The sequence below is a fragment of the Lutra lutra genome, chromosome 14 (assembly GCF_902655055.1).
Source record: "Lutra lutra chromosome 14, mLutLut1.2, whole genome shotgun sequence".
Taxonomy (NCBI): Eukaryota; Metazoa; Chordata; class Mammalia; order Carnivora; family Mustelidae; genus Lutra; species Lutra lutra.
The window spans coordinates 1,277,138-1,348,142 of record NC_062291.1 but is presented as its reverse complement, the minus strand read 5'-3'; the positions used below and the strand labels follow the sequence as shown (position 1 = coordinate 1,348,142).

General features: G+C 46.1%; 2 protein-coding genes across 4 annotated transcripts; both read left to right on the top strand.

Annotated features, from left to right (window-relative positions):
* The first annotated feature begins 24,889 nt into the window (after positions 1–24,889).
* On the top strand, positions 24,890–45,527 carry CCSAP (centriole, cilia and spindle associated protein). 3 transcript variants are annotated; one of them, XM_047702801.1, is made up of 4 exons: positions 24,890–25,057; positions 25,470–25,903; positions 39,334–39,602; positions 40,872–43,941. In XM_047702801.1, the coding sequence occupies exons 2-4, from the start codon at positions 25,516–25,518 to the stop codon at positions 41,046–41,048; spliced, it is 834 nt and encodes a 277-aa protein (XP_047558757.1). In that variant the 5' UTR covers positions 24,890–25,057; positions 25,470–25,515; the 3' UTR covers positions 41,049–43,941. The 3 variants fall into 3 exon arrangements, 2 of the variants coding, with proteins under 2 accessions (XP_047558757.1, XP_047558756.1); XM_047702800.1 differs by having other exon boundaries at positions 24,947–25,062; positions 25,476–25,903; XR_007122719.1 differs by lacking the exon at positions 24,890–25,057 and adding an exon at positions 45,423–45,527 and having other exon boundaries at positions 25,444–25,903; positions 40,872–42,164.
* A 1,831-nt stretch (positions 45,528–47,358) lies between these two features.
* LOC125084874 (uncharacterized) lies at positions 47,359–53,165 on the top strand. The gene is made up of 2 exons (XM_047702799.1): positions 47,359–48,699; positions 52,679–53,165. Exons 1-2 carry the CDS (start codon positions 47,848–47,850, stop codon positions 52,814–52,816), a joined length of 990 nt encoding a protein of 329 aa, XP_047558755.1. The 5' UTR covers positions 47,359–47,847; the 3' UTR covers positions 52,817–53,165.
* Positions 53,166–71,005: the final 17,840 nt, after the last annotated feature.

Here is a 71,005-nt window from a genome sequence, read left to right as displayed (position 1 = left end):
GACATTACCTATCAGACGTAATCTTAGGGAAAGCACAGGTGTTTACTCGGAAGCACGTGTCCATAGGCTGTCCTGCCACAGAGTGAAAGCGGAGGTCCTTGTTTTGTTTGGGGGAGGAAGGGGGGTGGTCGCTAGGGAGAGATACAGTGAAAGGACTAGCTGCCTTTATGACCCCACACCTCCAGTAAAGCGTCTTAAACTCACCAAATGCTCGGGGTGAGTGGACTTTTGGTGGGAAGGGCTCCAGAGTCTCCCTTTGCCCCAGGGGGGCAGACATGGGTAGGGGGAGCTAATGTGGGAATCAAACGCAGAGGGCCGGCACACATGGTGCGGGGGGCTTTCACTTGGATGGGCCCGGGATTGATGGTGGCTCTGGAGATGGGTCTCAGCCAAACCAATTTAGCATAACAAATGTATGCGCAGGGAGGCTCCAGCGGACATCTGTGTTCCACCACAATAAACAAGGGAGTTGAAACGAGAAGCAAAATCAGCCTGCATTTTTCCTTTTTATGCTATTGAGGATATCGCCCATTTCAGAGTCATGGGCTTTGGTCTTCGCATGTGCTGCTGCTTAGGGAGAGGTGTGTGCTGTTCCAGAGACAGAACTAGCTCCTTCCTCACCTGCAGGACTCAGGTAACACACCCACCCCTGTCCATGGCAGGCGGAGCATAGCCTCTCTCCTCGACCGAAAATTCTCCTCTAGAAATAAACAGGCTTGTAACTCCGAATACCTCTGAGTGTTCCCAGTGTGACTCGGGCTTCCTTAAGAGTTTTGTAGGACTCCTCTTGCCTTTTCTCGTTTTCCTCTTTACCACAGTGGGATCAGTGCTTCTCGAACTTTCTGGTGCATAGCCTCACCTGGGGATTCTGTGAAGATGCAGATTCTAATTCAGCAGATCTGAGATGGTCAGAAAGTCTAGTTAGTAGCAAGGTCCCTGATGATGTGATGCCGCTGGTGGTCCGTGGACCCCCGTTTGAGGAGTGAATCTCCAAATCCCAGGTCAACCCAGGGAAGGCGGCGTCTCCCAGGGTGTGGTTCTCGGGCGGGGTCTGCAAAAATGCAGACCTCTGGGCTCCCTCCACCCCAGTCAGAATCTAGGGGAGGACACTCGACATCTGCAGTTTAATAAAAGCTCCAGATGAGGGGCGCCTGGCGGACTCAGTAGGAAGAGCATGCGACCATCGAGAGTCATGAGTTCGAGCCCCACGCTGGGTGTAGTAATTACTTAAATAAATAAGACTTTAAAAAACAACCCCCAGATAACTCGAGGGCAGACAGAGTTCGGTGAGCAGCTGCTGCAGGGAAGAGAGCTACAGTCACTCATGGCAGAGTCTAGGTTGCTATGGTCCCTGGGCTTGTGTTGTTGTGTTGCGACGGTCCCTGGGTTTTGGTCTCCTGACTCCTCGAAATAGATCTGCTTCATGAGATGGCTACAATAATTAGCCAATAACTTCAGATCTTGGCATAAAGAAACCCTAGGGGGAACTACTCTCTAAAGGAAAAAGAGCTCAGGATACCATTGGAGCATGGCAGGCGGGGAAGGCCCCTTTGTCCCCCTGTTTCAGGGAGCATCCCTTGTACCTCCAGCACCCAGCACAGAGCAATCACCTGAGCAGGCAAGGAGGCCAGGGCACCAGTGACCGCGCAGAGCTGGCAGGCAGGACGCCTGAAGCCAACACAAGAAGCAGTCCTGGGGGCGGGGCCAGCTCTCTCTGCAGGGCGTGGGGGGGGTGGGGGGGGGTGAGGGGGTGGGAGGGAGTCCGCAGGTCCTGACTCAGGATCCACCATTAGGAATCACCCCAAAGGCAGTTTAGCACGGCAGAGGCTTCTCCTGCCCTAGCCCCCCGCAGGACGTATGTCAAATCTGATGCCTGAAAATCCTAGGTGACAAATCACATAGGGATCCAATCATATGAGCAGATGGTGTGGTCCCCCTGACATTCACACCTGGTGGCTGCTGAAACCCTAGAGAGTGTAATTGGAAAATAAACCACCCTGCTCCAGATATTTAATTCTCTTGCCAAGTGAGAAATTCCACCTTGCAGCAATGATGTCCTCTTCCATGAAGTTTGTCTGTCTGCCCATGAGGCTGAAGATAGTTTCCACTTTCATCTCAGTGTGGAAGATAATAGTGACCCTAATGTTGCCACCACCTCCGTGAGTGACTATAATGTCCTTTGCATGGAAAGGGACTTACACTTTGCAAAGCACCTTTCCACGGTGCCAGATCTAAAGGTGAGAACTAGCCCTCCCTCTCCCTCTCTTTCCTCCTCCCGTGAGTACACAGTGCGTGCCTGCGATGCGTTGAGTGGGCATTTCAGAGTGAAGAGACAGCTCCTGATACCACGGAGATCACAGAGTATGGGCAGAGACAGATGGACGAGCAAGCTGTTAGAACCGCAGTGATGAGTGCCGAATGAGTGGTGAGGATGTGAGCTGTGATGTACGGGGGGTGGGGGGTTGTTGGCTGCTGGAAGGCAGTGCCTGGAAGCTGAGCTGGAGTTTTATGTACTTTCCCACTCAGGGAACTGGAAGCAGCACGGCACTGGGGGACTGGGAATGCTGGGGAGAGAGGAGGATAGAAAGGAAAGCAGGGGTCAGATCAGGAAAGGCTTTCTGCGTCCTGCCAAAGGTTTGGCTTTCCATCTTGCAGGAGCCCCTGGAAGGTGCTCAGCAGGGGAGCCTTGAGTGAGGTCCCTAAGGCAGCCGAAAGAAGAGGAGGTGGTCCTGGAGGAGGCATGCACCATGGACTGCCTTGGCAAGAAAGGTCTTGTTGGTGAATCATGTTTACACTTGAACTAGTAACAATTTTTGCAAACTTAAGTGCCCATCATGGGTTGGTTCGCTCACTGTCCTTCAAACCCCGTTTGAAAAAAAGATACTGGGGTGCCCTGGATAGATCTGTTCAGGGAAGACAAAGAGGCGCTCCTATCCAGAACTAAGATGGAAACATTAGGACTGATGGAGCCCAGCCACCCATTCATTTTCAAACAATTGACAGGGAAAATGCTCGCCACAATGGGATAGAGAAATGGTTAATACAGTCATAACTACAGAAAACAGAAAACTGACCTTTAAAAATCCTAATAGAAAAGCAGGCAAACAACATGTATGAACAAATCCATAATTTAAGATAAATAGTACATAGAAACACAAAGGACATAAGATAAATATACAAACCAATGCACGTGAAAAATATTTAACACTATTACTGATCAAAGTCATGACCATTTAAGCCCCGGGAGTTGCTGCTTCTCGTTTATCAAATTGACGATATTTAAGAAGCTAACACACAAGTCAGTACCGAGAAGGCTGGTGGCATGGGGACCCTCCCCAGCCTTGCAGGGAGCAGGGGGAGTGGAAATTGGAAACTTTTCTGAAAGCAATTTAGACAATGAAACACAAGCCATGACAATGCCTCGTTCTGTGATTTTACTTTCAGGCATCTATCTTAAGGAAATAATGAATGAGACAGCATGTGTATGTACAAGACCCCTGCAGTGTTACTTCTGATAAACCTAACTTGGAAGAGGTAAATCGTGGGTCAAGGCTAGCCCAGCTGGATAAGCTTGGGTGCGTGGTGTAAGATGGCCCAGCTGAGCGACCACTTGAAGTAGGTTCTCCAAGATGTTGAAATGGTTGAGGAAAGTGACCATGATGCCGTCTCACATAAAACTAGTAGATTAAACTACAAAATCAGCATCGTCTCAATTTCACTTTTTCAAATGAGTCCACAAAATTAAAGGCAGCCTACAGAATGGGAGAAGATATTTGCAAACAACATATCAGATAAAGGGCTAGTCCAAAACCTATAGAGAACTTATCAAACTCAGCACCCCAAATCCCCCCAAAAATCCAGTCAAGAAATGGGCAAAAGACATGAATAGACATTTCGGCAAAGGAGACATCCAAATGGCCAAGAGACACATGAAAAAGTGCTCCACATCACTCAGCATCAAGGAAATACAAATCAAAACCACAATGAGATACCACCTCACAGCCGTCAGAATGGCTAAAATTAACAAGTCAGGAAACGACAGATGTTGGCCAGGAAGCGGAGAAAGGGGAAGCCTCCTTACACTGTCGGTTGTGGCTGCAATCTGGTACAGCTATTCTGGAAAACATCATGGAGGTTCCTCAAAAAGTTAAAAATAGAGCTACCCTATGACCCAGCAATTACACTACTGGGTATTTATCCAAAGGATACAAACATAGCCATTTGAAGGAGCACATGAACCTCAATGTTTATAGCAACAATGTCCACAATTGCCAAACTATGGAAAGAGTCCAGATGTCCATGGACAGATGAATGGATAAAAAAGATGTGATACACACACACACACACACACACACACACACACACACAGGAATATTATGCAGCCATCAAAAATAATGAAATCTTGCCATTTGCAACAACGTGGTTGGAACTAGAGGGTATTATGCTAAGTGAAATAAGTCAATCAGAGAAAGGCAAATACCATATGATTTCACCCATATGGGGAACTTAAGAAACAAAACTTATGAATATAGGGGAAGCGAAGAAAAATAAGATAAAAACAGAGCGGAAGGCAAACCATGAAAGGCTCTTAACTATAGGGAGCGAACAGGGTTGCTGGAGGGGCAGGAGGTGGGGGATGGGTTAACTGGGGGATGGACATTAAACGAGGCCACGTGATGTGATGAGCACTGGGTATTATAGGCAACTGACGAATCACTAAATTCTACCCCTGAAACTAATACCACACTATATGTTAACTAAATTGAACTTAGATTAAAAAAATAAAATAAAAAGAGTATACACTTAAATAAATATCAGTGCATCCAAGTGAGGAGGTTATGAGCATTTCTTATAACGTAATTTCTCCACTTCCTTGTATTTTACAGTTTCCTACAACAAATATTTCTTTTTTACTATTTTTTAAATTTAGCCTACAAAGCCTACTTGCACCATCAAGGGACGTGGTCCCTGAAGGTACAGCAGGTTGGTGCTGGTGTCAGCTATGGTTAGGGCAGATGGAGTGGCAGGTGGCCTTTTGTTGGCCAGGTGCTCAGAGTGCTCGGTGTCACTGTGTCATTGGTCCCCGTGGAGGGCCCGTGTGACCACATAATAGACTTCATCAAACCCCATCTCGACATCCTACCAGCCAGATCCCAAATTACCTGTAGCTACTCCTAGTCCATGGGAAGGGAAGTGTATCGGGGGAAAGTTGCAATTTAAATTACTTACTGTTGTACATTGTACACAAACCAAGAACTTTCTAAAAACATTGTTAGAGTCCCTCTCAGTCTTGAGGGGACCAAGGCAAGTGAGGTCCTTGACACTTGACCTTAATTAGATTTACTGCGAATGCATCTTCTTAGTGGTTACTATTTGCTGAATTGAGTGAAGGGTGTTGTGATATTGTGATTTATAATAAGAAATAGGTAGTTTGTCTTTGTCCTGTTTCTGGCACAGAGCTCTAAAAACCCTCAGGATTTCCTAAGCAATAAGGACAAAAGGAGCTTTTGCTATAATACTTGGTCTCTTGTCCTCAGTTTCTGAAATTCAGACGCATAAAGGTGACATGGGTGTCTTGTTATTCATAGACAGCTGGGTTATGGTAATGAGATGACTTTTGAAGTGCACCTGAGGTTGGAGGCTGGTTGCCAAGGGAACCACCCTGTGAATGCAGGGTTGGAAGTTTTCAGTCCTACCCCTTGACTTCTGGGAAAGGGGAGTGCAGCTGGAGATTGAGTTCAATCATGGATGGTCAATGATTGAATCAAGTATACCTCTGCAATGAAGCTTCAACAAAAACCCAAAAGGACAGGGTTTGGAGAGCTTCCTGGTGGGTGGACATGTGGAGATTCGGGGAGAGTGGCCGGCTCAGAGAGGGCATGGGGCCACCTCACCCTTGCCCGTACCTCACCCTATACATTTCTCCCAGCTGGCTGTTCCTGAGTTATATCCTTTCATAATAAATTGGTGATCTGGTAAGTAAGATGTTTCTCTGAGTTCTGTGAGCTGCCCTAACAAATTAATCAGACCCAAGGAAGCGGTCATTGGAACCTCTGATGCTCAGCTAGTTGGTCAGGGGCACAGGGAACCACATGGGCTTGGGACTGGCATCTGAAGTGGGGGTAAACTTGGGGGACTGAGCCCTCACCCCGTGGGATCCGACACCATGTCCAGGAAGATTGATTCAGAAATGAGTTGAATTGTAGGACACCCAGATGACGTCTTAGCTTTGCTTATTGGCGGTGTGAGAGAAAACCACCCACAGCTTGGAACTGGTGTTAGGATTATCAGACATGAACCCAGCCCTGAGGAGCTCAGGTTTTAGTTCAGAGCCCTAATCTGCAGGACCCACAGCATCTTGTCCCAAGCTAGATTCCTGAGTCTTCCAGGACATCAAATGAGTAGCAGGGATCCTGGAACTGACCTCAAAGAAAAAATCTGGGCCACTTAGAAGGTTGGACACTATCCATAAGCAGTCCTTGGAGTCACTGTTCTTTCTCCCGGGAGAGTCCTCACACTTACATCTGAAAACTTGAAACTGGAGGCTGGACCTTTGTTCCTACTTTCCCAACCAGTGTGGCAGTTAGAAGGGGAGATGGGGGACCTGGCACGTATGTTCAAGGGACCTGCTGAAGTCTGAAGGCTCAGATTCCTGAGCTCTGAATGGTAAGCAGAGTCCTGCCAAGCTCTTGGTTAGGAGGGACAGATACAGGGGAGGTATTTTCATGGACTCCTGGGGTGGGTATGGAAACCAAGGTTGTTAAGCGGGTGGCCAATCATCATAGTTGGGTGGATGGCCCAACTGAAATTTAAATTGTAGTTGGGGCAGAGGGGCTGGCCGGTGGGGGGAAGTTGGGTCACCTAAGAGACAAAAGCCATGCAATTTGCTTCCTAGATGACCAGCCACCTCTTGAGTGGAAGGCTACTTCTGCTCTGCTGAAAGCAATTTCAGGCACTCATTTAGAAATCAACACCCTTCCTCCAGCAAGTCCATACTTGCCCCCCAGAGGGATCTGGTTCAGCATAGTTCTCTGGGGACCAAAACTCTTCTCCCTGCCTTGTGCTCACCCAGCATGGCTCCCGCATGACTCAGGCAGGGAGAGGGACAGGGCACACCTTTCAGAACATACGTGCCCTTGTAGACCGTGGAGGCGTGCTCCCTCCCCACGTTGCTCTTGCCTTCACTTCTGGCAGGACCGAGGAATGGGGCTAGAACCTGGCTCTGCTGTCCTCTGGGGAATGTAGTCAGTGATAAGAGCGAAAGGGCCACCAGTGTAGTGGTGTTACTCGGGTTAAATCAATGCTTGGAGAACCTCTTGCTTAGCGCAGCAGCCCAGGCAAGCAGAGCACTCCGTGGAGGGCTGGTCAGTTGCCATCTTGGAGACCTTAGATCCCCGAGTGCCTGATGGGCCTGTTTCAGACCACAGTCCTGGGTCTCAGCAGAATACCGCCGGGTAAGAATTTTTGTAGTTAGAATCAATTCTGCTGGCCACTCTTCAAGTAATTCCCCAAATAAGTCCACTTCTGTTTCTCTGGAGAAGACAAATCTGGCCCTTCAGCCCCATCCGTGAGAAGCTGAGAGCTTGACCTCCCAGCTGAGACCCTGGGAGAGGATCGGACTGAACAGAGCATCAAGTCAGAAAGCCACAAAACAGGTTCTAGCTTAAATAAATTGGGCCATCAGCCTCTTTGGGAACTAAGTCCTATATTCTTTTCAGTACCTCAGTCTTTTACAGATCTTCCCAAAATTAGTTCCCTCAATTCCCAGAAATTTTCTAGTTAGATGCTGACCATTGCTGTCCTAAAAGCCCAGACTGAATTCTAAAAGGGAGTTCATCTAAAAATCCTTGCTTCTGTAATGGGCTTGGTCCAATGCTTTCACTTCATGCAAAGCAACTACTGAAGAACTTAAAAAAATTCTCCTTTTTCTCATCTCAGCTGAACCCTTTATGTCCAGGGGCCCCCTGAGACCTTGCAGAGATGTTTCGAGCTATTTATAAATATGACACATGATGATGTCTGCCTTGGCAAGCAGATCGCATAGAACTTGAAGTTTTGGGAGGAGGAAACAGATACCCTAGTCTGAATCGGGCCATGATATCACTTACCTTCTAATTCGTGGTGGCCTGCTGCCCGGGAAACACCATCTGAGCCTTGGAGAGATCCAAGGCTCCATGAGAAAACTCAGTCCCTGAGGACCCCAGCTGGTAGGTCTGGAAATGTCTGGACCTATAACTGGCACTGGGGTTGGAGAAGACTCAGGCATTCACTTTTCTTTGTCCAGTGATGCCCCCAGAAAAGTTCTCATGTGTTGTTATGAAAACCAGTGTTTCCCTTTGCCTCACCACCTTCTGCATTGTCCTTTTAGGCAAAAGCATAATCCAGGACAAAGCGAGATGCTTGATGAGTTCCCAGACTTCAGACCCAGATAATCTACAACTGGGCATTCTAAAGATGCTCCTGGATATAATTTGGAACCATTTTTTGGTGATTTTAGAGGAATCACAGATGATAGGAATATTAAAAAGATTGATCAGATTAGTATCTCATTTTTAAAAAGGAAAAGTAGTAGATTCTGAGAAACTGTAGCTCTGCTTGACATTGCTTTCCAGGAAACTCCTGGGGTGGGTTGTTGAATGTGTGATTTTAACTATGAAGGAAGGGATTAGGAGATATCTGGGAGTCTGCACTAGTTCAGAGAGCGCATGTAGATTGTGCCAGACTTGTGCCATTCTGTGTTCTGATCGTGGTGTCACTTAATAACACCAAGGAGTCCCAAAGAGAGCGTTTTGTTGGTTTCATGTGGCATCTGACATAAAATCCTATGCGTGAACTGGAAAATGTGGGCTGGATATTGGCACACCTGGGCAGGTGAGGGATGAGTGGGTTGAAAAATTATGTTGAAAAACTGGACTGAGGCGCTCCTGGGTAGCTCAGTTGTTAAGTGTCTGCCTTTGCTTAGGTCATGATCCCAGGGCCCTGGGATTGAGCCCCGCATCCGGCTCCCTGCTCAGTGGGAAGCCTGCTTCTCCCTCTCCCACTCCCCCTGCTTGTGTTCCCTCTCTCACTGCCTTCTCTCTCTGTCAAATAAATAAATAAATCTTAAAAAAAGAAAAAAGCCAACCTGGATCGATATCATAGTGGAGCATGAAGTATTCTGTTCTAGCTTCTCAGTATTTGGAAATGGAACACTTGCTTGCTAAGCTCATAGACACTATAGAAGTGACCGGGAAAGCTAGTCTGTAGATAACCAGACGTAACATCCAAGCTCGACAGCCTGGAATGGGGACCTCAGATCAATGGGTAAAATGACAACCAGGACAAATGCCAAGTTTGGATTTAGATTTTTATTTTCTTTAACTTTTTAAAGAAGATTTTATCTATCTATCTATCTATCTATCTATCTGTCATCTATTTGAGAGAGAGAGAGAGCACAAGCAGTAGGAGTGGAAGAGGGAGAGGGAGAAGCAGGCTCCCAGGACTTGGATCATGCCCTGAGCCAAAAAGCGGTTGCTTCAAGGACTGAGCCACTCAGGTGGCCCCTGGATTTAGATTTTTAAATATGGGAGAAACATTTTGGCAATTCATGTGAAAAATCATGGAGGAGTTAAAGAGACCACAGCGTGCTGTGATTAAAAGATACATACAGGGGCGCCTGGGTGGCTCAGTGGGTTAAAGCCTCTGTCTTAGGCTCAGGTCATAATCCCAGGGTCCTGGGATCGAGCCGGAGCGGGCATTGGGCTTTCTGCTCAACAGGGGGCCTGCTTCCCCTTCTCTCTCTGCCTGTCTCTCTGCCTACTTGTGATGTCTGTCTGTCAAATAAATAAATAAAATCTTAAAAAAAAAAAAAAGATACATACAATCATGCCCGGCCCTCCTGGAACATCCACGTGGAGATCATGTCCAGGCCATTGCGCATGAAAATTAGTCTGCACCTGGTCCCTGTTGGGCCACATCTCAGTTCAATCCTGGGATCTGCGTTTTAAGATCCAGGAACCGTGATAAGCCAGAGAGCATGGATCTGGCCAATCAGAATAAGGAGGCATCTGCAATGTCATACAAAGGAAAGTGAAGGAAACTTTTGAATATTTAAAACATGTATTTTAGGGCACCTGGGTGGCTCAGGTGTTAAGCATACGCCTTCAGTTCAGGTCATGATTCCAGGGTCATGGGATCAAGCCCCATGTCGGGCTCCCTACTCCAAGGGAAGCCTGCTTCTCCCTCTCCCACTCCTCCTGCTTCTGTTCCCTCTCTCAATGGTGCCTCTCTTTGTCAAAGGAATAAATAAAATCTTAAAAAAAAAACCATGTATTTTTGTTTTTTACTGTAGAAAAACAAACATGTGTTATAAAAATTGGGAAAACTAAGGGGCAGTGGAGAAAAGACGTTCATTCTTGTTTTTAGATAGGAGAAGGTGAGGGCTGGGGGCATGGGAGGAGAGGTTGGTTAGGGCACAGGAGGACTGACTTGGCCTCTGAGGTTCAGTTTCCTTTTCACCAAGATGGGGGTTTGATTAGGGGACCCTTAGGCCACTTATAATGTTATGAATGACTTTCTGATAGGGCAGGACTGTCTCCCAAGCTGAAGGGCGCTCAGGTAATCAAAGGAGTAGATTGATCGATGCTATTCCAGATTCTGGGAGATAAAACTAGAATCAGAAGGACAGGTAAACAAAGAAAGCTTAGTATAGTTCATCACTAATTAAAATATATTACTATTTATATAAATATACATAAAATCATATACATAATTTATAATACATAAATATACATTATTTTTATTATTTCTGTTTTATATAGATATTCATATGTAATTTAACTGTATATAACAAAACAAAACAAAAAAACAAAAACAAACCCCAAACCAAAATACCCCAATGATCTATAATTCAAAACTTCTTACTGCCCCTCCTTCCTGCTCTTTCCTTTCTGCTTCTACTTCTTGGTGAAAAGGAATTGAGCATACAGTTGACCTTGAACGACATGATTTGGACGGCATGGGTCCACTCACACGCGTTTTTTTTTCCACGAATACAGTGCACTGCTGTGAATGTATATTCCCTGTGGTTTTCTTCATGACAATTTCTTTTCTCCAGCTCTATTGTCAGAATACAGTGCATAGGACACAGATCTTACAAAATACGTGTTAATCGATTATTCATGTTATCAGTAAGGCTTCCGGTTAACAGAGGTTATCAGTAGGGAAGTTTGGAGGTAGTCAAAAGTTATACTTAGACTTTCAACTGTGTGGGGTCAAGGGTCACAGTATTTTGAAATCCAGTGTGACTTAAGAGAGTGATTTATACTGAAATCACTGGTATAGCACACGTCAGAGGCTCAGGCCATCTCCACTGAGCGAATGTGTCTGGTTACTGGCTCGGAGACCTTCTGGTCTGGCAGCCAGAGGACACAACCCTGACTCCACGGGTGACACCTGAATGCAAATGCATGCCAGTGCGTCCCGAGGAGGCGTGCTCAGGGTTTGCTGTGAGAGAGGCGAGGGGGCTGGAGGATGGAAGGCTTGAGTAGAGCTTAAGGACAAGTCGGAACTCACCCAAGGGACAGGACAGGCTCCAGGTGAGCTCAGCGGTGTGGAGGGACTGTGTCTGCAGGTCCAGATGGCCGACCCCGGCAGACCCAGTGCTCAGCAAATACCAACATACCCCTCTACATTTTCCTTTGCAGTCTGGCTGAGTTCGTATGACTGGATCTAAAAAGGATGTGTGTCACTTCTCAGCCCAGGCATTAAGAGCTGGTATGCCTCTTCCATCCCTGTAAAATAACAGAATGTGTATATGTTGGCCTCTGTCCCTGGGTCCTGTCACAGAACTCCTCGAATCCTTATATTTTCCTAAGTGAAAAGAACACTGGGAATATCTTCGGTTCTAATATATTTGGTCTTTGACCTTGGTCTTTGACACAGGGCTCTTAAATCCCTTAGAATTCCCTGGGTAACAGGACGGTCTGTCGTTCTAATGAGGTGACTCTGAGTGGGCTGCTGGATTACTTCAGGATGGAGGCTGGTCACCGGAAGGACCAGGCTGTGATTAGAAGCTTGGAGCTTTCAGCCCTACCGACCATCCTCCAGGACAGGAGAGAGGCTGGAGAATGAGTTAATAATCAGCCTTGCCAACATGAAAAAGCCTCTACAAAAATCCCAGACATATGGGGTTCTGAGAGCTTCTGGGTTGATGGACACATTATATGGAAGGAGGGTGGTGCACCCCAACTCCACGGGGACAGAAGCCCCTCCACTCAGAACCTTTTGGATATCATCTTATATATCTTTCATCTGGCTGTTCTCTGATAGCCTTCATTATATTCTTTTTAATAAACCAGTAAACCTAAGGAAGTGTTGCTGGAATTCTGTGGGCCATTGTGTCCAGCAAATGATCACATTCAAGGAGAGGGGTCCTGGGAATCTCTGATTTGCAGCCAAGGGACAGAAATTGTAGGTGATCGAGGGACTAGTGATAATCTGTGATGAGCCTCGGAAGTAGGGAGCAGACTTGTGGGACCAAGCCTTTAACCCATGGGATCTGATGTTCCCTCCAGGTAGATGGTGTCAGAATTGAACCGTAGGACCCCCCCAGCTGGTGTCTCAGAATTTCTTGATGTGTAAAACCTACATAGGTGGTATTAAAGAGTTGTGACTGTGGAGGTCATGCGAGAGCAAAAGAGAGGGTGCTTTTTCTAACTTAGCCCCCTTTCTCCCCTTCTCCTTGTGATCTGGAAGCTCTGTGTTGGGTTGGTTGTGTCACAGGATGGAGAGATGGAGGATTTCTGACTCACTACTGGGAGGACAGACCTGTCTTTGTGTGGGTGAAAAATAGACCTCTATTGTTTTTGGAGACTGGGATTTTGGAATCAGTCTACTGTAGAAGCTGATCTGACCGGGTAGGAAATGCTCTCAGAGACTACTCCCCTTCTCCTGTTGAGATGAACAGGAAGTAAAAACCTTACCAAAAATTCCTATTTTTCTGGAGGGCGAGGATTGTTACCTTAGCTTCATCTAAAAGAACTCTATTTTGGGGCACCTGGGTGGTTGCGTCTGTTAAGCATCTGTCTTAACTCAGATCATAATCCCAGGGTCCAGGGATCGAGTCTCACATGGGGCTCCCTGCTCTTGTCCTTCAGCTCCCTGCTAACTTCTCCTTCGGCCCCTCCATCGCACCTCCCCACTTGTGCTCTCTCTCTCTCTCAAATGAATAAATAAAAATCTTTTAAAAAAAAGAAAAAAACCTCTATTTCTATCTGTGTCACTTATTTAAATGTCCTTGGTCGGACTTTCTTTAGTAAAAGATTCTGATTTTTTTTTTTTAAGGCATAACATTTCAAGAAGTTTCTAGCATTTCTGGAGTTTTTGTGAAGCCCTCAGTGTGCATCTCACCTTATCTTTACGATGACTCTATGGCGTAGGCATTGTCACCATTCCCATGTTTTGGGGGTTGGAAACTGAGGCTCACACAGAGCCAAAGGGCTAACTTGGGGAAAATCTGGGAGTAGGTAGAGAAGCTGGGTGTTCAGCCCAGTGCTGTCCAACCACATTTTAATTTGTAAGAAACTTCTTTATCCTGCAGTAAATTCTGTCTCCCAGGCTTCTAATAAATGCTTAATGAGTTGAATCCTACACTAGAACCACTGTATTATGTATGCATCTTTCCATTTCAAGAAGACAAAGGTTCAGTACAGGAAAAGGCAAGAGCTAAAGGAGAGTTTCCAACCAGGCTTCCATTGCAGAGAGAGGCATTATTATAAAATAGTGTATTTCAACACCATGGCAAGGAATGAAGTATGATGTTGGCTACTGATTTCAGGATCTGCGGACCCCTTGAGCTGTACTTCTGTTGCTATTTTAACACCTTGTATATCTAAATTATATGTTTGAAACATCTTGATTGTCAATCATGAGCAACAGTGTTCTGGGAAAGCCCACTTAACATTAACACCAATGATATACATACGTGTTTCCATATGAATGGGTACAATGCAAGAGTAAATTCTGGTCCCAATTCGGACAAAAAGTATATGATCTTGAGAAACTTACTTACCTTCACTCAATGACCTCATACACGTGTTTTCAGGGCTGGAGGATTATGGAATAACCAGTCTGTAGGCAGCATCTGAAGTTCAGGAGATCCATGAAAGACTGGTTTACCTACTCCCACCTAGTCCTGCCAACAGAGATTCTAATTCAACTTTGTAGCAATGATCAGAGGTTCAAACACTTTTTTCTCTACTTTCAAAATCAAGATTTCTTTGATACACCGTGTACTTGTGTCTAATCTCTAGTATTGAGAAGTTAGGGTGCACAGTACATAAGACCACCCTTGCTTTGGACACCAGCTGCAAGTTTGGGACTCCCCAGGTCCACCCTTAGGTTTGATCATTTTTTAGAAGTACTCACAGAACTCACTGAAAGCTGATGGTTACAATTTATACCAGCAAAAGGATAGAGATTGAAATCATCCAGTAGAGTCGTCCAGGAGGGTTCTAAATGCAGAGCTTCTGGTTGTCCCGTCCCCATGGAGTCATGGACAGTATTAACTCCTCCCAGCAATGATGTTGACGTTATCTGTGGAACATTGTCAACTAAGGAAGTTCACCTAAACCTTAGTGTCTAGAGTCTCTATGGAGGCTCCCCAGTCAACTGCCTGTGTAGCTCCCCTCAGTCTCCAGATCTTTTGGAAGTTGAGCTGATACTGCGTGACTCAAAGCCCCCACCATAAATCACATTGTTAGACATTCTGATACGGTCTGAGACCCCCGAGTAAACAAAGACACTCATCAGTGAGGGCAGACTAAGAGCTTGGAGATTACCTATGAGGATCTGAGGGCAAAGGCCATACCTCCTTTTGGGCAAGGTTAAAACGCTTACTATGCATGTAGAAAAGTTTTCTTGTAGATAAGTTTATGAAGACCAATTTTTTAAAAATCTTGTTTTCTATTTGAGACAAAACAGAGTCAACTGTATCATCCAAAGCAAGTGCATTTTCAACATCTGTTACGGTGCTAGGAAAACACTGTATTAATTGTTGGCAAATTTGACCCTACAATGTCTGAGCGCTGACTTATCTGTTGGCAGACATGCTTACACGCACCACCAACATGGGCTGGCTGAAGTTATGGGGGTGTTATCTCCCCTTGACCACAGAGTGCTAAAGGTTCAGCCTGGCTTCTGACCAGCCATCCTTGTCGTGGTTGCCAGTTCCCAGGGTTCTTAAAAGAAGGCATAAGGAGATGTGGGACAGTGTCAGCAGCCTCCGAACCTGTTGTTAATTTGTCACGGTCACTCAACTCCTTTTCACGTACCCATTCTCTCCTCTCCAGACTCAGAAGATGAACAACTCTCTGACACTCCTGAGTCATTCAGGCAACGATGTTTAATTGGCTCTGAAAGTTGAGTGCACTTTGACGTCACCATGGATCTCCAGGACCGTCAAAGTATATGTTATGAACTGAACTGTGTTCCCTCCAAATTTGGATGTTGAAGCCCTAACCCCTAGTATGATTGTACTTGCAGATAGGGCCTCTGAGGAGGTGATAAAGGTTAAACGAGGTCCTACGGGTGAGGGTCAGATGTGATAGGACTGGTGCCCTCATAAGAAGATGCAGAGTTCTCTCCATCAGGCGAGGACACAGCAAGAAGGCAGCCGTCTCCAAGCCGGGAAGAGGGCTCTCACCAACAAATGATGGTGCTGGACTTAAGTCTCCAGAACTGGGAGAAATAAATTTCTGTTATGGTAGCCCCTAGTCTTTGGTATACAGTTACAGTAACCTGAGCTGACTGATACAGTATAATCCCCTCAATGTAGGCAACATTGCTCTCTTAAATATGTAGAAAGAATATGTGTCAAAAATTGATTTAAGGGGCACCTGGGTGGTTCAGTGGGTTAATCCTCTGTCTTCGGCTCCCGTCATGATCTCAGGGTCCTGGGATCGAGCCCCATATCGGGCTCTCTGCTAAGTGGGGAGTCTGCTTCCCCCGCACCCCTCTGCCTGCCTCTCTGCCTACTTGTGATCTTTGTCTGTCAAATAAATAAAATCTTTATAAAAAAATTGATTTAAGCTCTCACCAAAGGGTCCTGCATGATGGTGAAGCTGGTTCTCAGTTAGACTTCTGCTTTATTTTAAGATTTATTTATTTATTTGAGAGAGAGAGGAAGTATGAGCTGAGGGAGAGGGAGAGAGAAACTTGAGCAGACTTGGAGCTAAGTGGGGAGCCCAGTGCCGGGCTCCATCTCACGACCCTGAGATCACCACCTGAGCCGAACCCAAGAGTTGTATGCTTAACTGACCGCACCACCCAGGCGCCCCTCGGTTAGACTTCTGAAATGAGAACCTTCCTCTGACTCTTGATCAAAGACACAAGGTCCTCCCATGCTGCTGCTTTCTCATAAAAAGAACTACGCTCTGTTGATTGCTTATTAAACGAATATACAGTTCTATTACTTCATGAACTGTAATTTTATCCAGTCCTCGTGAGAGCTGCCATTATGTCTATTTTATACCTAGGGACGCTGAAGCACAAAGAAGTTAAATGACTTGACCAAGCTCACCTAGTGGCAAAGTCAAGATTCAGACTCAGTCAACCTGGCCCCCGGTGCTTACTATCCTTACCCCCACACCACATTGTCTCCACTCTCTTTATTCTCTGCCTCAGGGTACTTGGCCACTACTCCTCAGCCAGATTCCTTTTGTCTTTTTTTTTTTTTTTAAAGATTTTATTTATTTATTTGTCAGAGAGAGAGAGAGAGAGAGAGCAGGAGGCAGGAGGAGAAGCAGTTCCCCTCTGATCAAGGAACCCGACGCAGTACTTGATCCCAGGACCCTGGGACCATGACCTGAGCTGAAGGCAGACACTTAACCAACCGAGCCACCCAGGTGCCCCACAAATTCTTTTTGTCCTAATCTCCCCTTCTAGCAACATGAATGGAGTTGGCCATAGTTTAGTTACATTTCTGTCTCCGCTACTTACCAGCTGTAGAATCTTGGTTCGGGTACTTATTAGGGCTAAACCTCAGATTCATCCTTTATTTAAAAAGTCTATGTCACAGAGTTGTTTTGAGAATTCATCGAGATAACATGAGTAAAGTTCCTGATATCAGTAGGCATTTGATGCTAGCTCTGTTCCATATCTTATCATATAGTCTCATGAATAGGAGATAGGGGTTCTTTTCCTGCGATCCAAAGCCAGCATGGGGAGAGGATGACAGGAAGACATCTTTTTTTCTTTCTTTCTTTCTTTCTTTTTTTTTTCTGGTGAAAGAGTCTGTGGCTTTTGTCAGAGTCCCAAAAGAGTAGGTGACCTGCCCTCCAGCCCCCCACCATCAGTTGGGAACCGGTGAATGTTAGTGAGCCTGGAGATTGAGACTTGAGTCCTTCAGGATTCAGAAATGAATTGAATCTTTCATATTTTCTGCCCTCAGCACAGCTGGGCACATAGCTGGACCCGGGTCCTTCAGCTTTTCTACCCCTGAGCACGGACCTGGACACGCAGCCAGCTCTTGGTGATTGCCTGAAGCTGAATTTCACTGGAATTCAGTGATGGATGCCAAGGTCTAGGAGGGTGGGGTTCCTGATGTTGCCTGCCCAGTGCGAAAAGATTTCCAAAATCACTTCTCTCATCTGACAACAAAGCTGAGTATTCCAAATGTTGCATTGGAAAAGGACGTTGATTACACCAGCCCAACTGCACTATGACGTCTACTGCTGGAGACTTGTACGTGGGTGGCAGGCGTGGCTGTGCATACAGCAAGTCTGTCAGACTGTATTAGCCCTCGCTGCTCTCCCCTCACTCAAATACCTTGAAATAATAGCAACTACCATGCAAAGAATGGAAACACAAGCTATTCATTTCATTTTTTATTTTGACCCATCTACTTGTGGGCTGTTATACCCACCTCAACTTAAAAAGGACTTAAGTATACCTAGATATTGATTTCCAATTAAGGTCTTTAATAGATCTTGCCTTCCTATGTGAGATCTGGGTATTTATATCACATACTCCTGTCAATCTCATTGAATTAAGAAAGTTTACATTTTACTTCAATTCTGAAGGGTGAGTAATAATTTTCAAACAATAAAGAAGTAGCAGATTAAGGAAGGATTTTAGTAAGCATCCGAAATACACATCCTACAAGAGAATAAGACCAGTGAGAGAGACAATCTGAGCAAGAAGAACATGCAACAGAACAAAGTCGTGGTCAGCTAGTGGACGAGAGTGAACCACAAATTTGGCAGCTATCTAGGCAGCTATCAAAGCAAAGAAAAACCACAGAATTTTCCAGAAGGTAAAAAAAGAAAAATAAGTCAATTTGTCAAGCCAGGACTAAGACAAATTTCTTAGTGAAGGGGGTGATGACGGGGCAGGCAGATCATTGCAACCGCCTTGTGTGGAATTCATAGAGAGTATCTGGCTGTTTCTTGTAGAGGCCCCCAGCGAGGCCAATCCTCTAACACCAAATGCAACTCAGAAGAAAACCATTCTGGGAGGCACCCGCGATGCTCTTGAAGAACACTTTTCTAATGGATTGGCTAGAATGCAAAGAAAAGATTCAGATGGAAAAAAAAAAAAAAAAGAATTGCCTAGAGCAACGGAGTGTGTGCATATCCATTGGGCAGTCCTCCCTGAAAAATATGTTCTTTCTCCCAAGCCTCATAGAGTGGGGGGCGCTGTTCTTTGGGAGACAGACCTGGAGTATAGACATTCTATGAGGTTTACCAAGTGGAGTGTAGAATGCCCATCCTTCCATGAAAATTACGAAGCCTCAGAAAAAAAGATGCATGTCCTGATCTGCACGGGGGTGGGCTGACAGTGTATGCAAACAGGGCCAAGAATTTCTTCCGAAACACACTCAAATAGACCAGAGAGCAAGACAGCTCGAGTGGCAGTCTGGGTGCTCTTTCAAAGCAGGCGTTACCAATCCAGCCAGTGGAGACTGTACCCAGAATTGTAAGGTCTGACAAATTGCCATGGTAATCACAGTGTGCTTCTGGGTGTGATGGCTTATTATCTAGTAGTCAAGGCAATTGGAGATATTTTTGCTTCTTTGTTAGACAGGGCCAAGAGGAGGAGGATGAGAGAAAGGGGATCGTTCTGAACAGACTCAGAGGCCCGGTGCTAGAAGTCAAGGAGAGAGAGAGAAGGAGGTGGGGAGAGGGAGAGAGAAGGAAAGGCAGGAAGAGCTTGTATGGCTGTTTAGGGAATGAAGGTGAACAGGAGGTAAAATGTAGCTGTGGTGGAGGAAGGGAGGAGGGCACAGGGGTTTTACAGTCTGAATGTTTGTGTCCCCCCACCCCAAATTTATCTGTTGAAACCAACCCCTCCCAGGCCCCGTCAGCTGGTTTTAGGAGTTGGGGCCTCTGAGAGGTGATTCAGCCATGAGGGTAGACCCCTCCTGAATGGGATTAGTGCCCTTAGAAAAGAGGCCCCCGAGAGCTCCCTCGCCCCCTTTCCTGCCATGGGAAGACATAGAAGACACCGTCCATGAACAAGGAAGACAGGACTCTCACCAGAACCCAACTGTGCTGGCAACTTGATCGCAGACGTCCAGCCTCCAGAACTGTGAGAAATACATTTCTGTTGTTCATAAGCTACAAAGCCTATGGGACTTCATTACAGCAGCCTGAGTGGACTAAGATAGGGGTCCCCGCCTGAGAGCCAGCCCCAGGGCTCCACACCTCTCAGAGGAGCTCAAATTAGTGGTCAAGCTCAGGGTCTGTGATCAGTGGATCCTGGCACAGAACCTCTCTTTGCCTGTTCTCAGTAAGCAAAGGACTTCGGGTGGTTTCCCTTGTGGGACTCCTGAAGCCCCAGATAGAGAGGAGTCTGAGTAACCGACTTCTGCACAGACACGCAGACACGGTGTATATGGCTGGTGTTCTCCGCACAGCCACCTTCTCCTTGTGAACGGGGCTCCAGGCCATCTAGTTGGTGGTATTTTCCCAGGCTTCTTGGTAGGAAAGCATTCAAGCTCAATTTTTTTTTTTTTTTTTTTTTTTTTGCATACATTCGTTTTTCCTATGGCTGGTACAGCCTTGAGAAATAAGGTTATGACTACCAGGAATAATCCAGTCCAACAAAGGTTTGGTCTAGATCTTGTTCCTATGGAAGGAACTATCTGCCTGTAGTTTTGTAGATGATAATTCCTGGCTATGTTCATTGCAAACAAGGAGGGAGAGAAGGCGGTTCAACAGTCCTGAGCTCTACTTGATGATTTTGTTTAAATGTTATTTTTCTGTGCTCTTATTTAGAATCTAGATTAGTCTGCAGCTCTGACAGCTCCTTTCCTTCAGGGGACAGGCCTCGCTTCCCCTTCAGCTGAGGACTGGGGCAGGCCCTGTGGGTAGAGTAACTCCCTGGTGTGTAGATCCTTATTTGCTCATGTCCTTGCTCCCTGCGGGGCCCTGAACGGGGCTTGGTGCTTGTGAGTGTGCCCCCAACTGGGATGATACGATGATGAGAGGAGGGACATGTGGGCCACTGTGTGATCGACAGGTCACCCCAGCAAGTGATTTGCAGTCTCGAAGATGACTCTGACATGTTGACTCTGAGAGTGGGAGAATGAAAATGCTGTCAGCAGGAACTGGGAATTTAGAAGGACTTGGTGGGGGGGGGGGCAGGATGGCAGATCTTAACACGAAGCACACAGTGGAGCTATGCACAGGGAGAGAGTAGGTGATAAGGTGGTGTGGCCCTGCAGAGAGGGGCAGGACGTGGGGTCATCAATGCCCGAAAGAAGTCGTCACTGTTCTGGGATCCTTGTTCAGAGACAGCAGGATGAGAGAGGCAAGGGAAGAATGGGGAATCCTTAGTTCGAACAAGGACAAGGAGGAATTGGAAGCTGCCAAGGCATCTGGGAACCCTCGCAGAGAAGAGGAAGGAGTCCTGACTGTCCGGTGTTATTAAACAAAGTGCTTAACTCTTCATCAGAGAAATCAGCTCTGCTAATTTTAGAAGAAAACGCACCTATTTAAAACTTGCCTGGGCGGCTTCCAGAATCTGTAGAAGGGCTGTAAAGAATAGGCGTGGAGCTCTGCAAGGAGGAACCACCACGGAGACTGCCACTCTCCCCAGGAGAGCGAGGTATGTGGCTGGTGTCCCAGACACCTTGAGCTCTGGATGCCAGCATCTCTCTGAGAACCACGGCCACTGCCTGCCCCAGGAACTCAGGCTTGAACTCAGCATTTCAGCCAAAGAGAGAGCCTCCTGGTCCTTGCTTCTTTGCAACAGTAAACCCTGATGCTGAGCCTCGGGGCAGCAGGGTCTGATGATCAGAGTTTAGGGCCTCACAGCTGCACTCTGGCTGCAAGGGAGGCTGGGGAAAATCTCTAGCACATGTAGCTTCTCCCCTGGGAGGTGGACATCTGAGTACTTACGTTTGTATTTGGAGAGGGGGCGGAGGGAGAGGATCAGGAGAGTTGAGAGGAGAGCAGATGACATGGGAAGAACATTCCAGAAGAAGGAAGAGTGAGATGGAGGAAGCCTTAGGAAGACAGACTCCCCTGGCTCAGGACAAGGTTATTGACACAGGAGTGGGTGGCACCCTGAGGGTCATAGCGCCTGAGGCTTTAGGTGGCAGGGCTCTGGGAAGCGGGGAGCTCAGAGAATTCGGGGTGCACCACTGAAGGTGGAGAACAGCCTGAAGCCCTCCCCTTTTGTGAGGATCCCGCAGCAGCGGGTCTTACATGGAATCTGTATGCCGATATAGCAAATACCGATTATTTTCCTATAATCTTCCAGGAGTTCCGTATTCCTTTCTATTGGCTCCCCAGTCCCCCGGGGGGAGAGGCTCTCCCAGGGCTGCCTCTCACAGAAGCCTCCCCTCTCCCAAAGTCGAGGGAGCAGATCTTCCCTCTCCTGTCTGTCCAGGAGCCTGCAGCCTGCCTTGGGGTTTCTCCTCGATGCCACACCCATTCCACTCTCCCTATTTCTTCTGTGCACTTTTCAGGCCGTTCCTAAGATTTCCCTCTTGCGTAAGAAACCAGCTCCAAGTCCACGACGTTTGCCACAGTTATATCTTGTCATCTCTGCTCCGTGGTCCCAATTCCACCTGCAGAACTAATGGACACTCCGCACCGCCCCCTCCCCCCCGCCACTAGCAACCCTCAGTGCTATATGAACAGAGGGTTCTTTAGAGGGAATGTTAGCCTCCCCTGATGGAGAAATACAATTTGATAGATACTGCTTACGATTGTAGTCAATTACCTAACAGCTGTACTTTACTTATGATCAACTACCTTCCAGCTCCCCCCCACCCCCTTGCAGGTGCTGTCAAATTAGAAAGCTCTCATCTTGTTCTTAGACACAAAGACAAACATACCCAGGAGCACATGCAGTTTTGTCTGCCTACCGCTCCTCCTGTGCTTATCATGGGGCTGTCACTCTCAGCCTGCCACCCTATCGCCATCTACAGGGCTGGGCACGGTAATCCAGGCTTGGCCAATCGTATCACTTTCTACACCTAGCAACAGCTCAGCCTGTGACTGAAGAATCTTTCTCTAATTGGAATACCAAGAAGTTCTCTCTTGCTGCTGGTGGTCCTCTGCTGAGACATCATAAGCTTGGGGCCACAAGGATACTTCCTCAGCTATGTAGGAGACGTCCATTTACAGCGGGAGACACAGGAGCCAGCCCCACGAGGAAAGCAGAGCTCAAAGACAGAAAGAAATAGAATCCCGATGACATTGACTGGGTCACTGGATTTAGTTCTGCTAGAGTCACTAAATATCCTTCCCTTCTCTCTCTCTTTCTTTCTTTCTTTTAAAGACTTATTTATTTATTTGATGGGAGAAGGGAGAGGGAGTACAAGCAGGGGGAGTGGCAGAGGCCAAGGGAAAAGCTCTTGATCCCAGGACCCCAGGATCAGGACCCGAGCTGAAGGCAGACTCAGCTGAAGGCAGACGGTTCACCTACTGAGCCACCCCGTCACCCCTAAATATCCTTTCTGTTTAAGCTGGTTGAATTAGTCTTTGTCACCTCCAAGTAGATGAGCCCTGATGAATAATAACACTTAAAAAAGTTAGAATGAAAGTAATACCCTTAATTGTGCAAAACAGGTGAAAGTAAAACAAATAAATTGTTCTTCATTCTATTTTTAGTTATACAAAAAGTGGTATACTACCTTACACATTGTGTGTGTGTGTGTGTGTGTGTGTGTGTGTGTGTGTAGATGTGTGACTGTAAGGTTTGATCACAAATTTCTCCCTCCAGAACTCATGCCTCTTTGCAAGGTAAGTGAGGCTGTTCCTCTCATGTATGGTGGAGTTCATCTCTCTCTCCCTCTCTGAATCTGGCTGGCCTTGTGGTTTGAATCTTAGTATGCACCACAAAAGATGCTTATGACCTTCCCAGGCTGTGCAGCTTCTGTCATTACCCTCTCAAAAGAGGACCAGGTGAAAAAGCCAGTCTAGCCCCCTGGAGGATGAGGCCATAGTGGGGCACGCAAGGCAGTCCATGACCAGGAAGGCATGTGAGGCCCTCTGGAGCCTTCCAGGATGGCTCTCCCTCCGGCTGAATGCTATTGTGTAAGTGACTCTAAACCAGCCACGTGAAACCAGCAGAGAAATTGCCTGGTGACCCCACAGAATTAGGAGAAATAATAAATCTTAATTGTTTTAAGCCACCAAGATTTGGGGTGGTTAATTACGCGGCCAAGGCCAACTGAAACACATTGTGTTCTGTATGTTTCATGTAACTGCAGCTCGTCATTCCCTCCAGATTACTAATGTATTTGTTAAAATTCTCTTTGGTTGCAACCCATCTGAAACTAACTGGAACAGCTTAAGCAAAATGAAAAGCTTTAGAAAGTTTCTGGAGGTATCCCAAGGAACAAAAGGTAAAGTTGGGGGTGAGGGGAGAGTCAGGGCCACTGTGGAGACATCAACCGTGGGGGTCATGGAGTGTGCGTCTGGAAAAGTGCCATTAACCACCCAGTAGTAGTGACTCCAGCACTGCTAACTTCAAGTTCTCAGGACAGTCTGACGGGTCCCACTTGGGCAGTATCTACCTCTAGATCCTTCAGCTACGATGAGGGGCTGGGACAGGACACAAAGGCAGAAGCAAAACTCAAAAATCGTAGGTGGAAAAAAAACAACCACCACCACCACCCACATGTTAGGTGAAGGGGTGAGGGGGTGGGGGGTGGGGGCGGGAATCCCAGTATGGAGGCCAGAACAGGGGAACTCACTCCAGGCCGAGGCCTGCTTTTCAACTGCTAATTACTTTGATTTTCCAAAGGTTCTTTCAAATCTTTTCGTAAAGAATGTATCAAGGCTCCTCTCAATAGAGGGTAAGAATCTGCGTGGGGCCACTCTCGAAACTGTGACGACTACAGCAACATTGTATACGTCCGCACAAGGCAGCTGAATCTGTTAAGGCTTTTTTTGTACAAAGGTCTCTGAGAAGGTGGGTTGGCGGTTTTCATGAAGTTTAAAAAATGTTTGGGGTATCGACCGGAAAGGAATTGTAGTAAAACGTAAAAAGAGGTGAAAGCCAGAGTAACAGGTGCTGTGAACACAGAAGGGAAGCCGAGAGCCAACGCGTGGGCTCGTTTCTGGGAAAGGCTAGGGGCGCAGGTGCGTCAGGAGGGAGCGCAGAGGGTCGCGAGTCTTGGGAGGGGACGCACCGCTCCCGGGACAGGGCAGCAACTGCACCCCCTAACCGAGGCCTCCTGCGGCGGCGGGCGCCTGGGATGGCGGCGTCTGGAGATATGGGCGCGCGGGCGCCTCGGACAGGTGGGCCAGGGCCAGGGCCAGGGCCGGGGGCCATGCAGCCCGGGGCTGCGGGAGGCGCTGTGTCCCCGCGCCTCGCGCTAGGCACTGAAGCAGCCACCCCCAAGCAGCGGGGCGGGGGCCGGGACCCGGAGCGCGCGGGGGAGGTGTCTGCTCCCGGGGACTGAGGCGGCGCCTTCGCCTGCCGCAGGGACGCGGGCCGCCGTGCCGTCGGCGACATCTTGCTCGGGAGGAAAGCGCCGGGGAGACCGGGTGGCTGGGAGCTGCAGCGCGCGGCGCGCGGAGGACGGGAAGGGAGACGCAGGCCAGCCCGGCGCGGCACCAGGAGGTAAGCTGGGAGGGCGCCTCGGGGACCCCCTAGCCTCGCCCCTGCTTGGCCTCGCTCCTGCGCCCGCCGGGCCCCGGCCTCCCGCGGCCCTGTCCCCCTAGCCCGCAGCCTCTGGCGTCCCACCTCCCGAGCGGTCCCCCGAGGTAGCCCCCGTCCCCCAGCCCGCTCCTCCCGCCCCGTGCCCCGCCGGGGCTCTCCCGACAGGGTTACAGGACGCGACGCCACCTGCCGGGCCCTCCCGGGGCCCGCCCCTTCCCGGGGCCGACCGCCCGCTCCCTCCGCCCCCTCACCACCGCCCCCGCCCGCGTCCCGCCCCGTGCGGGCGGGGCTCCGGGTTTAAACGTCGCGGCGGGCCGGGCCGGCGGGAGGGGAGGGGCGGGGCGGGCCTCTGTGTCGTGTCCCCGGTTCCGTAGGCGGCGGCGGCGGCGCGCACTCCAGCGGGCGGCGGGCACCATGGCCCCGGGGAGCGGGGTGAAGAGCGAGTACATGAAGCGCTACCGGGAGCCGCGCTGGGACGAGTACGGGCCGTGCTACCGCGAGCTGCTGCACTACCGCCTGGGCCGCCGGCTGCTGGAGCAGGCGCACGCGCCCTGGCTCTGGGACGACTGGGGCCCGGCGGGAGCCTCGGACGACTCGGCGTCGTCGGCGTCGTCGTCGGGCGCCGGGGGCCCAGCGCCCCAGGGCGCCCCCGCTTCGCCGCCCTCGGAGCCCGCGGCGCGGGAGGGGCCGGAACGGCGGGCGCGCGGGCCGGCGGAGGAGCGGGGCGCGGAGGCGGCAGAGGCCGAGGAGGCCCGGGACGCGGAGGGCGCGGACGAGGCGGCGGCGGCGGCGGCTCTGCCAGGTACCCGGCAGGGAGGGTGCTGCGAGGGGCCTGCTTCGGGCTGCCCCGCTCCGGGTCTCGCTGCGCTCCGGGCACCCGCCCCCCCCTTTTTTTCCTGGTAGATGAAGAATCCCTGTCCCTTGACAAAATAAGGATGCTGTCAGCCCCGCCCTTGCCCTCCAACCCTTTATTTCCATAATAGGATGGCTCCGGGTTGAGCCAGTTACAGGAATTCAGCTGAAGCGCTGCTGAACTCCGTGTCTTCACCCGAGGGCCGTGGTTGCTTCACTGCGCTCTGAAATCCCATCTATTTATATCTAAGCGCCCATTTTTTTTTCGTAGAGGGGCCCAGCTTTCGCCGGATTCTCAAAGAGGACCTACTCCGGGAGAGGTTAAGAACCACGGAGCCAGGCTTTCAGTCTTATGAATGGGGCCGCTGTTCGCTGTGTTAACTCCCTGACCCGCTGCGTTGTCTCTAAAGAATATTTTGAATTTGTTTACGCAGGCTGTTGCGTAACTCCTGGTTGGTGGGAGAAAATTCCTCGTGCGGGCTAGGTGCTCTCCGCTTCTTGCTGGTGCACGGAGCCCAAGCGAGCAACCTTTTCCAAAGGCTGCCGCGGTGGAGGGCTGGAGCAGCCGTTGGAGCAAGGCTCACGGGTGCTGGGTGTCTTGATTCAGCCAGGGCCCAGCACCTTGTCTCCTGGCCAGACGGTCGCCGAGCTGGGGTCTCAGCATGAGAGGCCCGGAGGATGGTCGCTGGTGCCTAGCGCCGAATTAAATGCCTCAGGCGGGATACAGCCTGGAGCGACGAGTGGTTCCTTCCTTCTGTCTTCTAACGTTGGCCAGATGCCTCTCCCTCTCCACCCCCATCCTGGGTCACTCGATTCTAAAGATTTTATTTGTTTGACAGAGATCACAAGTAGGCAGAGACAGGCAGGCAGAGAAAGGGGGACGGGGAGCAGGGTCCCCGCTGATCAGAGAGCCCAATGTGGGGCTCATCCCAGGACCCTGAGATCATACCTGAGCCAAAAGCAGAGGCCCAACCCACTGAGCCACCCAGGTGCCCCCCCCCCACTCGATTTTAAAGAGGCTCCTGCAATTAGAATAACCGAGAGCTTCTTAAGTCTCCAGTCACTGATCTTAGAATGTGTATGGTCTCTTTTAAAGTTCAAAATAGTTCTAACTGGTGGGAGCACAATTTTTTTTACGTTTTATGGATGAAGAAATGGAAACTCAGGCCAAATGATCAGTGACTTTATTTTTGTTTGCTTATGGCATCGTAAGTGGTAACTAACCAGTTCTGCAGTTTGTAATGGTCTCTCTGCAAGAGGCTCAGGAGGAGAGGAGATGTCATCTTTGAGTCAGAGAGCCAGGCGACGGAGCTCTCCTTCCGTCATCTTATGTTATTCTCAGCAACATCTGCTGCAGAGCGGCCTCTCCATCTTCCTGTTCCTTGTCGATTCCCAGAGATTTATGAATATCTGGAAGCTGGAGTCCTAGTTTCAGCGATGATCACTGGTGGAAATTTGAATAACAGAAGGTGGCGGTGGGTAGGGGAACAGGCCTTCTGATTGATTCCTGTGGCAACGATCCACCGGCCAAGTTGTGAGATGTACTGAATCAGACAATGTGCTTTTCTCTTTCCGGCCCTTCCCCTTCATTGTTCGTAAAAGAGGTGTCAGTTATTTCTGTGGGTATAGACATGCAGCTTTCAGATGGCATTGTTGTATAGATGGTACTGTGTTTGCCTGAATTCAGGATTATTTTGGTTTCCCTAGAGACACTGACTCTGACCAGTGGCTAAGGTCAGTCATTTCTTCTCTGCTAATATTTCTGGTTCAGGTGTTAGGCAGAAGGAAGGATGTTTGCTGAGTCCGGGACTCCTGACTGCAAAATCCTTGTTCTCCAGTGGATGGTTTTACATACTACAAGGATGAGCATTCTTGAATTTCTATAGAACGTAAACATTTTGGTTCTTGTTTTTATTGAGGCCAGATGTACACATGAATCCTACAGTTCTGTATGGCTTATTACAGAGATACAGCAGCTCCCCGGCCACTCACAGACCAGTTGCCCATTCCTTAGGACTCCACTTCCAACTCCTTTGGTTTTTCTTTTGCTGCTGGTATCTATTTCTCCAAATAACATGGAGAGGGGTCCTTGTAAATAACAATAAATAAGCAATTGCTGTTTGTTATTGATGGTATTGACACTTCTTAATTTTCTTCCCCAGTTTTTAGCATTATCTGTCTGGCTTTCGTTCTTTTCACCTCTCCTAACCCATACGCAAGGCTCCTCCCCATACCTTCTGCAGTATAGTCAGCCGGGAGTTGGTTAGGTTACAATTAGTATCTATAATGTGGTGCCTGGAAAATGGTGTTCAAAGCTGTCCTGTATTGTTTGCCATGACTCCTTTTTCTCTTACAATACAACCAACACATCGGGTTTGCTATCACTCTCGACATCTTAAGACGTCCCTGCCAGGGCCTCTGACCTACTTCCATCTGGCCTGGTTGCTGCTCTTGGCCACCTGCTGCCCTGCCCGGTCCCATGTTGGGAGGGCCCTTGGCCACCACCCCACAGACTCCTCGGTTTCCCTCTTGGGTAGGAGCCCTTGTGTGGCCCTCACATCATTTTCCTTCTTGGTTTACCCCTCCTGTTGGAGCTTGTCTTCTAGTAGCTTCCTGAAAAAGGGTATGTGAGACATGAATTTCCTAAGACCTTGCATGTCGAAAGATAGCTTTATCCTGCCCTCATGATTTGGTGAGCTTGTGGCTGAGCTTGGAATTTAGGTTGGAAATATTGTCTCTAAAACATCTGGAGACATCGCTCTGTTGTGTTGTAATTTGTGATACTGCTGTTACAATCCCATGTCTTCCTGATTCTTGATTACCTGTCCCCACGGTCAGGAAGTGTGTAGGGTCTTCTCTTTGTCCTTTTATTTGGAATTTTTTTCTTGGTCTATGTCTGTTTTCCTCCAGTGTTCTGGGTGAGTCCTCACAGTGAAACTCCTGCTTTGTAATTTTGGTAAGTTTTCTTGAGTTGTTTTTTCATTTCTATTTCTGTTGTTGTTCCTTTCCTTCTAAATGTCTTAGCTGGATGTTAGGCTTCATGAATTTATTCCTTCCTTTTCTAATATGCACCCCACCCCCTATTTTCGTATGTCTTTTTCTTCTATTCTTCTGGGTGATAGTCTCAATTGTATCTTCCCAGTTCTGCTATTACATTTCTTTTTAATTACTGGCATCCTATTTATTTTTAAATTTAATTAATTTTGTTTTCTGGACGTACCTTCTTCCCCCTCTCTTTCCCTCTCCTCCCCGCCCCCTTTCTCTTTTTATTCCTTTTTAAGAAATAGTATTCTGGGGGCGCCTGGGTGGCTCAGTGGGTTGATCCGCTGCCTTTGGCTCGGGTCGTGATCTCAGAGTCCTGGGTCGTGATCTCAGAGTCCTGGGATCGAGCCCCGCATCAGGCTCTCTGCTCAGCAGGGAGCCTGCTTCCTCCTCTCTCTGCCTGCCTCTCTGCCTGCTTGTGATCTCTCTGTCAAATAAATAAATAAAATCTTAAAAAAAAAAAAAAGAAATAGTATTCTGTTCTTTTTCTTTTTTTCTAAAGATTTTAAATAGATTTAAAATAATTCTGACCTATTTCCCATATCCCTTGCTTGCTAGGGTGCACGTTCCAACTCTTTTCAGCTTTGGCCACCTTCTTCTCATCTAGACTTACCTGTTGGCTTTTTTATTTTAAATGTTATATAATGACTTCCCATCATGGGAGATGATCTAGCTTAAGATCTTAGCTCTGCCCCCCCACCCCCCAATATATATACAGCAGCACCCACTTGTCCCACAGTATTAACTATACAACTATTTAAGCACTATATGACTGTATGACTGTTTAAGTACAATTGTGTGAATTATTGTGGCTGGGTAAAATGGTATTTACTGGTGAGTGTGTAGTATATTCTGACTACATTTTCATTTCATTTATGTTTTTCCTGAAGTTAATCATTGCTTCATTTTTTTTCTGTTTGTTTATATATATTTTATATTCCCATCATTAATTCAGCTTGAAATAGTCTGGTTGTACTTTAAAACTTGTCATATGCTAGCCACATGAGGTGTTCAATTCATTCAATTTTTTCCTTGGAGACCTTTTTTTTGAACCCTCATCCTCCTGTTCTTATTGATGCTGCCCAGATCAGACACAGCTATTGGTCTGGGGCTTCTCTTCACTGTTTGCCTGAGTCTTCCTTTTGTTTACCTCCTTTATCTGAGCCCAGTCTTATAAATCTCAAGCGTTCCTTTGTGTGGCCAATCCCTTCCTTTTGGTGTAACACATTCTCCGTAAGTCCTGATAATACTTTTGTGACCTTGCATGACTGAAAATGCCTTTACTGTATCCAAAAGCTGGATTGATATTTTGCAAAAGAGAGAACTCTAGATTACAAATTTCAGTATTTTAAGGCATTATTATATTGAATCCTAGTTTTTGGTCTTGCTTTTTAGAAGTACCAGCCTTTCTGACACCCTGTGTATGTGACGTCTTTTTTTGGGGGGGTGGGATTGGGAGGGTGTTTCTAAGAGATTCTCCTTATCCTATATCCTACATGTTCTAAAATTCTATGTGTCTGTCCTTTTTTTTTTTTTTTTTTTTTTAAATGTAAGCTCTACACCTGATGTGGGGCTTGAACTCATGACCCTGAGGTCAAGAGTCGCATGCTCTGCCAACTTAGCCAGCCGGGTGCCCCCTATGTGTGTGTCTTTTATCATTCATTGCGCTGACAACTTGGTGGGTCTCTTTAGTCTGGAAATATTTCTTACAGTTCAGTAATATTTTCTAGTACCACTTAAAATAATTTCCTGTGGTCTATTCATTTTTTCTTTCCATGATTATTTTTAGTTGGATGGTGTAACTCCTGAATCAAATCTCTAACATTTTTATTTAAAACTTCTCTGATACTGGAATTTTGGATTCTGTTTTCTTGGAGAACTCATCAATTTTATCTTCCAAACTTTATACTGAAATTTTTAAATCTCCCATTCTAGTCTTAAATTTTGAAGAGATTACATGTTTTTTTGTCCCAAGTGTTATTTTTTAAAAATTAAAAATAAAAAAATGGCATCCTGTTCTTCTTGGATTTCTTTTCACTCAAAAAAGAAAAAGCCATAAATATCCTTTGAGAGCTTCCTTGTATTTCCCGGTCTTTTCTATATATTTTGATCTTTTTCTTTTTAGAGGACGGACTCACATGTTTGTTCTTAGCCTGTCCACTCGCATGTAGGAGTGAGGCTTGAAGAGCTTTTCAGGAGCTCTCTATGTGGGGGTGCTCGTTGACTAATTGGATGAGGACCAGCTGTTTCTCTGAGCACTTCAAGCATAGTATACACCCATTTTTCTTGTGTTCACTTCCCCAAACAGCAGGCCTCCAGTCTCCTGCCTGGAGGGGTACAAGCCTGGCTGTCAGCATTCTGGGAACAGAGCTGTGGAAAGGGAGCAGGGACCTTGTTCTTTACCACATAAACCTATTTTCAGGCAGGTGTCAACCCTTACTTTTCCTGTCCCCTCTCATTCTCTATCTGGAGAGTAAGCCATATGCCTTCTGGGCTGGGAGAGGGGCCATCACCTGGCTTATGGACTCGAGGAAAGACTATGCGGGAGGTATCTACAGCTACATCACAGAATTAGCCTGAAAACTAGTGGCTTAAGATTCCAGTACTCATTGGTTATTGCTCATAGTTTCTGAGGGTTGGAGTTTGGCCTGGGCACAGGGGTATGCCTTGTTTCCACTCTGTGCTGCCTGCAGCCTTGGCTGGAAGGTGCCAGGGCTGCGGGCTGCCTGCTGGGACCCTCACATGTGACATCTTCATGTGCCTGGCCTTCCTCATAAAGTGCTGGCCGGCCTCCAAGGGCACGTGTTCCTGAGAGAGAGCGGGGCAGATGCTGGATTGCCCTTTATGACTTACCACCTGGAGCCACGTAGCGCCTCTTTCACCACATTCTTTGCTTACCAAAGTCTGCCCAGATTCATGGGGGTTCTAGAAGCATCTCCCAGCCCAGTTCTCAACAGGCACATTCATATTATGTTGTCAGAAGAGCACATGGGCTAGGGCACTGATTAATGCTGGACCTTCTGCTTCATTTTCCAGTTCCTTTTGGGGTTCAGTTTGTGTCCTATGGGGCTTTCTTCCTCAGGGACTTAGGATTTATCCTACTCAACCCTGCGAGGTCCCTTTTACATCTTCCTCTACTTTTCCAGCTTCCAAAATTTTATCAGCACCTGATGTCATCGCCTCCTTTGCTTTCTGTGCTGTGAGTTATGCCTTTTTTCCTTCACTCTAGTGGGCTTTTGGGATGAAGGGACTCTACACACATGGCATTGGTGCATATTTAACCTAAACTCTATTTGCTGTATTTTTTTTCCATTTGCTATATTTTTACTTATGTTTATTATTTACTACTTTCTCTCTTTCTTCACCATTCTTGCCAGAAACTTGTGAATTCTGTTAGTTTTTTCCCTAAACTAACTCTTGGCCATGTGGATTTTCTTTACTATATGTTTTTAGTAATCTATGATCTTTTTTCCCTTACTCTAATTTTCTTTTTTTTTTGAAGATTTTATTTATTTGAGAGCGAGCGAGAGAGAATGCACATGCAAGCAGGGGAGGGAGAGGGACAAGCAGACTCTGCACTGAGCTCAGAGACTGACACGGGGCTGGATCCCAGAACCCTCCATGACTGGAGCCGAAACCAAGAGTCAAATGCTTAACCCGCTGAGCCACCCAGGCGCCCCCTCTAATTTTCTTTGAGTTTATTTTTCTACCTTTTTTTTTTTTTTAAGATTTATTTATTTATTTGCCAGAGAGAGAGAGAGAGATCACAAGCAGGCAGAGGGGCAGGCAGAGGCAGAGAGAGAAGCAGGCTCCTGCTGAGCAAGGAGCCCAATGTGGGACTCGATCCCAGGACCCCGGGACCATGACCCAAGCTGAAGGCAGCCACTCAACCGTCTGAGCCACTCAGGCATTCCTGTTTTTCTAACTTTTTAAGATGGTTGCTTATCATTGACATTTTTTTTCCCTGCCTTTCCCTTTGGCTATATTGATTTAAGGCTATAAATTTCCATCTGATTACTGCTTTAACTACACCATCAGTTGAGTATGATAAATCTGAACTCTCTGCAGGAGAAAGGCCCAAGTTTTGTTTTTTTATTACTTAAGCAAAATATTACGATTTTTAAAATACATGAAAAATTAATAAAAATTAACATTTATGTATAAGACAAACATAAGGAAACATATTTATCTTTAAAAAAAAATAAACTAGAGGCAGCTGGGTGGTTCAGTTAGTTAAGCATCTGTATCTTGATTTCAGCTCAAGTCATGATCTCAGGGTGGTGAGATTGAGCCCCATGTTGGACCCCTCACTCAGCACGGACTCTGCCAGGATTCTCTTTCTCCCTTTACCTTCCGACTAAATAAATGAATGAATGAACGAATGAAAAAAATTATGTGTATATATATATATATATATATATATATATATATATGTCTTTAAAGAAAAGAAAGAAAACCCATATACCAAAAATCTACAAACATTATGCTTGGTGAAGAAACTTTAGAAGCATTTCTCTTTTTCTTTCTTTTTAAAGACTATTTATTTATTTATTTATTTATTGACAGAGTGAGCACGCGCATGTGCACCACCGGGGGAGGGACAGAGGGAGAGAGAGAATCTCAAGCAGACTCCACACTGAGCTCAGAGTCTGACGTGGGGCTCGATCTCACCACCCTGAGATCATGACCTGAGCCGAAATCAAGAGGTGGATGCTTCATCTAGTGAAGCCATCCAGGTGGCCCTAGAGGCATTTCTGATAAGATCAGGATTAAGGAAGGCATGACTTCTGTCACCACTACTTTTTTTTTTTAATTGTTTAAAATTGTAGTAAAATATACCTAGCACAATTTCCGATTTTAACTGTTTTTAAATGTGACATTGAGTATATTCCCATTTTTGTGTGGCTATATGATTTGTTTTGATCTGTGCACTATTTAGAAATGTTTTTAAATTTCAAAACTAGAGATTTTTAAAGTTTTTTCTTTTTATTTTATCAAGTTTAATTACACTATAGTTGGAGGATACATTCGATGTGGTTTCAGTTTTGTAAATATATTAAGATTTGGCTTATAGGGGCTCCTGGTGGCTCAGTTGGTTAAGCATCTGCTTTCAGCTCAAGACATAGTCCCGGGGTCCTGGGATTGAGCCCCAAATCGGGCTCCCTGCTCAGCAGGAAGTCTGCTTCTCCCTCTGCGCTTCCCCCCTGCTCATGCTCTCACTCTCTCCCTCAAATTAATTAATTAATTAATTTAAAAAATTTGGTTTCTAGCCTTAGATATGTCCATTCTTGTAAACATCAAGCATTTATATTATTACAGATTCTATATCCTGTAGTTATTGGCTGCAGTGTTGTACATGTATCCATTAGGTTGACTGTATTAATTCCATTGTTCAAATACTTAAAAAAATCAGAGTGTTGAATAAAAGTTACTACGACGGTGGATATGTTCTTTGTATCACCCAGCACGTCGTCACCAGCCACATGAGCTTACTGAGCACTTGAACTCAGACTAGCAGATCTGGGGAACTGAATGGTTACCTTTATTTTAATTCATTTAAACTTATCCTTAATAGCCATATGTGGTTAGGTATTTGATAGCACAATCCTAAAACAAGACTGAGTTTACTTTTGTTTGAATCTTCTGTTGGTTACTGAGAAAGGGGGCTGTGCTGTGATGTAATGTCCAGAACACTGTTTTTGTGGGTTTTGTTTTCGTTTTTTTTTTTGGTCTGAAGGCTTTATTCTGAGCCTCCTTCCTTTGAATGGGAACTCTAAATCCCAGATTCACACACAGATCTCCTCTGCCAGACACTGCTTCAAGAGTTTTGTAAATATTAATATTCTAGTGGTCAGCTCCGTGGCTTCTGCAGTTTCCGTCTCTGTCTCCTGCTCCTGCGGAGGGCCTGCAGTTTGTCTTTTTCTGGAAGTTCTGCGGAAGGTGAATGCTGTTATTTTATCGTCTGCCAATGATAACTCCTTGTGTGCCTGCTCTCTGTTTGCTGGACGCTCGTACTTATGCTTGACAGATCACTCGCAGGGATAACTTGGGGCCTCAGGTCTCCGAGGAGAGTTGAGTTCCTTGTGCCTGCAGACGCCTGCAGATGCTCTGGGTTTTGAACACTCCGTGCTGGGGAGAGTCGGTCCCGGGGTCCACAGTTGCCGGAGCTGAGGTGTCCACTCTCTTCACTCGCTGTGGTCTGGTTCCCTGACCCCATGTTCCCGCCTGTGAGCTGTGAGACAGCTTGGTTGCCACATGCCAAGTCTCTTCCTCCTCATCCTACTGACCCCCACCCCCGCTCTCATTTGGCCCTGTTAACTGCTACCTTCTTTACCGAAGCGCTTCCCTTCTTTGCTCACCTGGTTAGTTTTTCTACTTTTCTAGAAGTTCTTTCTTGCCCTTTGGGGGCTCCTTCCTCTGCCTGGCTGCTCCTTACATAATGGTCCCACGGGCCTGACTCCACTCTCCCCTTCTCTGCCGGCGTTGCTTCTGGGGTGATCTGTTCCACATGCAAACCCCAGCTCCCACCTGCCCACTCACCGCCTTCTCTCCCGGGCCCCAGAGTCAGTGTCCAGCTGCTGCCTGCTTGCTTGTTCCAGAAGCCTTTCACATCTGAGGCGAGTATCCTTTCCTTGGCCTTTTATCGGAGTTTAGTTAGCCTGACCCTCCACTCCAAACACCTGTGGGAGCTGTGGCCTCCTCTTTGTCCCCAGTGCTGTGCCGCGTCCATGTCCGCCGGTCGGTCTTACCTAGTGCTGCTGGGCTGGCCGCTCTGGAATGGCTTTGGCCCCACCTCCTGCTGTTCCGATACGTGTGTAGTTCACAAGTGCCCGTGAGTCTGCACCTGCTGGGCTCGGTGGGTCCCTCTGGTCCTTCTTTGCCTCCCCACCTCCACCATGACTACTGGTCTTCACTTTCACCTCTAGCTCATCCTGCACGACGGTAGAGACGTTACTCCTGAGTTTGGCATAGAAACTCAGTGCTATCTGCTCCACAGACGTTACGTGTGCCTGTCATTTTGAACTATTTAGACTTCCTCATCTTTCCCAGGCCTTTGAACAAGACATTCCCCTTTGCTGAGATTCTCTTTTCTGTTTCCTTCCAGGCTAGCTTATTCTTTAAACTACATCATTATGACCTTCTCTGGGTTGGCTGCTCTGGCAGACCTGGGTTGGACACATACAGAGTGGGACAAGAAGAGAAGGAAGGGAATTGAACAATGATGATTCGGGTTGTTTTCCCTCTCTCTCAGTCCTGTGATTGCACAAACCTTCATCTCCCCCTTTCTATTTTCCTTTGTCTTGGTCTTGATGGTCTCCTCTCCCCCTCTTCCAGAAAAGAGAAGAGAACAAGGTGGGGAACACATGACTCAGGAATGTTTGAGCAATGAATGGATTTAGGTTCTCACGGTAAGATGGAAGATCGGTATCCCACCTTATCCGCAAACAGCTTACGCCTATGTTTAAAGATGTGGCACAGTCGTACAAAGCACTAAACTCCAGGGTCAGTGCATTATCTGTTTCTTAAAATGTGTAGTAATAAATGAAACAGTCTGGTAGAATCAGGGTCGTTGTCATTGCTGAAGACCGAAATGGCAGTGATCTATCGAGGCTTCTTACACTTATGCCACAGGATCTGGACTTCCTCTTCAGGAGCTCGCTCTAAAGGGACCATGGACAGAAACAAGAAAAGAATCACAGCTAAAAGTAGTAAGGGACAAGAGTATGTCCTAAAGCAGTGGCAAGGGTTTGGAATAGCGACCTATAAACTTATCACCTGGAGACAAATTCTGGAACATAAAAAGCGAGGGGTATCCTTAAGACCTTAGAGATCTTTAAACAGCCAGGGTAAGTGAAACGATGCCCCAGATGCATAAGGAGCTCCCACTCAAAAGAATGAAATTAGATCACAGTCTTACAGCAGACATTAAAATTAACTCAAGTGGATTAAAGACCTGAAACCATAAAATTCCTAGAACAAAACACAGGCAGTAAGCTCCTTGACATCAGTCTTCACAATGTGTTTTTTGGACCTGATTCCAAAGGCAAGGGAAACAAAAGCAAAAAATAAACAAATGGGACTACAACAAACTGAAAAGCTTCTGCACAGCGAGGGAAACTGTCAACGAAATAAAAAGGCAACCTATTGAATGGGAGAAGATATTTGCAAATGACGTATATGATTGTACATATCTCAGCTATATGTACAATCTAAGGAGTTAAATACCCAAAATATATACAGAACTCCCACAACTCAGCAACAACAACAAAAGCCAAACGACCCAAATTAAAAAATGTGCAGAGGATCTGAATAGACATTCTTCCAAAGAAGATATACTGATGGCCAATAGCCAAATGAAAAGATGTTAAACATCAGTAATTATCAGGGAAATGCAAGTCAAAACCAGTTGTGGTTATGATATGGTTATGATATGGTGATATGGTGTTATGATATGGATGTGGTTGTGATATCTAATTGTAGATATCACCTCACACCAGTTAGAATTGCTGTTACCAAAAAGCAGAAATAAAAGGGATTGCAAGGATGTGGAGAAAAGGAGCCCTCTCACACTTGGTAGGAATATAAGTTGGTTCAGCCACTATGGAAAACAATATGGAGATTCCTCCCAAAAGTAGGACTAGAGCTAACCATATGATCCAGCAATTCCACTTCTGGGTTTTTATCTGAAGACTACAAACACACTCATTGGAAAAGACAGAGGCACCCTGTGTTTATCACAGCATGACTTACCATAGCCAAGATACAGAGACAACCTAAGTGGCCATCGAAGGATGAGTGGATAAAGGACGGAAGGCGTATACATACACACGACGGACTACTACTCAGAGTAGCCACAAGGAAGTAGGAAATCTCCCATTTGCAACAACATGGGTGTCTCTAAAGGGTTTCATACTCAGTGAAATAAGTCAGACTAAGAGAGACAAATACCATATGGTCTCAGCTATATGTACAATCTAAAAAGCAAGACAAATCAACAAACAAAACAAAAACAGACTCATAGATAGAGAACAAATGGGCGGTTACCAGAGGGAGCTGGGGGAGGGCAGAATGGGTGAAGGGGGTCAGTTGCTCAGTGATGGGCAGTAACTAGGCTTACAGTGGTGATCACTTTGCAGTGTAATACAAATACCAAATTATGATGTTGTATACCCAAACTTTATATAATGCTATAGACAAGTTTTATGTCAATAAAAACAAATAATATAAATCCGGGCTGAAATGAAACATGAGCTTGCAAAGGGTTTAAACAAAGCCATGTAACTTTTATAAAAGATAAAAGGTTTATAAAAAAATAATGAAACTCATGTTAGGGAAGTGCATATGTTTTAGAGCGTATCCTTAATGTCCAGTGTTGACCTCAAGCAGGGCAGTCCGATTTTCCTTCAGAGTTCCTCCAGCTCCTCTGACAGAATTTAGGACAGTGTAGACCGTGGGTTCTGATTCATGCGGTCATTTCTGTCACAAGCGTTGCGGGAGCCCTTCTGTCCAGCTCTTCACACTGGGAATGTGGAGCTGAGCAGCAGTAACTATGGAAACCACTCCCTATTGTGACTGAGGTCACCAGCTGGCTCTTACAAGGAGCAAGTAAGAGTCCTAGGGAGCTCTCCATAGTCATGGAACAGCAGAAAGACATGAAATTGAGTGTGTAAGTGCCATCAGGAGCTTTCCATAATCGTGGTGCCTCAGGAAGAAATGGAATCCTGGAACTCTAGTTGAGTAACTTAAAAACTAACCTTTTGCAGCCGCTGGGTGATTACCACAAATCCAGATCATTCTCTGAAGCAAGACATTGACGACTGGACCTACTTTGGGGTTGTGGAGAAAGCTGTTAGGCTGTGGTGCTTTCTCGCTGTTAATAGTTAATTAAGATGCTTAACCTCAGAATATGAGTCACAGGGGCTCCTGGGTGGCTCAGTGGGTTGAGCGCCCGACTCTTGATTTTGGCTCGGGTCATGAGTTCGAGCCCTCTTTTGGGCTCTGCCTGCTTGGGATTCTCCCTCTCCCCTCACCTGTCCCCCTCCCTCTAAAATAAATAGATAAATCTTTTAAGAAAACAGAATACACATAACAGTTGTTGCTTTTGAATAGGCTTGGTTCAATAGTGATGTATTGTTGATTTTAAAACGGGAGAGACTGAAAAGTATGATATTAACTTGTTTCTGTATTACTGCTTTCCAGGAAATTATGAATTGAGCTATAAGTGAACAAGTTACTGAATTAAGCATTCTGAACTTTACAACCCAAATGTTTAAAGTAATTATGTAGAACCTGGTTTGAAAGCATTCTCATTTTGTTTTATCTCCATTTTTCCAAAAGCCCCGCCCGTGAAAGATATCGAAGAAAAACCTGAACAAGAGATCAGAACAAAAGAGACTGAGAAGGTACCTAACAGTACTGAACCTCGACAGCAACCAAGTGCCTTATTTGCCAGAGGAAATAGGAAAGCAGTCAAAAGTCCTCAAAGATCATCGAGTAAAATAAAAGAGAACAAGCATCCATTTGCCCTTTATGGATGGGGGGAAAAGCAGACGGATACAGGAAGCCAGAAAACTCACAACGTCTGTGCGTCCGCTCCGGTCCGTGAGGTGGGTCCCGGGCACCCGCCCTCCCTCCCTTTCCTGGGAAGGTGGGAGTTGGGGTCTGTGCCGTGAGCATGTCCTGTGTTTACTGCGATGGTTTGGAGTCACGGTAGGTCTTCAGGGCTGGCGGGGGGCCAAGGAGAGCCCAGACCCGGGCATCTGGTTGGCAAACAGAAGTCTGGGTGTTAGCTTCCTGGAGATTGAGGGGTTTTGCTGGGGGTTAGCTGGGATCTGGAAGGTTTACCAATATGGAGGCAGGTGAAGAAGTGGCTGGGGTCAGGGTTTTCAGGCTCCTGGGGGGCCAGTAGGTCACGGGAGGAGGAGCACGACCTGGGCTGACGGCAGCCCCTAGATTTGCCATGGGCCTCTTGAGAGGTTTCCAGTTCCTTTGGCTTCGATAACTGGTGTTCCTTGACTGCTTTGTTTTCTTTTGTTGGTTGGCGTCTACTGTAGTTCTTGGCATCTACCGTAGACTCCCTTTTGTCCTTTGCATTCAGTGTGATCTTGTTTTCCCCTGCTCGTCTGTACCGGGTGCCCCCTGCTTCTTGGAGCCTTCGTCGTCCTCTTGGTCCTGATCACATGTCTGACAAGAGGTGTCGGTGCGTGGAGCCCGAGCAGTTATGGACATTAGTGTCAACACCGCCACTACAGCCTAAAGCAAGGAATGAGTGAAAAGAAGCAGAAAGTACGAACGGTTTGAATTCTGATGAAATACCATCATCAGATTTACACTGAACGGACTTCTGCACGAGCCCTAGCAGATGGTGTTTTCTGGAGTGATATTTGAGACAATGAAGCTGTGCTTTAACAAAAGACTCTGGGATTAAGTTTAAGAGAGTTTTTCTGTAGTATGAAATGTTTTAAGTGGTAAAAATCCCTGGAGACTTTTTGCTTTTTTGTGTGTAGTATGTTGTTATAAAACATTTAAAGTCCTTTAACGGAATACTTATCCAGGGTTAATGCTAAGCTTTTTCAATAATTTTCCAGAGCCATTTTCTAGAGGCACTTTGCAAATTGGTTGCTTGCATTTCTAACTAAAATTCAGTCTTGTGGCTGTTTTTGGTGGTTTAGCGTCTTGGTCGCTGACAGTGGGCAAGGGGACGGCTGTTCTGGAGAAACTGTCACACTCAGGGCCAGGCTTGCCTCTGCCGGGCTTCAAGTGACCTGTGCCTAGCTTCGTTCGTTACAGATACTCTTGAAAATTGTTACAAAAGCCACGTAAGTTATTATGCATTTATTGTGGAAATAATCGGTGTTTATTTTTGAATAACTTAGATTCATGAGTCGGCATTGCGAGCCAAGAACAGAAGACAGGTGGAAAAACGGAAACTGGTCACTCAGAGGCAGCGCGCCCACTCCGTGGAGGTGGAGAAGAACCGGAGGATAAAGCCTCCGCCCTCGGAGAACCCGTGGGTGACGGAGTACATGAGATGCTACTCAGCACGGGCCTGAAGGCAGCCTCTTTGAAAAAGTATCCGTGGAAGAAAGAAGAAGCAGAACAAAAGAAAAACCGTCAGAGGAAAACAGACACAGGTTTAAGAAACCAGCGATGACCCGGCGTTTTCCGTAGGGAATTGCCCAAAGACTGCTCTGTTTCGCTGGATCCTGGTCACCTACCTCAGCAGTAGGGCGACAGTTGAAGCCATAGACATTTGGGTATTTCTGAAGCTAATTCCCTAAATATTTGATATTCTTACAAGGGTTTTGTTTTAAAGCATCTTAATCTTTTCAGACACCGACACCGAATGCCTTTAAGTGGCTACAGATGCTTCGCACTCGGTATTTCCGCCAGCTTAGCTGGAGCCCATTTCCTTCCTGTTCTCACCCCTTCCCAGACCCCGTAGCCAGTAAGATCGTCCCGACTTGCAGCTTGAGACCCATTTTCCTTATGTGGAGTTTTCTTGTGGAAGAGCAGCTTGTCAAGTGAGTTTCAGCACTAATACTGACTCCTTGCGCAGTGAAACCAGAACTTACTTGTGTTTTGGTTTTGGCCCCACGTCACATAGACTGTGATATTTAAGAATTCTCTGGGTTGGGTGAGGGTCCTCTTTTCTCTTTAAATTGTCATCAAGGCACTTATTTCATAGCTCAATAGATCGAAGGCATTCCAATGAATGAAGTGCCACTGCTGTGTCTTTAGAGTAGTACCGAAGTTTCTTTGGAAACTTTTTCTATTATTATTGCAACTTTTTTTTTTTTTTTTTTTTTGAGCACATAACGGGGAATCAGTTCCTCACTGCATTGTGGTGTTTTGGCACATAACTTACTGTGGACTTTTGCCTCATCTATAATGGCAGTGACATTTAGAACTTACAATGTGAAATTTATGTAATTATGTTGAGATTGTCCTGCTCATTGGGGACAGGGGGCAGATATTAAGATACCAATTAGAGATGTGGCTTACCCCTCCTTTCTGCATTTTCTCTCTACAGACTCATTCATAACAAAGCTTTGACGCTGTACGTTACTCAGACTTTTGGCCCAAACGTGTTACTCCTGGATTCCTAGCCAGTAGGCCTTACAGAGAACGTGCAGTGGGAGAATAGTAGTGTGTGTCAAGGCACAGATGTGAGTGTGTAAACGAGGTTCTCCTTCCCCGGTACATTTACTCTTGGGGTAGAAGATGGTTTTGAGAAATGCTGGTTTCTACCCAGCAGATACAGGAATCTACAGGAAGGATGAGTGCTAAATTCTCTATAAGAGAGAAAAAAGGCCTCTGCCTAGGCCGGGTGGGCAGCTGGAGACAGGTGAATAAACTTTGCCATTAGATGTGAGGTTGAATATTTCCTAGATATTTTTACTCTGTATCTTTGAAGTATTATGGTCAGTTTTTACTTTTGTTTTTAAGTAGGCTTCACACCCAGCGTGGGACTTGAACTCATGACCCTCTGAGCAAGGGTCGCATGCTCTGCTGAGTGAGCCAGCCAGGCACCCCTGCTGTCAAGTTTTAGAACACAAATACGTTTTACTCCACATAAAGTCTTCACACAGTGTCCTCTTACAACCGTATTGAGCTTGGAGAACTCACTTAATCATGAGCTTTAAAAAAAATACTTTTTAAACATTTGCATTGTTTTGCAGTGAATTCTTTTACATAGAGAGCTCTTCTAATCATTGAGATGTCTATTTAACAGGAAGTTCTGTGTGTTGGTCCAAATGACCTTGCTAATAATTCTGGTGAACACTGCTGTAATTATATTAAAGTCCTTAACCACTGCGAGTACCTGAAGGTGAGATTACTGTGGCGTAGTGATGGTGTCGCTGCCTGTAAAAACTCTTCCTTTCCGACCACTTCTTGCATGTTTGGTTTTAGCCATGAAGCTCAAACGTTCCTGTTGCGCCCGACAATCTTAGGGAAGCTACCCTTGGGAGTGGCTCAGGCCCCCCACCGATGGGCTGCCTTAGAAACCCAACTTCCTCTAGGCTTTGACCAAGCCAGACTCTCTCCATCAGAGACCGACTCGGATTTAATGTGCTTACTACTGAAAACTCCAGATAGAAATAAAACCTAGAAGGCAATATTGACCAGTTGTCCCCCTTTTTAAGTAGAGGACAAATGAACAAGCTTTTTAAAGTACTTTTAATGTGCATGAACAAAAAATCAATCTGAATTAATTGTGAGTGCCCTTCCCATGCCCAAGCCATTAGTTGGTTAAGGTGTCTTCTTTTTAGGGGTGAAAATTACCCTTTGAGCCCAGGATGTTTTTTTAGGTGGTAACAATTCAATGGTCTTACTTTTTCCTTCTCACTCTAGAAACTCATGTATTTGTAACCATGTTCCTAGTTCATGGGACACATTGGAAGACAGGAAGATAGTTTTTTAAAATTACCTTTCATGTTGAAAAGTTTAAAACTGTTGGAGATTCCAGTGACACTTAGAAAGATAGAATAAAGTAACTGCTACATAAGACGCTTTTATATTTTGGCTTTAAAATTAAAACTGTTGGCCATAAACATGTTTGCTATGTTACTTTTATTAAAAACAGTAATAGAATCCTGAAAAACAGCTAGCAGTTCCCTGGACCAAGGTGGATGAGAAGTAAATAGGAATCAGTTCTTTTTTCTTTCTCTTAAAACCTAGAAGGCTGCTCTTATGCAGGAGTATCAGAAGCCTGGGTACTTCTGGTTTTATATATGTATCTATATACATCTGTATATATATGGACCCCTCCACTGCCATAACATTTCTAAGCGCACATATACGTTTTTTAAAGTTTACTAAACCTATAATAGGGTGTAGGTTGTCTTAGTTGCTCCTGATGTAGTGGGCATATATTAATGGCACTTCATATATGTAATTGCTTTGTCATTGTTTCATTCAATAAAAATTGCTAATAACTTGAAAGGTGTGTATGCGAGGTCACTCCAACTGAATTGCAGCTAAATTGCATGAAGGGCGTCTGTGCATTGTTAGAAGTCACCTTCCAAAACAAATCTGTGCTATTGGCGGGGTTTAAAAAAATCTGTAGTGATTCCCCTCCTCCTTTTAACTTGAAATGCTGGACTGAGCGTAAACTTTAAAAATGGAATGCTGTAGTATTTGGTATTTAAAATGTTTAAAAGTATCATTGGCAAAGAGGGAGAGAGGCAAAGCATATGTTAGACGTGAAAACAACTTTTCTTGTCGACTGCTTCAGTAAAAAAATAGTTTCGTGGATGGTTTTACCCTGGACTAAATTAAAAATGGTGCTAATGTTTATTTATCTGGATTCTGTATTTGGTTTGATAGTAAAATGCTAATGCCTGACTCATAAGGTCCTTACTATAGTCTGGTGATAAGTTACTTCAGTATTTAAAGAGGGATCCTAACGATGTGACCCGATCATTTCAAAATGTTTGCATTTGAAATGGATTTTCGTACAACAGAATTAATAGGGAGTTATTCAGTGTGCGTATCTGCTTAATACCAAATTCTATGCAAGGAACCATGTCTAGATTATTGGCCCAGATTTGCTCCCTTCAAGCCTACTAGTGTGAGATGGAGATAAGTTACTTCTCTAATACTTATTTCCATTTTGACGAAAGGACACCTGCATGAAGACACTGGAAGCCTCTTTTTGGATTTCTTTTATAATTAGCAAAACTGTACTTAAGAACAGTCTCCCCATGTCGTTATGTTTGTTTTGAGTACGGACTTCACTTTAACATTCTGAAGGAGCAGAGGCTGGGCACCTGTAATCACAAACCTCAGGCGATGAGAATTTGGGGTTGTATTTTCTAAGAACTATGTATTGCTTTTAGCTTATACTTAATACTGCAATTACTTGGAAAATGTGAATAAAGTTAATTCATCCTGCAGGCTAAAATTTCTGTTTTGTGGGAAATCTGATTAGGACATCAGTGGTTGAAGAAAATGTATGATCATGTTGGCTCCTAAATGGATTTTTCATCAGACCGATGTTTCACAAGATGTGTCATACCCAGCAAAGATACTTTCTGCATATACCCTTTAAGTTGAACTATAAATTTTTCCTTGTTGTTTCCCTCACACCTTCCTATTTTGAAAATTACCAAAGCAATAGTGCATTGTTAAAATAATTTAAAAAGCAGCAGAGTGTCAAAAGTGGAGGTTCTTCCAGGTCCCCCCCACCCTTCACCAAAGTTCTGCCCCCCTTCGAAGAGGAAAAGAGTGTTAACTTGGGCACGTGAACTCACAGACTTTTTCTCCAAACACTTATCTATGGAGTTATACAGACGCTCTTTGGGGGGTGCAAAGTACGTAATAATGTTCTACACATTCTCTAGCTTTTAGTATCGTAGGGAAGGTTATGTTCCAGGTGGAAGTAGAGTTAACACACACCTTCCTTTTGTTCTCACTGAGCACAGCAAGGAAACCCGGACAGCATGCACGTCACAACCACCGGAAGACGCGAAGAGGTAAATAGCACCAAGCAGGTCGGGGAGAACACCGGGATTCTAAGTCCAGCTGAAGTGGTGAGTTTACCATGTTTGTATTCCTTGGGTATCTCCCAGCCAGAAGGCAGCACAGCCCCAGTTGCACAAGTGAGCACAGTGGTGCAGAGGCCCCGGAGAGGCCAGGCTTGCAGAACAAAAACAGAAGGGCTAGAGCTCAGGGTGGGGACCATCCCCTTTTTTTGCTCTCCTCCTCATCCATTTTTCATGCTGGAGCCCCAGCTAATCCCTTGGCTGCCATTAGGAGCCTGCAGGAGCCAAGAGTCTGAGGGAAGGGAATTTCTTTTCCATTTGGTAGAGCTGTGGCGCAAAGGGGGTGGGGCTGAGACTCAGTTACTGGAGTGGGCTGGAAGGGCTGGGCTAGAGTGCCCAGGAAGTACAGGAGAGAGAGTAGGGACTCCACAAAGTTTTTTTTTTTTTTTTTTAAAGATTTTATTTATTTATTTGACAGAGAGATCACAAGCAGGCAGAGAGAGAGGAGGAAGCAGGCTCCCTGCTGAGCAGAGAGCCCGATGCGGGGCTCGATCCCAGGACTCTGAGATCATGACCTGAGCCGAAGGCAGTGGCTTAACCCACTGAGCCACCCAGGCGCCCCTCCACAAAGTTTTTTATGAGCTCGCACTCACCCCTGACCTGCTCACCTGGTCCGCACTGTTCACCTGTTGACTTTAACTAGCCTACCAAACATATTTGAGACCTCTGCTGATAGGTAGGTCTCTCCCCAGGTCTCACCGTGGTCACAAGATGGTGGCAGATCCAAACAGTATTGTAAAGGCTTTGAAAACTGAGCTGAGGTTAGAATGAACACTCACAGGACTTGTGGCCTGGACCTAACCAGATTGACGACTTGCTAAACCAGAGATGTCAACGTTCTCCATAGGATTTGCTGGCATCTCCTCACGTAGATTCAAAATGCATAGGCTGCAATCCCAAGTTACCCAGCCTGTAAAAAGCCATGAAAATAACTCTAATAGAAAAAAAAAAAAAAAGATAATATTTACCATCATAGACTTTCAGGAAGCTATGATTAAAATATTCCAATAACTAATCACAAACTGATGAGGGAGCAGGAGGCTGGCTGAGGACAAAGCAAAAGCTGGCACCTTGCTCCCCCTCTCCACCCGCTCCCCTCGGTAATGTGTGTGACATTCCTCAGGCACCCCTGGCTGCCCTAAAAGAAAAACAAATAATTAACTTGCAGAGATCACAATCCTGCAAGACAGGAGTCTCCCTCAGTCTCCAAATGTCCTAGTGATTTACAACGAAGAAGCTATCTTATCGATAGCCCAACTTTCAGAGACAAGTAACTCAGTTCTTCAAGCCCTAATGTCGCCCTCCCCTCCATAAAACTGAAGGAGACTGAGGCAGAAGGAAATGTAAGTAATGTTAAATTTCTTCTAAACCTAAAACTCACTGACAAGGATGTTTGATATGTGACATTCCACCAGGAAACACCCGATTGTCTTCATGTTAGGGCCTTGTTAGAGGGAAAAACAGCCTTGGCTTGACAATAACCAGGCCTTCAATATCCTGACAGTCTTCTTTACCGTGACAGCCCTTTGAACGTCCCCTTTGTCCTCACCTACCCAACTCAGTTACCCCTGGTTCCGGGAAGGCTGACCAAAGGTTTCAAAAACAACACACTGTACCAAAGACCAATTGGGAATAGGATAGCTTAACGTTGTAATAAATCATGTCAGAAGAAACAGAAACATAGGGCCAAGCAGTCATGGCCCAATTACCTACCGCCAAGTCCACCGCTACTCTGCCTTTAAAACTTTGACTGTAATCCGGTTTGGGGTCCAAGTCCCTATTCCGCTGGGCCCAAGCTTAAGCTTGTCGAATCAACCCTCATATGATTGCATCGGTGTTGGCTCCTTGGTGGTCTCTTGAACACAAAAACTAGGGCACAACATCTGGAGGTCCCACCGAGATCTGAGAGACCCCCAGGACCCTGACCTGGGGCATCCTGCGCCGGCTGGTGAGTGCACTCATTTTCCTGTTTGCGCACATACTTTCCAGGAGCTCCAATCTGCATTTTTACCTGTAGGAATTCCAAGCTGTATCTAGGTGACATTGGCTTAAGCGGGCGCGCTGGCGGGCCGTCGACCGGGGGTCTTGGAAGACATCCCTTGCCCCTGCCTGGAGGACGAAACCCTCATCTGTGGGGAGAGTCAGCTGCCGTTGAGGTCGGACCGCCCCTCAACTTCCTTTCAGTTTTGTTTTTACGGCCGCGCCAGATTGTTTGTGTGAGTGTGTGCTTGTTAATTTTTATTAGTGTCTTTGTCTTGGTGTGGACTGAGGACGTGATGGGACAGACACAACCCCTCTGTCTCTGATGATTGACCACTTCTCGGACGTCAGGGAGAGAACTCATAACCTGAGCACAGATGTACGAAAGGGAAAGTTTCGGACTTTCTGCATGTCTGAATGGCCAGCCTTTAATATTGGATGGCCCCGGGAGGGAACTTTTCAACTGCCTATTATCTTACAGGTTAAGGCCGTCATCTTCAGAGAAAAACCACATGGCCACCCTGGCCAAATACCTTATATCCTGGTCTGGCAGGACATGATTGAGAATCCTCCGTCCTGGCTTAAACCTTTTCTTCTTCCCAAAGCAGAACCTACATCCGAGATCCTAGCCCTGCGGAACCCAACTCTTGAGTCTGACAAGGAAACGGAGTCCGAACCAAAGACTCTGCTTTCCCCAGTCCTTCAGGGCACTCCCACACAGGACCTGATTTTTCCAGCACCCTACCAGGTCTCCCCCGCCCCGTCTGCCCCTCCAGCAGAAGCATCGGGTTGCCCAGGGAGTGCCGCTCCCCCTCCCAGATGGAGGGGCCCCATGCATGGGCCGGTGGCAGGGACACGTGGACAGACCCATTGGGCAGCCCCAGCCCCAAACCGGGGACCAGCCGATTCCACTGTCCTTCCCCTCCATGCCATGGGACCCCCCAGTGAAACGGGGGGACAACTGATGTTATATTGGCCATTCTCTACTAGTGATTTATACAAGTGCAGAACCCAACATGCAAAGTTCTCCAATAACCCAAAAGATCTGATTGGTCTTTTGGATACTGTTCTTTTCACCCATCAGCCACCTGGGATGACCGCCAGCAGCACTTACAGGTTCTCTTTACCACTGAGGAAAGAGAGCGAATCCGGGTGGAAGCCCGGAAGTCCGTCCTGGGTGACGACAGACAGCCGACTCAGAACCCCGACCTCATAAATGCAACTTTCCCCTTGTCTGGCCCCGCTTGGGACTACAACTCGGCAGAAGGTAAGGAGAGGCTCTGGGTCTACCGCCAGACTCTGATGGCAGGTCTCAAGGCTGCAGCACGCAAGCCTACCAATCTGGCCAAGGTATATGATGTAAGACAGGGTAAAGATGAGAGTCCGGCTGCATTCCTAGAAAGATCATAGAGGCATTCAGACAATATATCCCTATGAATCCAGAGGCCCCAGAGACCAAAGCTGCCATAGTTATGGCTTTTGTTAACCAAGCCGCTCCAGACATGAAAAGGAAATTGCAGAGTGTAGAAAGGCTAGGAGAAAAGAGCCTACAGGATCTGATAGTGGTGGCAGAAAGCGTCTACAATAACAGAGAGAGCCTGGAGGAACAACAGGCTAAGATAAGTGACCATCAGACCCGGAACCTGGCTAAGATCCTACTGGCCACGACCATGGATGACCCACATGAAAAACAGAGACGTCTCAAGAAGCTGGCTTCAGGAGTAGGTAAGGAGGATGGCCCCCATCAAGAATGCCCCAAACTGAATAAAAATCAGTGTGCTTATTGGAAGGAAGAAGGCCACTGGGTAAAGGATTGCCCCAACAAAAAAACCAGAGGCCTCCGCTACTCTCCTGGAGGTCGAAGATTTAAACGACTAGGGGTTTAGGGTTCAGCACCCCTCCCCAAGCCCAGGGTAACCTTTAAAGAGGAGGGGCAACCGATTAAATTCCTAGTAGACACCGGGGCACAGCACTTTGTCTTGCTACAACCTCAAGAGAAGTTGACAAATAAGACCTCATGGGTATAGGGGGCCACAGGCACTAAACAATATTCGTGGACGACCCGAAGAACAGTGGATCTTGGCATGGGCCAGGTATCCCACTCCTTCATGGTCATCCCTGAGTGCCCCTACCCCTTGTTAGGCTGGGACCTACTCACCAAGATGGGAACCCAAATTAGTTTCCACCCTAAAGGGGCAAAGGTTCTGGGTAAAGAGGGGCACCCGATCCAGGTGCTTGTCATGAACCTCGAGGACGAATATCGTCTTCACCAAATGCCCCCAGCACCAATGACCGACATTGACTGCTGGTTGCAGGAGTTTCCCCAAGCGTGGGCAGAAACTGGGGGCATGGGACTGGCCCAACATCGGCCAGTGAAATACATTGAACTGAAGCCAGGAGCAGAGCAGAGCAGATCCAGTCAGGGTCTGCCAATACCCTATGCCTCTCACAGTATAGACGGGGATCACCCCACACATCCGGCGACTGCTAGACTCGGACATACTGCAGCCTTGTCAGTTGGCATGGAAAATTCCCCTGCTGCCGGTGTGAAAGCCACACTCTAATGACTATAGACCAGTCCAGGACTTGAGGGAAGTTAACTGACGGGTGATGGACATGCACCCTATGGTCCCAAACCCCTATACTCTCCTCTCCACCTTGCCCCCAGACAAGACTTGGTACACAGTGCTAGACCTAAAGGATGCCTTTTTCTGCTTGCCCTTGGCCCCAAAAAGCCAAGATCTCTTCGCTTTTGAATGGGCGGATCCGGAGAAGGGCATCCAATGGCCAACTCACCTGGACTCGACTTCCGGAGGATTCAAGAATTCGCCCACCATCTTTGACGAGGCACTACATGAGGACTTCGGTGAGTTCCGTGCTGAGCACCTAATCTGACTCTATGACAATATGTAGATGATACCCTGTTGGCAGCAGAGGACCAGGAAACATGCCTACAAGGCACCAAGGATTTGCTCCAACCGATAGCAACTCTGGGATACTGGGCTTCAGCTAAGGAGGCCCAGATCTGCAGAACGGAGGTGAGCTACCTGGGGTACAAATTGAGAGATGGACGAAGGAGGTTAACGGATGCACGGAAGGAGACCGTCATGAGGATCCTGCAGCCTCGAAACATCCTCCAGGTGCGTGAATTCTTGGGGTCGGCTGGGTTCTGCCAGTTGTGGATCCCTGGTTTCGCTGACATAGCCAGGCCCCTCTACGAGGCCACAAAGCAAAGACAGGACTTTGTGTGGACTGAGGCCATGAACAAAGCCTTCAATGACCTTAAGCAAGCCTTGCTTTCAGCCCTGGCACTCCGGCTGCCTGATCTGACTAAGCCCTTTCACCTTAACGTGGATGAAAAGGGGTGGCGAAGGGAGTCCTAATTCAGTACAGAGGCCCCTGGAAGAGGCCGGTGGCCTACCTCTCAAAGAAATTAGATGCTGTGGCCGCTGGATGGCCTCCATGCTTAAAAATTATTGCTGCAGGGGCCACCATGGTTAAAGAGGCAGTAAGCTGGCTGTGGGGCAAGAACTATATATCACTACCCCACATGCCATTGAAGGGGTACTCAGACAACCCCCAGACTGGTGGATCAGCAATGCCCGCTTGACCCATCACCAGGGCTTGCTTTTGAACCCTACCAGAATTTTGTTCCAGGCACCAACAGCCTTAAACCCAGTGACACTGCTCCCTAACCCTGACTGGGAACCCTCCCCACATGACTGCCAAGAAATCCTGGCTCAGGTGCACAGAGTCAGAGCTGATCTCCAGAACTGACCACTGCTGAATGCAGATGACACCTGGTATACAGACGGCAGTAGCTTTGTCCGGGAAGGAATCAGGTATGCGGGGGCAGCTGTGACTACAGAGACAGAAACTGTCTGGGTGGAACCTTTAGCGGCTGGGACATCTGCCCAATGTGCAGAACTGATTGTGCTAACCAAAGCGCTAACAATGGGAGCAGGCAAGCGGATAAACATCTATACTGATAGCAGGTACGCCTTTGCCATGGCCCACATCCACGGAGCCATTTATAGAGAAAGAGGGCTCTTAACAGCAGAAGGAAAGACTATTAAAAACAAGGCAGAAATCCTCAAGCTCCTAAGGGCCCTCTGGCTGCCTAAGTCACTGGCCATTATCCATTGTCCGGGACACCAAAAAGCACACATGCAGTGGCCAGGGAAAACAGGCTGGTGGACTTAAAGGCAAAAGGGGCAGCTTTCTGTGGGCCATGTCTTAGTGACCACACTGCCTGATCCGGGAGCACCGAGCTTGCCAGACAACTCCAATTACACTGACGCAGACTTACAATGGATTAGGCGTCTGCCATGACGCAATGCTTACATGGCTGGTGGAGAGCTGTAGATTGCAGCATAATCCTACCAGAGGAACTGGGACGGCAACTCCTATCCAAAATGCTCAGGAGTACCCACATGGGAACAAAAAAAATGGAAGACTTGGTGTGACATGCAAAGATCACCATCAAAGACTCCCGATCAAAGATCGAACAGATTGTGGCAAGCTGCCACGCATGCCAATTAACTAATGCCACTGCCCATGGATCTAACCCGGGCACCCGGCTCCGGGAGGACTGCCCAGGAGCCTACTGGGAAGTGGACTTCACTGAGGTAAAACCTGGAAAATATGGGTACAGGTATTTACTAGTGTTTGTAGATACTTTTTCAGGATGGACAGAGGCATTTCCCACCAAACATGAAACAGCACAGACCGTGACCAAGAAACTGCTGGAAGACATTTTACCGAGGTATGGTTTTCCTGTTAAGACTGGATCAGACAACGGACCAGGATTTGTCTCTTAGGTAACACAGGGAGTAGCACTAGTACTTGGGGCAGATTGGCAATTACATTGTGCATATAGGCCCCAAAGCTCAGGACAGGTAGAAAGGATGAACAGAACATTAAAGGAGACCTTAACTAAATTAGCCCTAGAGACTGGCGGGGATTGGGTGACTCTCCTCCCCTTCGCCCTATATAGGGTACGAAACTCCCCATATAAGATGGGACTTACCCCCTATGAGATCATGTTCGGTATTCCTCCACCTATTATTCCCAATTTAAAACCTGAGGTGCTTGCTGAGTTTGATGATCACCGACTCCTTATCTCCCTCCAAATGTTACAACCAACCCATGAACAGGTGTGGCCTAAGCTGAGGGCGCTCTACGAGACTGGGCCACCCCCGGACCCCCATCGATATCGACTGGGTGACCGGTGTACGTCCGGAGACACCAACACCAGACACTCCAACTGCACTGGAAGGGACCCTACATCGTGATCCTGACCACTCCCACCACTCTCACGGTCGACGGGATTACTCCCTGGGTCCACTACACCCACGTCCGGCCAGCTGACCCCCACGCTGTTCTCAAGGACTTTGTTCCAGAATGGAAATGTCAGCCCGACAAGGACAACCCCTTAAAGCTAAGACTGCGCCGTTCTCACTTACCCCAGTAGTGTTGCTTATGTTATGTCCCCCTCATGCCAGGGCCAATCCCTACCAACCACTTAACCTAACATGGCAGGTAATAAGTGTTTCTACTGCAGAGGTTGTATATTCCCTCTCAAAAATTGCCCCACAACGTGCTTGGTTCCCTGACCTTACTCTTGATCTAACAAAACTACTTGGGGACACCCATCTCCACGGATTAAGAAGCCAATTATACAGGGGCACCTGGGTGGCTCAGTGGGTTAAGCCTCTGCCTTCGGCTCAGGTCATGATCTCAGGGTCCTGGGATTGAGCCCTGCATTGGGCTCTCTGCTCAGCAGGGAACCTTCCCCTCTCTCTCTGCCTACCTCTCTGCCTACTTGTGATCTCTCTCTCTCTGTCAAATAAATAAATAAAATATTTAAAAAAAAAAGAAGCCAACTATACAAACGACATTTTTATGTTTGCCCGGGACACCTTACAGGAAACCGGGCAAGGCAGTGTGGGGGCCCCTCCCACTTTTACCGTGCCAGCTGGAGCTGTGTCTCCACTGGCGAAATTTGGTGGACGGCCCCCTACAAAGATGATTTAATTACTCTTAAAAGAAACCACACATCGCAGAAATCTGAAACCGGTAATCTGATCACCCTAAAATTCACAGAGGCCGGCAAACTAGATACAAGATGGCAGGTAGGACTTACTTGGGGCTTAAGAATCTATGACATAGGGGCACCTGGGTGGCTCAGTGGGTTAAAGCCTCTGCCATCAGCTCAGGTCGTGATCCCAGGGTCCTGGGATCGAGCCCCACATTGGGCTCTCTGCTCAGCAGGGAGCCTGCTTCTCTGCCTATCTCTCTGCCTACCTGTGATCTCTGTCAAATAAATAAATAAAATCTTAAAAAAAAAAAAAAAGAATCTATGACATAGTAAGACTCGGCTACCAGAACCCGGGTACACTCTTCACCTTGAGACTCTCGGCCCAGAATAATCAGGTTAACCTAGGCCCAAACCGTGTGCTAGCACCTCCTCTGTCCAAACCTCAGACAACCCCTATCTCCCCACCGCCCTTCCCTGTACCTACCATGCCATCTGCCTCCAATAACACCCCTGATGCAGACACAATCACTCCCGTCCCGGCCTCCTTCCCAAAAGACCCTCCCTTCCTCAGTCCCTACTCAGCACGAAGAAGTTACAGAAGATGAGACCTTCCACTGCCAAGTACCTTAAAGATTTAAGGGTCAAAATTGTTCAGGGGGGAATGATGAGGGAGCAGAAGGCTGGCTGAGGACAAAGCAAAAGCTGGCACCTTGCACCCCGTCTCCACTCACCCCCCTCGGTAATATGTGTGACATTCCTCAGGCACCCTGGCTGCCCTAAAAGAAAAACAAATAGTTAACTTGCAGAGATCACAATCCTGCAAGACAGGAGTCTCCCTCAGTCTCCAAATGTCCTAGTGATTTACAACAAAGAAGCTGTCTTATCAATAGCCCAACTTCCAGAGACAAGTAACTCAGTTCCTAATGTCACCCTCCCCTCCAGTGCAATCTCTCTCAGGAAGGAGACTGAGGCAGAAGGAAATGTAAATAAAGTTAAATTTCTTCTAAACCTAAAACTCACTGACAAGGATGTTTGATATGTGACATTCCACCAGGAAATGCCCAATTATCTTCATGTTAGGGCCTTGTTAGAGGGAAAAACAGCCTCGGCTTGACAAATACCAGGCCTCCAATATCCTGACAGTCTTCTTTACCGTGACAGCCCTTCTGAACATCCCCTTTGTCCTCACCTACCCAACTCAGTTACCCCTTGTTCAAGGAAGGCTGACCAAAGGTTTCGAAAACAACACACCATACCAAAGACCAATTGGGAATAGGATAGCTTAATGTTGTAATAAATCGTGTCAGAAGAAACAGGAACATAGGGCCAGCAGTTGTAGCCCAATTACCTACTGCCAAGTCCACCCCTACTCTGCCTTTAAAAACTCTGACTGTAATCCAGTTCAGGGTCCAAGTCCCTATTCCGCTGTGACAGGTATACTTGGGCTTGTCGAAAAAACCCTCATATGATTGCATCGGTGTTGGCTCCTTGGTGGTCTCTCGAACACAAAAACTAGGGCACAACAAAACACACTTGAAATAAACATTTAAAGTAGAAATTATTGGGCCCCTGGGTGGCTCAGTTGGTTAAGCGTCTGCCTTCGGCTCAGGTCATGGTCCTGGGGTGCTGGGATCGAGTCCCACATCAGGCTCCGTGTTCAGCAGGGGATCTGCTTCTCTGCCCCTCCCCTGGCTCAGGTGCATTCTCTCTCTCTCTCACCCACTCAAGTAAATAAGTAAAATCTTTAAAAAACATAGAATAAAAAAGTAAAGTAGAAATTATCAGTAAAGAAACAGGTGGCAGAAGAACCAAATGAAAATATTGGAACTGAAAAGTACGTAACTAAAATTTTTAAAAGCTCATTGAATAGGCTTAGTAGATGACAAGTGATGACAAGAGAAAGACGTAAATCAATACAAATCATCCAATTTGAACAACAAAGAAAAATTCCAGGGTCACATCCCAGGAGTCATGGAATGAGAAGAGAGAGCATAATGCTGCAAAACGTCGCAGAAATGATGGCTGACAATCGCCCAGGGAAGCTGAGCCTCAACCCAAAGAAATCCAAGCCCAGATACAACATAAACTGTTGAAAACTAAAAGACATCTTGAAAGTAGCCAGAGAAAATGAAACATTCCCTAGAGGGGATAATTCAATGACCGTCCATTTCCTCGGCAGAAACTGTGGAGGCCAGAAAAAGTGACACATTCCTTAAAGTGCTTGAAAACAATTGTCAACTCAGAATTCTGTCTCCAGTGCAATCTCTCTCAGGAATGAAGGGAAAATAACGACATTCTCTCATGAAGGAAAGCCAAGTGAACTGAGAGCTGGCAGACCGGCTTTAAAGGAAGAGTCAAAGGGTATACTTCAGACCAAAGAGGGAACTTGGAACATTGGGGGCAAATCAAGCAATAGTGATAATACTTGGTCTTCTGTCCTCGGTTCCTGAAACAGCTCAGAGCCTTAAAGGTGAAAGGTGTGCCTTGTTCTTCCAGACAAAGCCCTTCCAGCCACACCTGACTGTGTGTTAATGAAGTGACTTTGGGAAAGGCCCAAGGATGGGGGTGGTGATGCAGAAGGACTGCTGTGATTGCAGGGTTAGGAACTTCCAGTCCCCACCCTGACCTCTGGGGAGGGGACAGTGCTGGAGATCAAGAACCAAGATCGAACCAATTGTGCCTGCGTAAGGAAGTGTTCATAATTCAAAAGGACAGGGTTTGGTGCACTTCTAGGTTGGTAAACACATGGCGATGTGGGGGAAGTGGTGTCCCCAGAGAGCATGGGAACTCCCACATACCTTGCCCTATGCCTCTCTTCCATCTGGCTCTCCCTGAGTTACAGCCTCTTATAATAAACCAGTACTCTAGTAAGTAAACTGCTTTCCTGATCTCTGGGAGCCACCCAAGGAACTTATTTTACTATTTAAAACATTTTTAAAAAGATTTTATTTGTTTATGTGACAGAGAGAGACACAGTGAGAGAGAAGGAACACAAGCAGAGGAAGTAAGAGTGGGAGAAGCAGGCTCCCCACTGAGAAGGGAGTCCGATGCAGGGCTTGATCCCAGGACTCTGGGCTGAAGACAGATGCTTAATGACTGAGCCACCCAGGCTCCCCTTAAAACATTTTTTAAAAACATGTCATCTTTATTTTCCCTTTGGATAACAGTGTTTATATCCTGAAGTCTGTATGTTGCTGCAACTCTTTTGCTGATTTTGAAGTGAACTTCATTCTTAAGGTGCTAGAATCAACATTAGGGCTTAGAGATCATACTATCATATTGATCATAATATGATAATAATATGTGGTCCTAATAGCATGACATATTAGAGATCATATTATCCAACCTCCTCATTTAGAAAGAGTAAAGTGAGCTCAGAGAGGACAGTGACTTGCCCGGACACAGCCTCCATTGTAAAATGGAACCTGTTCTTAAATACCAGGCCCAGCTCTGAGAGGGCACAAGTCCTCCTTTCCCTGCTCAGCCACCACCTCTGTCTTCCACGGTCTAGACAGTGCCTAGTGCTTAGCAGACACAGTATTTGCCATTCTTCCTTTCTTAAGCTTTTTAAAATTTTAATTCCAGTACAGTTAACAATATTATATTAGTTTCAGGTATGTAATGCTGTGATTTTACAATTCTGTACTATTCCATGACTCAGTGCTCATCAAGGTAAGTGTACTACAAGGTAAGTGTACTACTACCCACCTCCCCTCTGGTGACCACCAGTGTTCCTTTCTTCTCTTGCTCTCTTTTCTCATGCTTAGTTGCTTTCTTTAGTGGTCCTTGCATTCCTTTCTCTTTATTTTTTGCATATCTATGACTGGTTTTTGTTTGGTGATTACTTCTAGGTTTGTATGTAATATCTTCAGCATATAGAGTTTATATTAAATTGATGACCCATTCTTTACTCCTTTCATCCCTACATTTTGGGAATATGGTGTCATACTTTATACCCTTTTATTTTGTGAGTTCCTTGACTGATTTTTACAGATATACTTATTTTTACTGCTTTTGTGCTTCCTACTTTCCTTACTCTTGCTTATGATTTTTCCTTTCCACTCAAAGAGTCCCCTTTAATGTTTCTCATAGGGCTGGGTTGGTGGTCATGAATTCCTTTAACTTTTGTCTGTCTGGGAAGCTCTTTATCTTGCCTTGTATTCTGAATGATGGCCTTGCTGGGTAGATTATTCTTAGCTGCACATTTTTTTCCTTTCAGCACTTCGAATATATCATGCCACTCTCTTCTGCTCTGCAAAGTTTCTGCTGAAAAATCAGCTGACAGCCTTGTGGGGTTTCCCTTGCATGTAACTGTCTTCTTTTGCTACTTTAAAAGATTTTATTTACTTATTTATTTTAGAGGGAGGGAAAGAGAGAGCAAGAACAGGAGGAGGGGCAGAGGGAGAAGGACAGAATCTCAAGCAGGCTCTGCGCCGAGTGCAGAGCCCAACACAGGGCTCAGCCCCATGGCCCTGAGATCATGACCTGAGCTGAAATCAAGAGTCGGACACTTAACCAACTGAGCCACCCAGGCACCCCTCTCTTGCTGCTTTTAGAATTCCATCTTTATAGCTTCCTTTTGCCATCTTAATTTCTATGTCTTTGTGTGGACCTCTTTGGGTTGATTTTGTTGGAAGATCTCTGTGCCTCCTGTATCTAAGTTTCTATTTTTTCCCCAGATTTGAGAAGTTTTCAGCTATTCTTCAAATAAGTTTTCTGCCCCCTTTTCTTTCTCTTCTCCTGGGATCCCTATAATGGGAATGTCATTATGCTTGAATTCCCTAAGTCTGTTCTCATTTTGCATAATTTTTTCTCTCTCATCTGATCAGCTTTACTACTTTCCATTACTCTGTCCTTCAGGTCACTGATTCATCCTTCTACCATCTAGTAAACTATGTATTCCATCTAGTGTATATTTAATTTCATTTATTGTGTTCTTTGTCTCTGGTTCTTTTTTATCTCATTGTTAAGTGTCTCACTGAGGTCCTCCACTCTTTTCTCAAGTCCAGTGAGTATCTTTATGATCATTACTTTAAATTATCTATCAGATGGGGCGCCTGGGTGGCTCAGTGGATTAAGCCGCTGTCTTCGGCTCAGGTCATGATCTCAGGGTCCTGGGATCGAGCCCCACATCAGGCTCTCTGCTCAGTGGGAAGCCTGCTTCCCCCTCTCTCTCTGCCTGACTCTCTGCCTTGTGAGTCTCTTGTGAGAGAGATCTCTCTGTCAAATAAATAAATAAAATCTTAAAAAAAAATAAATTCTCTATCAGACATTATGTCCATTTTGCTAAAGTCTCTTGTGATGATTTTGTCCTGTTTTTTGTTGTTGTTGTTGTTTTCCCATTTGGGGACATATTCTTCTGTCTCCTCATTTTATTTAACTCCCTGTGTCTGTTTCTGTTTGTTAGGGAAGATAGTTGCATGCCCTGCACTTGAAAGTAACAGCTTTATGAAGAGGTCCTGTAGTGTCCTGCCATGCAGTGTCCCCTACTCACCAGAACCTGTTGCTTTGGGGGTGTCTTCTATGGATATTGTGTGCACCATGCTGTTGTGGCTGAGCCACTTTTTCTTTCAGTCCAATAAACTGCAATGGCTCTCTTTGCCTGTCGTGGGCAGTGTTTGGTCCCTGTGGTGTTCATGGACCAGTCTGGGGACACCCTGGGCTTGAGTTGAGTCAGACCAAGCATTTGCCAGAGATGCAGTAGCACCAAACTGTGGGGCACTTTCTCTGTGTAGCTTTGGTTGGTGAGTAGGGCTTGAAGTCAGACCAGCTATCTGTTTCCAGTCCACCGCAGGGGCCAGACTAGTCTGTGTGATTATCTTTCCCTTTTTCTGGGGCAGGAATCATTGTGGAGCCGTGCTGGCCAATGTAGGGGCTGCTTGCTCTTTTCCAGGTCTGCGCACTGCCCTAATGGGCTCTGGTCAAGAGCCTACTGGAGAGGGCAGAGCCACCAGCATAAAGCATGGAGGTGTTGGGGTAGGGGTGTGAGGCTAGCAAGCTTTGACTCCTTGCTGTGCCTGGATTGAGGTGGGCTCTCCAGAGTGGTGAATGAGCAGAAGAACAGTGTGTGTTTGCAGGAAGGGAGGCTGTTTATGGGATATGGAGGGTTAGGGTTAGCTAGTTAGTGAGTCCCATGGGTAGCTGCATGTTTATACTGCATGGGAGGAGGGGAATGGTGCCTGCCAGGTCCTTTCTTCCTGCAGGAGTTCCCCAGTGATTTCTGTCTCTCCTGACAGGTACTGTGCTCTGAGATTAGTAAATAACTCTCCCTCCCATATGCCCCAGGCATTTTTCAAGCTGCTGCAGTATCTATGTGGGCTGTTTAAGGGCGGGGACTCAGTTTCCTTTCACCCACATGCTCTCCCAGAGCTGAGCCTGCTGATTTCTTTGGCCCCTTGGGTTTTCAAAGCCAAATGTCATGGGGATTCATCATCCCTGTGAGGGCTCCGTGGTGTGAGGGACTGTTTCTTTCCCCTCTCTGTGACTGTGGCATCCCTCCCTCCCACAAACAGCTCCTGAGTCTCTGCACTTCCTACCGTCCTTGACTGGCCTCTTCTCTACCTTTAGTTTCAGCCATCAGATTGTTTTCTGGGTTATTTACACTGAGGTGAGTGTTATCTAGTTGTATCCATGGGATGAGATGGGCCTGGAGTCCCCCTACTCTGCCACCTTCCCTGGAAGTCTCTTTCCTTCTAACCCAAAGTACAGTTGATACACATGACATTAGTTTCAGGTGTACTACACAGTTATTCAATAAGTCTGTACGGTATGTGGTGCTCACAAGTGTAGCTGCCATCTGTCACCATACATGACCATTACATTATCATTGACTCTATTTCCTGTGTTGTACCTTTAATTCCTGTGACTTATTCATCCCACAGTTGGAAGGCTGTATCCTCCCACTCCCCTTCACCCAGGTTGCTCACCCTCCCACTCTTTCTCCTCTGACAATCACCAGCCTGTTCTCTGTATTTATGGGACTGTTCTGCTTTTTGTTTTGTTGGGTGTTAAATTATACCTATAAGTAAAATAATATGGTATTTGTCTTTCTCTGACTTATTTCACTTAGTGAAATACCCAATGGGTTCAATGGCAAGATCTCATCTTTTTTATGGCTGAATCCTTTCTATTGTGTACATACACCACATCTTTATTTGTTCATCTATTGAGGGAAACTTGGGTTGCTTCCACATCTTGGTTATTGTAAAGAATGCCACAATAAACATAAAGGTGCATATAGGTTTTTGAATTAGTGTTCTCATGTCTTTTGTGTAAATACCCAGAACTGGAATTACTGGATCATAAGGAACCTCCATACTGTTTGTTTTCCACAGTGGTTGCACCAATTTACATGTCCACCTACAGTGTATGAGTGTTTCTTTTTCTCCACATCCTCACCAACACTTGTTATTTCTTGTGTTTTTGATGCTGGCCATTCCAGCATGTGTAAGATGATATCTCATTGTGGTTTTGAGTTTTATTTCCATGATGATAGTGATGTTGACCCTCTAGGAATCTAATAGACCCAAGGAGGGTCATGGAACCTCCAGTTTATAACTGGTCAGACAGAAGTACAGGTAATAATCGGGCTTGTGATTGGCATCCAATGCGGGGAAGGAGGGCAGTCTTGTGGGACTGAGTCCTCAACCTGTGGGGTCTCATGCTATCTCCAGGTAGATACTGTCAGAATTGAGTTAAATTGTAGGATACCTGTTGGTGTCACAGAATTGCTTGATGCATGGAAAACCCACAAATCTGGTGTCAGAAGTGAAACAGTGCTCTAGTATTGAAAGCAGAGGAGACACAGAGGAGAAGTGAGTTTTCCCTTAGATCCTAACAACAGTGCTATAGGATATATGAGCTTCTGTCCTAATAATGCTGTCATGAACATGGTGAGTGTTCCTAAAGCCTGGTGAACTTCTAGAAGCATGGCAAGGATCAACCCTACAAAATCACCAACATGCAAGAAGAGCAAGGATTCTCTATATGCCCAGGGAATGCAGGGCTATGACAGGAAACAGGAGCTCGGGTGGGCAGACTAAGTTGATCTGTCAGAAAAGGCTAAAATTGCAAAGAAAATCATGCTTAGGCAAAATATATGCAGGAAAATCTGACGATTGGAAGGAAAATTAGACAAATTTACAATTACAGTTGGAGACACTATCAGTAATAGAACTAGGAGACAGAAAATTGATGAAGATATAGAAGAGCTAAACAATATCATTAATCAAAGAACTGGCATTTATAGAACACTTTACCCAACAACAGAAAAACATATTTGTCAAGGGCACATGGAATATCCATCAAGGTAGACCATATCCTGTTTATAAAATAAACATTAACAAATGCAAAATAATTGAAATTATACAAAGTATATTTCTGACTATAATGGAATTAAACTGGAAATCAGTAACAAGAAAGATAACAGGAAAATCTCAAATCAGTTGGAAATCAAACAATATACTCATAAATAATCTCCCAAGGAAGCCTCAAGAGCAATTAAAAATATTTTAAATGGAAGAAAAATGAAATTACAGCCTATTAGAATTTGTGGGCACAGCTAACAGTGCTTAGAAGGAAATTTATAGCTTTGAGTGTTAATATTAGGAAAGAAGTTCTCGATCAATAACCTAAGCTCCTGTCTTAAGAAACTGGAAAAGAATGAGCAGAATAAACCCACATCTAGTAGAAGAAAAGAAAGTAAAGGATAGAAATCGATGAATTTGAAAACAAAACTGAAACAAATAACTTGTTCTTCAAAAAGAACAAAACCAATAAATGTGTAGCAAGACTGACAAAAAAGAAAAAGTCATATATTACTAATATCAGGAATAAAATGTGGTTATCTCAATTTACATTTTACTTGGTAATAGAGGTTCACATCTTTTTCATGTCTGTTAATCATCTATTTGTGTGCTTTGCCAATCTTTTAAAAATATTTTGGAAAAATTAGAAAAACACATTTTTTTTTAAGTGCATTCCTGTCTGTCTAGCTTGTTAGGATCTCTATACATTGGCATCAATCTTTTGTTAATGTGTTGCAAATGTGTTGTCCTAGCCCATGCCAAACTTCATGCGTTCTGTTGTCTTATAGGAAATATTAATATGCAGAGTCAAACCTTAAACCTTTACAGGTGGGGGATTTTGTGTCACTTTTAGAAAGATTCACCCTTTGATCATTAAAAAAAAATTCTGTATGTTCTCCCAATGCCTTAAAAAAAAAAACCCCGGGGCACCTGGGTGGCTCAGTGGGTTAAGCCGCTGCCTTCGGCTCAGGTAATGATCTCAGGGTCCTGGGATCGAGCCCCGCATCGGGCTCTCTGCTCAGCGGGGATCCTGCTTCTCCCTCTCTCTCTGCCTGCCTCTCTGCCTGCTTGTGATCTCTGTCAAATAAATAAATAAAATCTTAAAAAAAAAACCAAAACCCTTGCCTATTGTTTTCAGTTTTTTATTCCAACTGGAATTAATTTTTTGGTGAATATGAAGGAGAAATTGAACTTTTTTCCTCCCAATTAAATGAGTAGTCAATAAACTTAACACTATCCAGCGAAGAGCCCTTAGATATAAAATGTCACATCATATGTTTTTGTGAATTGCCATAGATTGAAGAGAAGGTTTCTAGAGGCCGCTCTTGTAGGTCTGTGAGGTAAAGACAGGTTGATCTAGAGAAGAGCACACTGGCCATACCAGATACTGAATTTTCTAAATGATTCTTGCCTATATATAAGAAAGGGGTTAAACTAGAAGTAATGCTATTACTTTTTCCAATAAATGAGGGAAGGAGAATGTAGGTAAAGACTGAGAAGTTAACAGTGCTCTCATTTAGTAAATATTTTGGAAAAACCTCAGAAGAACCAGAGAATTGGAAATGACCCAATTGTTTACCAGTCAGGAGTTGGTTAGAGAAAACATGGACAGAAGGAACACTATGTAGCCTTCAGAGAGAAGATTAAGCTCTCGATGTACTGAGATATGCAAGAGCTCCAAGATACAGTAAAGATGGAAAGTGGATAGTATGTAATATGTTACCTTTTGTTTAAGGGAAGAGTAATAAAAACTATCTGTGTCCAAATCAAGAAGCTGGAGGGGGGTACACAAAGGACAAGAGGTTTTGTACAGAGGTGAGGGAAGGATGTGGGGGTGGGGACACTCCACAGTCTTTCATGCTGCTTTGATTTTTGACCCCTAAGAGTGTATTAGATATTCAAGAAAAAAATCCTAGAGGAAACACAAACTAAATATCCTCCTTCAAAGGTATGTCTGTCCCCTGAAGATTCTTTTGTCTTTACTCAATTCTAGCTTTTCATAAATACCATAGTAGTCATGAAGAAAGTACTGTTTTACTCCGCTAAGAGCAGTCTCTGGCTACTGCTATGAGGTATACACTGAGCTTTGTGAACAGTAAGATATAAATCTTGAATTTTCGCTAAAAAGACTAACCTTTTCAGGGTTAATAAAGAGTGTAAACCTTATGGTTTTGTTTTTTTTTTTTTAAATTTTTAAAAAAGATTTTATTTATTCATTTGACAAAGAGAGAGAGACCACAAGTAAGCAGAGAGGCAGGCAGAGAGGTGGGGGTGAGGGGAGGAAGCAGGCCTCCTGCTGAGCAGAGAGCCTGATGCGGGGCTCAATCCCAGGATCTTGAGATCATGACCTGAGCTGAAGGCAGAGGCTTAACCCACTGAGCCACCGGTGCCCTGGTTTGTTTTTTGTTTTTTTGTTTTTTGTTTTTTGTTTTTTTTAAATGTGGATTTCAGTTTGGACCTCTTGCTCTATTAGTGGGCGAGATCATTGGCACCAGGGCACTGGAGGGCAATTCGGCTTTATGAATCTTACAAAGGAAGACATGTTTGACTGGACAGTTCCACTGCTAAGCTTTTCCTGATATGCCCATGTGTGCAGGTGTCCTGGCCAAGGGAGTCCACACCGCGTGGTGTAGGGGGCAGACTGTGGCCCAACCGCACATCCTGCCTCTAACCAAGAGCTAGACCTGCAGGGGAGAGATGAAGGAAGCCAAGTGCAGAACAGTCTTGAAGCACAGACAAAACCCAAGTGGAAGCACGATTGCTCCCTCTTCACCGGTGCCAACTGCTCACACGTACACGGGGTTGCATATGGCAGGAAGCTCGCTGTGTGTATGGTTTCAATTTAAACGCAAAACACTGGTTTTGTTGACGAGGAACCATCGTCTGATCTGGGTAAGAGTAACTACGTGTGTGCATTGACTTTACCGTTCCTTTATTTGTCATTGTTTTTATGGCCTAGGTGTTGGTGTTGGCTAATAGCTGTGATGATGACATCAGTTTTCTCTTTTCACGTTCTTACTGCTTTAGGATTTTGGAACTTTGAGTTCCTTCATCTCCATGCTTTCAGCCAAATGCTTGCTCCCTGCCCAGAGCCCCCTCGAATGGCTCACCTTGCTCAGTTGGTCACCTCCATCTCGGGCAGGACTCTGCACCCTGGCTTAGCTCCAGGTCCTTTGTCCCGTGCTCACTTGGGGATGACCCCCAACAATCAGCCCTCCTGTTTGCCTTCTATACTTTCTACAACATCCATTGAACTAGACTTCTACTTTGCCCCCAGCGGAGTCCCGTGCTGTGCCATGTCACCCAGTAACAGAACAGACCTGACCTGTGGGGGAAACATGACGTCAACCCTATGAACAAACACCTGACTTGGCCTAAAGTTGAGGCCACTACACAGGGCCCGAAAGGTAACTCTATTTGGTAAAAGTCGGAAGCAACAGGCTAGCATTTTATTAGCACAAAGCCAAAATTATTCCTGGAAATAAATAGGAGAAAAGAATGCCACAGTAGAATAATCTGATAGTTAGAGATTAAGTTAAGAAAATTCCTGAGTAAATAAAGCAATTTTTCTTTTACTCTCGCTCAAGGGCTAACTTAAAGAAATGGAGATGAGAAGCAGCACAGGCCAGGGCTAGCCTGGGTCAACAGGAATGTGGTCACAGCAAATCACATGCAATGTTGCGGTGAGGCCTGCAAACCTCAGGGTGGAAGGGGAGGATAATCTCCCCACGAGGGGGGTGACAGCCATCAGTACAGATTCCCCCGGGGCACATTCTCACCTTTCCCTTACTATTTAACTCACCCACAACTTCAGTTCTGGACAGCTTTAAAAGCCACCAACAAGGGCGCGTGGGTGGCTCGGTGGGTTAAGCCTCTGTCTTCGGCTCAGGTCATGATCCCAGAGTCCTGGGATCGGGTCCTGCATCGGGCTCTCTGCTCAGCAGGGAGCCTGCTTCCCCCTCTCTTTCTGCCTGCCTCTCTGCCTACTTGTGATCTCTCTCTGTCAAATAAATAAATAAATAAATAAATAAATAAATAAATAAATAAAAAAAAATCTTCATTAAAAAAAAAAAAACCACCGACAAGAAGATGGTGGCAAGCATTCTGAAAACCAGTAAGTGTGCCTTTTCAGCCATGCACTTTTAACTTGTAATATTTTCAACTAACTAAAGGCAGGCACAAAAGGCAAGTTACCCAAATTGCAAGGTGTTTTTTTTTTTAATTAAAAAAAATTTTTAAAGATTTTATTTGACAGAGAGAGAGAGATCACAAGTAGGCAGAGAGGCAGGCAGAGAGAGGGGGAGCAGGCTCCCTGATGAGCAGAGAGCCCGATTTGGGGCTTGATCCCAGGACCATGAGATCATGACCTGAGCTGAAGGCAGAGGCTTAACCCACTGAGCCATCCAAGTGCCCCAATTTTTTTTTTTAAATCAAAAGCTGGTTTTACAGTGATGAAATCAACATATATCCCCCCCAATAATTTAGCACCAAAGATTATTTTTAAAGTAAAAACCACTCTCACTAGTTAAACTAAGAACTGTTTATAGAGTTTTAAGAACTCCGACAAATGGATGTTTGAAATTTTCATAGTAGATTTTAAGGCAAGAAAGGATTCCAGCCACTAGAAATCCCAGTGCCTTGTCTGGCTGTCGAGCGGTGGGGTCCGTAGAGGGCACCCAGTGCCTTCTGCTCACTTCCTAGGGGCGGTCTGCTCCTATGCCCCGTATTTTGGGTCCTCGGTTGTGAGACGGGGGAAGATCTGCTCAATACTACTGCAAAGGGCTGTTCTGAAAGTTGAATCAGGTGTTGAATATGAGAATACTTTTAAGCTGTAAAATATGCAAAGTCCTTGGAAAAAAGGTTTTATTATTATAGAAATTTTAACTGATAGTATTAGAAATGAGCTTGTTAAACTAAAAGTTTTTAGTAATTTCACTAATAAACTTTTTTGGTGTTTGTTTTTTAAGAAATCATTGGTTTCACCCCCCTACCCCTCCCCCCAGCTGGCAGCTATCTCTGGTTTGAGTCACCTGTGGTCAACTCTGGTCCATAATTATTAAATGTAAAATTTCAGAAATAAATGATTTGCCAATTTTAAATTGCATGCTCTTCTCAGCTGCATCATGAAATCTTATGCGAACCTGCTGTGTCCCACCCAAGAGGTGAATCTTCCCCTTGTCTGGCATATCCACGTTGTACGAGCTCCCCCGTGCTCCCCCACCCGGAGTCACGGGGCCCACTTGGCTCTCAATGTGGCTGTGGTGGTATTGCGGTAGTGTTCAGGGAACCCCAATTTTACTGTCTGAGGACCCCAAAGCACAAAGCTGGTGATACTAACAATTTGGATGTTCTCTTACTGTGCCTAATTTACAAATTAAACCTATCATAGCTATATATATATATAAGAAAAAAACATGGTATGTATATATAGTGGTCAGTAGGATCTAGTTTCAGACACCCGCTGGGGTCTTGGAATGGGTACCCCGGGCTGTACTTGGATCAGAGACCCAGGGAGCCACCCAAGGAGCACTCAGCAAATGGATTTCTCTAAGTGCTGAACTATAGTTCTCATAGCTCAGACAGGGTGAAAGTTTGTAAAAACTGGTCTAACCAACTTAAATAGATACAAAGTTCAAGTTTCAGGTGAAATCATTTAATCTTAACATTAGAGTAGGAAAACCATTTGCCATTCCTCTCCCCCTTTGAAAAGGCAGCAGGGTCCAAGTTTTCAAGATCTCATTAGGGCTCTAGCTTCTCCAACACGAGGACTTGTCAAGTGTAACAGAGTATGTAATTAACAAAACGGAGAGATTTGACATATTCTGCCCCCAAGCATTTATGACCTGTCATACTAATATTTAGCAAGCTGAGCATGCCTAGGTCTAAAAGAGAGACATCAATAATCATATCCTCAACTGCTTCTCACAGCCCTCAAGCCTAAAGCTTGGTCATGAAAATGGAGAGGACATGCTGAGTACCTGCTTGCCCACAGGCTGCACCGTGAAGTAACAAAGGAGGTCAACCAAGAGTACAGACAGAATTCCCAGGATATACTCATCCAAAGAAAAAACCCCACTGCCTAAATGTCAAAGCTCTTACCCCTAGAATGTAAAGTAATTGGATAACTCTGTTACCCAAATTTTGGAAAGGGAATAGGCTGCACGAGGACACATGATTTTAGACACTTTTATTATAATGTGTCCTGGAGAAGATAGTTTTGGACTGAAATTTTGGTTGACTCATCAGCTTCAGTAACTTGGTTGTCCAAACAACTCCCCTGATTTGGGGAGTTCTCAGCCTCTACTTAAAAAAAATTTTTTTTTTAAAGATTTTATTTCAGAGAGAGACACACACACACAGAGCATAAGCATGAGGTGGGGGCAGAGGGAGAAGCAGGCTCCCCACTGAGCAGGGAGCTTGATCCCAGGACCCCAAGATCACTACCTGAACCCAAACCAGCCATGTAACTGACTGAGCCACTAGGTGCCCCCGCCAAAAGTGTTTTCTCCCTTCTCTTTCAGGGACTCCAAAGTCATGGGTAGACTTTTTTTTTGTTGTTTTTAATTTTTAAAATTAAAAAAAAATTTTTTTAAAGATTTTATTTATCAATTTGTCAGAGAGAGAGAGAGCATGAGGGAGAGCATAAGCAGGCGCAGAGGGAGAAGCAGACTCCCCACGGAGCAGGGAGCCAGATGTGGGACTCAATCTCCGGACCATGGAATCATGACCTGAGTCGAAGGCAGGCGCTTAACCGACTGAGCCACCCAGGTGGGTTGTTTCTTAATGGCGCTCTGTAAGTCCTGTAGGCTTTCTTCATTCTTTTTCATTCTTTCTTTGCTTCTCTGGGTAATTTCATACCATCTGCCCTTAAGCTCATGGATTCTTCCTACTGACCCGTCTGCTGCTGAAGCTCTCTACTGAATTCTGCATTTTAATAGTTGTATTTTTCAGCTCCAAAATGTGTTCGGTTCTTTTTTATGTTTTTGGTCTTTGTTGAACTCATTTTGTTCTTGTGTTTTTCTGAGTTTGTTAAACTGTTTGTGTTTTCTTGTAATTCTCTGAGCACCTTCCAGAACAACTATTTTGAATTCTTCATTAGGCAATTCATGTCTCTCCATTCCTTTGGGGATCAGCTTCTGGATGTTTCTGGCGCTGCTCTGGTGGTGTTGTGTTCCCCAGTTCTTTGTGATCTGTCACCTTGCGAAGGTGTATGTGCATTTGAAGAAGCAGTCACCTCCTTGACTGTGTAGACTGGCTCAGTGAGGAAAGCCTGCCCGCTGCAAACGGGGGCTGCTGGGGCGTGCTGTGTCGCCAAGACTCGTCATGCAGGGTGCCGAGTGCCAGAGGGTGTGGTGGCTCCAGGTCTGATGCTGCATTAGTTCAGGCCAGTGAGGTCCATGGCATCAACTGCGTGACCCTTGGCAAGCACTGGTGTGCGAGGATCTGCGGCGGCTTCAAGGGCTGTTGGGATGCTTGGTGATGTTTCCTGTCCAGTAGCTAGGGATCAGGGCAGGCAGCAGCGGTGGCTAGGCTGGTGGTGTGCACATACTTGGCTGCAGAAGCCAGCCACAGGTGTCGGTGTAGTGGCAGGGGCTGGGGCCAGAGCCAGCAGCAAGTATTTGGGCCAACCGCAGGCCCAGAAGCAAGCAGCTGGGGGACCTGGCTGTGGGTGTGCACTTCTCCAGCTGCAGGATTGACCAGCGGTTAGAGTCAGGCTGGTGGCCTGTGAGTACCCAGCTGGAGGGGCTGGGGTGAATGTGCACGTGGCACTGGGGGTCAGCCCTGGCACGGTGGAGGGGAAGTCCAGGCTGGCACCTTGCACTCACATAGCTGCAGACCCCAGGCTCTGGCAGGGGCACTGGGAGGGAGCAAGGAGGGACTCAGGCATCTGGCACAGGGGCAAAAAAAAAAAAAAAAAGGAATGAAATCTGCAGAAAGCTGTGGGGTCGTCTGCAGAGGTCACTGGTGATCACGGCTGTTCCTGCAGAGTGGCTGCAACCGAGAGCCCTTGACCCTCTTCCTTGCTTTTGGCCGTCTCCATAGGTCTCATTGTTGCAGGACTCTGGCTGGGGTAAAACTGAAGTGGGTCCTCTGTGTGGTGCCCCAGAGGCTGGGGGACTGGTCGTTCCCTCCACTCTCCCTTCCCTGGTGGGGAGAACTCTCACGAGAGGCAGTTCTCATGGTGCCGAGCTATGCCAGCTTCAGGATGCGAGAACACAGGCAAAATGAAGCTGTTTTTCTTCCCCCTTTTTGTGGTTATTCTCAGGTTTTTTGTCCCACTGTGTTGAAGTTCTTAAGTGGATTCCTGAGCTCTCCTGGAGCTGACTTCATGAAAAGGTGTCTAATGTTGTCCAGGTTGATCTTTGAGGGGGGAGAGGCTGGGCTCTTCTATTTCACCGTCTCGGTGATGTCATCTGCAAAGGGGCTCTAGGAGTCACGAAACTCCCTCCTGGACAGAAAGGGATTTAGCAGGATCATGTGAGCACCTTTCGGGGATTTTGCAAAAGAGGGATCTTGCTGTGGATAGACTGGACATCCGAGTACTTTAGAAAGCTGTGGGGACAGAATTGACGATCATCTGTCCTTTCCACAAGCACTCCTATGTGCCCCGCATGGGGCACACAAAAGGCAGCCCCATTCTGGGGAGGTCTTAGCCCAGGAGAGAAGACAAGTAAGAATAACATATAGATAAATGTGATCAATATCAAAAGAAAGGTTAGGATAGAAAATGACAAGAGCAGAGTGTGCTGCTGTCTGGAGCAGGAAGGGTCTTAGAGGAGGCTCCCAGCAAAGAAGTTCCACAGCGTCCCCTCCAGGACAACAGGCTGAGCCCGACAGACTTGCAGAGCCAGTGGGGGTGCGTTACAAGTGAAGAAAACACACGGTCCATGCAAAGGCACAATGGGAAAGGAGGGGGCATTCAGAGAAAAGTGCGTGTCCTATAAAAGCACCAGTCTCCCCTGGAAATGGGCATAATATGTACTGTGGGTATGTGATGTATATTTATGGCCATGGAAACTAATACAATGACTGTTCTGGAAAAGGGAATAATAATAAAGGGAGATTTACTCTGAATTACTCATATTACAAAGAAAAAATTCGATGTAAAATGGCTTGAGGGCCCCCTGCCCAACATA

Excerpts from the sequence above, each read along its gene's own strand:
- CCSAP (XM_047702801.1), top strand. The coding sequence starts at position 25,516 with ATGGCCCCGGGGAGCGGGGTGAAGAGCGAGTACATGAAGCGCTACCGG. Across the intron at positions 25,904-39,333 it reads GGCGGCGGCGGCTCTGCCAG|CCCCGCCCGTGAAAGATATC; the intron begins GTACCCGGCAGG and ends TTTTTCCAAAAG. Across the intron at positions 39,603-40,871 it reads CGTCCGCTCCGGTCCGTGAG|ATTCATGAGTCGGCATTGCG; the intron begins GTGGGTCCCGGG and ends TGAATAACTTAG.
- LOC125084874 (XM_047702799.1), top strand. The coding sequence starts at position 47,848 with ATGATTGACCACTTCTCGGACGTCAGGGAGAGAACTCATAACCTGAGC. Across the intron at positions 48,700-52,678 it reads AGCCCGGAAGTCCGTCCTGG|GTGTGGCCTAAGCTGAGGGC; the intron begins GTGACGACAGAC and ends ACCCATGAACAG.